The following is a 72,089-nucleotide window of genomic DNA, read 5'->3' as shown; positions in this document are numbered from 1 at the left end:
AATATTTAGTTAGCTTTTAATCTACTTATAACAAAATCAATATTTATACCAATAAAAACAATATTCAATGATCTTATCACAGTGTTGAATAGGTAACCTTTAAGAATAAGTTTATTTAGAGGAGCAACAAGTTTACATGGATTATTTCTAAATTTCCGCGCACGGTTAACAACATTTCCGTAAAAATGAAGATGTGCTAACCCGTTTATTCTATGTATGTCAAATGCACTTAACATGCTTAATAAACTATAAGTTTTATTTTCCTTCGTTTTACGTTCTACGTATAATAAAGAGAAATGCGTTTAATGATGTTTAAAATAAAATTAAAGAGATATAAAAGTATTGATTGCATTTTTACAGTTAATATTCTAGAAATATGTTGTATTATATAACATGTATAAGAACCATGATAATCATAACAATACAGTAAACCTAGAGTTGTCGTTCTTCAACCTAAGTCTTACACATTTCTGAAAAATATAAATACTATGTTTTAACCATGTTTAACCATTGTTCCTCGTTTTTGATATTGATTAAACCGTTATTTTTCCTTTTGAAACGTTTAAAGAAGTCATTTGGGACCATTTATAGCTTGCTGTTCGGTGTTGGTCAAGGCTCCATGTTTAGGCCTTGTTGAAGGCAGTACTCTGATTTATTATGGTTTACACTCTACAAATTGTGACATGGGTTGAAAGTTGTCTTATTGAAACTGATTCCACGTCTTCTTATTATATATATATATATATATACGTCTGCTAACGTTCACATCAGTTTTGGTAAATTCTACAAAATTATCCGTACAGAGAATGTACAAAAATGCAAATATGATAGTTGCACACCTCATGTAAATATTCTAGCTTTTGATAGATGATAGCTTGTCTGATAAATTGTTGTGTTTTTTATATATTATACGAAATTCATATATATGTGAACGACGGTACATTTGAACAAGTCGTATGCCTTGTACTGAGTGGGATTCAGCCAATGGGTAGGATATTTTGACGTCCGATATTACAGTTTATATTTCTAAAAGACGGAGATGTAAAGATATAATATCTCGACCATGAAATCATGTCCTAAACTTGGCCCGATCAACAAATCTAAGTTCAACTAACAAACATAATGTGTCACTGGAAGAAAATATTCAGTCTATTTAAAGATGAGACTCGGTTTACCCGTGACTTTAAATGTCCAAATGGAGGGTATCAGAATAGTAGACAAAAAATCCAAAACAAAGTGTTTTCCAAAACAAACAATGAAAATCAAATGATTGTATGATATTCTTATCGAAGTGCAAATAATAAAACGTGTATCTTAATTCCTTTTATGTGTTATAATAAAAACTACCAATTCAACACTGTAACTAGATCTCTTGATATTGTTTTTATTTGTAACGATTTTTAACTGATTTTTATAGTCTGTTCTTTTTATGTTCTGTTATACCCCTATACAATGTAAGGGGAGAGTTTGGCGAACGGAAACTAGTTAACGCACGCCACATGCTATATGAGCCTGTCCCAAGTAAGGTACCTGAGTGGTTGACGACAATTGGTGTTTCTCTAATTTGTATGTCGTTTATTGTTTTGTATAGTTTGTTCATGTATAGTGATGGCGCACCACTGTCCCAGGTTAAGAGAGGGGTGGTGTCATCAATCTAAGTTAACCCCGCAAAAATCTGCATGCGCTTATCCAAGTCAGGATCCTATGGTTGCTGTGTGTTACTCTATTTAATTTGTGTTTTTCATTCATTATTTTGCACATAAATCAAGCCGTTAGTTTTCTCGTTTGAAATGTTTTGTCGTTTGTCATTTCGCGACTTATTATGGCTGGCTATCGCGTATGTGTTTTGCCATTGTAGAAAGCACGTCGACGACCTATAGTTGTTAACTTGTATGTCATTTCATCTTTGGTGAACAGTTGTCATTTGTAATAATCCACATCTTATTATTATTATATATTCGATTTCAAGGAGAGTTCTTATATATATATATATATATATATACAACTCGTCTAAACATCAACCTAACAATGTTAGATCTGTAAATTTGCTTTCGCAAATTTTTGGTTCTTCCCTCGCCGGGATTCGAACCCATGCTACTATATATATATATATAAGTACGTCTGAGTCAGTGACAACCCTACAACAGATGTATCCATCGGATCGTCATCAATGATGGTGATACATGGCTGTGTACATAATGTATATACAACTCGTCTAAACATCAACCCAACAATGTTAGATCTGTAAATTTGCTTTCGCAATTATATAAGTACGTCTGAGTCAGTGACAACCCTACAACAGATGTATCCATCGGATCGCCATCAATGATGGTGATACATGGCTGTGTACATAATGTATATACAACTCCTCTAAACATCAACCCAACAATGTTAGATCTGTAAATTTGGTTTCGCAAATTTTTGGTTCTTCCCTCGCCGGGATTATCATGTACTGTAGTACGCCGCTAGATTAAAACTGACGTGGAAAGGTAACACATGCCCACCGCAAGCTCATTTTTTGAGAGCCCAGGTGGTCGTGTGGTCTAGCGGGACGGCTGCAGTGCAGGCGATTTGGTGTCACGATATCACAGTAGCATGGGTTCGAATCCCGGCGAGGGAAGAACCAAATATTTGCGAAAGCAAATTTACAGATCTAACATTGTTGGGTTGATGTTTAGACGGGTTGTATATATAGTTGTGTATATATATACAACTCGTCTAAACATTGTTGGGTTGATGTTTAGACGAGTTGTATATATATATATATAGATAATTTAGCTGATCTTGAACAATAACATCTTCATGCCTTATATATCATGTACTGTAGTACGCCGCTAGATTAAAACTGACGAGGAAAGGTAACATACGGCCAGCGAAAGCTAACAAATTAATGTAAGATACATTTACACAAAATAATTATATTCATAAGTACGTCTGAGTCAGTGACAACTCTACAACAGGTGTATCCATCGGATCGCTATCAATGATGGTGATACATGGCTGTGTACATAATGTATATACAACTCGTCTAAACATCAACCCAACAATGTTAGATCTGTAAATTTGCTTTCGCAATTATATAAGTACGTCTGAGTCAGTGACAACTCTACAACAGATGTATCCATCTTATCGCCATCAATGATGGTGATACATGGCTGTGTACATAATGTATATACAACTCGTCTAAACATCAACCCAACAATGTTAGATCTGTAAATTTGCTTTCGCAAATTTTTGGTTCTTCCCTCGCCTGGATTCGAACCCATGCTACTGTGATATCGTGACACCAAATCGCCTGCACCGCAGCCGTCCCGCTAGACCACATGATCACCTGGGCTCTCAAAAAAAGAGCTTTCGCTGGCCATGTGTTACCTTTCCACGTCAGTTTTAATCTAGCGGCGTACTACAGTATATGATATATAATGCCCATGTGTTACCTTTCCACGTCAGTTTTAATCTAGCGGCGTACTACAGTACATGACATATAATGCCTTATATATCATGTACTGTAGTACGCCGCTAGATTAAAACTAACGTGGCCCATGTGTTACCTTTCCACGTCAGTTTTAATCTAGCGGCGTACTACAGTTCATGATATATAATGCCTTTCCACGTCAGTTTTAATCTAGCGGCGTACTACAGTACATGATATATAATGCCTTATATATCATGTACTGTAGTACGCCGCTTTCCACGTCAGTTTTAATCTAGCGGCGAACTACAGTACATGATATATAGTTTTTATCTAGCGGCGTACTACAGTACATGATATATAATGCCTTATATATCATGTACTGTAGTACGCCGCTAGATTAAAACTGACGTGGAAAGGTAACACATGGGCATTTTATATGTGTTACCTTTCCACGTCAGTTTTAATCTAGCGGCGTACTACAGTACATGATATATAATGCCTTATATATCATGTACTGTAGTACGCCGCTTTCCACGTCAGTTTTAATCTAGCGGCGTACTACAGTACATGATATATAATGCCTTATATCATGTACTGTAGTACGCCGCTAGATTAAAACTGACGTGGAAAGGTAACACATGGCCAGCGAAAGCTCTTTTTTTGAGAGCCCCGGTGGTCGTGTGGTCTAGCGGAACGGCTGCGGTGCAGGCGATTTGGTGTCACGATATCACAGTAGCATGGGTTCGAATCCCGGCGAGGGAAGAACCAAAAATTTGCGAAAGCAAATTTACAGATCTAACATTTTTGGGTTGATGTTTAGACGAGTTGTATATATATATAAAGAGGATCTGGTATGATTACTAAAGAGACAACTCTCCACAAGAGACCAAATGACACAGAAATTAACAACTGCAGTTCATCGTACGGCCTTCAACAATGTTCAAAGCCCATACCGCATAGTCGTCTATAAATGGCCCAAATGACAACTTTAAAACTATTCAAACTAGAAAACTAAAGGCATAATTTATCTACCAAAAATGAATTAAAAACAAATATATAACAAATCACTAAAAGACAACCAGTCCACTGAATTACAAGCTCCTGACTTAGGGCAGGCACATACATACAGGCGGGATTGAACATATGTTAGCGGGATCCCAACCCTCCCGCTAACCTACAATGGTGGTGTAAAATTACTATGAAAATCTGTTGAAAAGGGCTTAACTCAACAGAGGAATACCAATGTAAATACATCTAACAAATACACAGACTGGAGTACTTGTATATTCCCACAACAAAAAGACACTAAGTACATTTCTTATAGTACTAGCACTAAATGACAGCTAGTTCAAAGCCACTAACAACTAATAAAAAAACATGAATCTAAGACAAAATGCCTTTTTTGCTTTTCTCGGATATCTAGGCGATTTTTTTATTAATAGTAAATACATAAAAGTAGTCGATATTTATGACGAACACGGACAGGTTGAGATTTCATTCTCGAGATATATATTTTTAATGTTATTTAAAAGAGTTTCAAATGTTTTTTTCTCTCGTTTAAATCACTTAGTTTAGCGTGCATTTTAGTTTGTTTTGTAAACATTTATATGCGTATATATTTATTGCAAGAAATATATCTGAAACGGTTAAAATTGCACACGTAGCTGCAGCTTTCGTTTTACAATATCATTGAAGATAATACATGTAGAAATAACTTTAACATTAGAATATGTCTAAAATAACTAGAGATTGTCGTTGTCTTGTTATATGTATCAACCAATTTTTACAGGATGAATTATAAGGCGCATACTTTCTAAGCATAAACTATCCAAAGAAGGCAAAGATATGTATGTATTGGGTAAATTAAAATAAGAAGGCGTAGATAAATCCCGTTCCAGATACGGAGAGCGAAAGCACGTCAACAGTAATAAAAATACCAAGCAAATATCAAAAATTTAATAGACGTCGAAAAATACATTTTTATTTGAGGGAATTTCAAATACTAGTATGGTACAATATTTTAAAAAATTATGATGGTCTGCATGCTTTACAATACGCAGTACCTCATAACAGACATATGACCCTGAACCTCAGATTGTGTTATCTTCTTGTGGATCAAAACAATCTTCCTTTCAGACAAATGGAATCTGGATGTAGATATAAGAAGATGTGATATGAGTGTCAATGAAAAACTCTCCATCACAGTCATAATTTAGAAATTTAAAGCCTTATAGGTAATAGTACGGTCTACAACACGGAGCCTTTATAGACTAGATCTGTTCACTTAACAGAATGGACAAATGTCTGGTCGCCTTGTTGTCCGCACATAATATTTGCATCTATGTATGCTGATGTGTGTCGTAGATTAGACTCGTAGACTCGTATAATAGTCCCAGGTCGAAGTTATAGGCCTCCAACAATGAGACAAAACATACCGTATCGTCGGCTATAAAAAAAAACGATATAAAAAATATGAAACATTTAAGTTGATTACAGCTGATTCAATTGCGTTTGTAGGCAAAGGTAATATATTTGGTTAGCTAAGGTATAATACCATCCTTTCGATGTAGCCTAGTCTTACAGACAGATGGATTGGTTATCTGTCTGATGAGTCTACTTTTAAAGGAGGGTAGTTCACATGACCTATAATGACATTACGGTTCAGCTAGCAAGCAAGCTAACCAAAGATATTACCTTTGTCTTCACACTCAAAATAATCGGCTTTAAATTAATACCAGTATTATACGCCCTATTGACAAAATATATTCAACTCCTTTGGATTAAATGTTCAAAACACTGACCTTCCACAACAAATTCCCTCAATGAGCCCCTTTAATATATATTTCATTTCGATTTTTATTGGAATGGCCAAACTGTTTTAACTGGCAATATGAATTGATTCAATCTGAACCTGAGAAAGTTCAAATAAGAGTAAAAATGAGTCTAGTTGATCCTTAATATCAAATAAATACCAACAAACACCATGCGTGAAATTATAAATCATTAACAGAAAACTCAGATGACCATGTCTTAAAAACAAAAAAGTGAAACGAAAAATAACACAGAAATTTGAAAATTGAGCAACACGAACCCCATAAAAAAACAGATGGTGCCCCGTAAGGAACAGGAGTTCACACTTTAGTGCTTTTTTCACTACATTTAAGATAACACTGAAAAATAATTGAAATCGCTTACAAAATAAAAAGAATTCTTTTATATTTGAAATCAAACAAACTAAACTATTTATAATTATTGTTCAGGTATTGTAGGAGAACAAAAATCGGTATATGACTGACTATCTTGCTCTGTCTATGCTAACTGGACGATATTAGAATCATAAACCTAGTTCATTGGTCATACCAAACGTTTGGTAGGTTTTGTCAAGCTAAAACAAATACTGTGATACTGTTTCTCATGTAGCAGAATTCTTCCGAAAATCACAATCAATAAAATAAGTCATTTAACAGTGGAAGCAAGAGAACGATGAAACTACTCAGCAATGGAGAGACTAGAAACCAATTTTATTTGTTTTGTTTAAACCTATTTTATGGTATCAGAATTATTTCATTGAACCTCATGATAAATCTGGAATTAATTTCGCAAAAATGATATGCTTAAGTTAAAAAAGAAATAGATACTCTTCGTCGTCTTTTATGATACATGTAGTTCGATATGTTGGCTCGTCCTGTAGTTATTTCTGCAGCCGGATTTGCACGTGTTATATAGGAACATCTATATTGAAAAAATCGTCCATATGCTAGAAAGTAATATCAGGCTTCACGGTCATAAAACTTTCGAGCATGATTTTTGTACTCAGACTCGAAAATTAACCAATCAAATTGCTGGATTTCATGTTTCGAGCATGATTTTTGTGCTCCGGGCACTGAGCAAAGTGTTATGCCTTTTGTAAATCGACGTTAAAGTGTATGATTCGTTACGTTACGTTACGTTACGTTGCATTTTACGTTGGAACACATTTTCATGTGTAACCAAAATTGAAATTTCTCAACTAGTTTTTCACCGATCGTTTTCAAATTTTTTACATTGAGTTAGCATTAGTATTTTCTGTTTGATCAATAAAAAAATTGATAATTCATAATTTTTGCCATAAGGTCGTTTTTGATTGTCGGGCGTCATATACAAACGAAAAAAAAAAACATATATTCTTAATGTGCTTTTAATACCGTTTACAAATAGTACAAAAATATGGTTTGGAAGTGGAATTTTCTAATCGAATTTTAACTTTTTGCTTGTCTAGTCCATTTTGTTACCGTGTGCTAAATGCACAAATTATGTACGTTTTCGTAAAGATGTTGTACATTCGAACGTAAATATAAATCAATTGTGTATCTTATTCTTTAATTTATGTATTGTTTTCGTAATGTGTTTTTAAAAGTCTTTCTCATATAAAAGGAATTTCGAATAAATAATGAAAGACAAAAAAATAATAAGAAAATCGAAATGTCTAGTCTGACTTGTTACCGTGCAATCTTGTAACGTTTTTCCGTGATTTTCAACGTAACGTTTATTTTGTCATTTTATTTTTTTATGCATAAACAACGTTCTTGTAGGCCAAAACAAATTTAACCACCACTGAAAGAATAAGATTAAATTAAGAAAGAAAGAAAGGAAAAAAGAAGAAGAGAACAAAAAGCGGGATGCTAAGATTTAGATGCAAACGTTAACACAGGCTTCAATAACGTTCTCTCAACGTTCCGTCGATGAACGTTTTCTGACGTTACAAAAGTCACTGTGCTTAAACGGCTGTGAGTAACTTAAGTTACCCACAGCCCAAGATGGCGGACTCTAAACTTGTTGAGATGATAGTTGATACGAAATCTACTTTTTGCAATGTTTTTCATGATCTATGTAAATATTGATAGGACTTTTGAATAAAGAAATCACTTATCATCAATTCAAATTTGTTAATTTTGACTTCATTTTAGCGCAAGGCCAACTTTTGAAAAATGCATAAGATGTCCGTAACTTATAAGTAAAAATTAATCATACTGTCCGTAACTTTATTTTCGGATGTGGGTAACTTTTTTTCAAAACTGTAAAAATTAACAATTTCAACACTTAAAGGACAATAAACACTATCAAACCCCTTATATTATTACATAGATTTATACAATAATAATATGCTTCAATTTAAACAAGAGAAAAAGCAAACCAGAGTGTCACGGCTTTTCCGTGAATTTTTTAAAAAATTATTCCCGGGATAAAACGGGATCTTACGGTACGGCGAAATTTTTCTAACATTCTTCTAGCTTTATAGATTGTTCACTGATGAGTACTGATGAGTCCTTGGTCGGTATAGCCGCGGAAAAATTGATATCCTTTCCTTTAAATAATTTCTGAATTGTTAGCCAAAAAAGTATGGTCTCTTCACTATATCTAGTGTGGTGTGTTGTTGATTGTGAGAAAAAAAAGTGTCAATATCTAGGAATAGATGGAAAGCTATATTGTTGAACAGGATTCAGTTTATTATAGCAATAAAAGTAGATTTAAAATATTCTAAAAGTTTCATTGAATTCAGGGATTCAATAAGATCGGGTATCAAATCATACACATCTTCTTGAGAGGTTTGGACTGATTCATCTATGTATTTCTGCTAAGGATTGACCTCCGAACTTGTTCTCCTAAGGTCATTTTCATATGTTAATTCACTATTAATGTAATTTCTACAGTTGGAAATGGTGATATTTATAACCTGCATGTCATGATTTATCATCTAAAACTTAAGCAGTTAACAATCTATAAAGCCAGTAGAATGTAAGATGCATTAATTTTGCCGTACAATTTTCTGCATAAGAAAATACCTGTACCAAGTCAGGAAAATGGCAGTTGTTATCCATTCGGTTGAGTTTTGGATTTTTCCATTTTATAAGGGACTTTCCTTTTTGAATTTTCTTCAGAGTTCAGTATTTTTGTAATTTTACTTTTTAATGCCTGTACCAAGGCAGGAATATGACCGTTGTTTTCCATTCGTTTGGTGTATAAACTTGAGCTTTTGGCTTTGCCATTCTATAAAGGACTTCCCGTTTGAATATTACTAGGAGTTCGATATTTTTTTTATTAATCATTTTTATAATTACATCTACAAATAAAGATTCTTTGAAAGTTACCGACATCATGCTAAAGTTACGGACATCCCTATTGGTACAAGGAAAAAAGTTACGGACAAGTTGTTTTGAAGTTACGGACATCATAAGTGTTTTGGAAAATCGTGCTGTAATCGTTTATTTTGAAGTAACAAACCACGTTTTACATTGCAAAGTTTCCCTAAAAGATTTATATAACTTTTTAATTACTGAACATTTCTTTTGTATGCATGGCATTGTAATTATATAGGAGCAAACTTCCTAACCGAAGCCAGGCGGCTCCATCTTGGGCTGTGGGTAACTTAAGTTACCCACGGCCGTTAAAGCACAGTGAAAAGTAGCACCAATACTGTGCGTAACGTCTAGACAATTTCAAGAATAAGCGCGATAACTCTATTTTTGAAAAAATTGCAGATTTGTAATTTGTAAACTGAAAAACTTTATGCAATAATACACACCGGTGTTACGATAAAGCGTTTCTAAATGTATATTTTAAAAATATCACTAATATACAATCAATAACTAAGAAGAAAGTAAGAGTGCAATATGTCCTGGACAAAATTGGAAGCAGTGTTTATAATTACATTTTATTCTGTTGAAAATGCTTACGGCTGCTGGAGTTAGTTCAGTTTTATGTTTCTTACATGTCTGTATATCTATGTTATAGATCTTATTACAAAATGTAATCATTGCCATCATTACAAACTATAGATCTTATTAAAAAATGTAATTATTGCCATCATTACAAACTATAGGTCTTATTACAAAATGTAATTATTGCCAACATTACAAACTACAGATTTGCAAGAATATTGTCTTTTTTTCACTCAGATTAAGGAACTTTCAAGACGTTTTACTGAATGGTTTTACACTAGTATTTTTGTATCTTTGATGGCTTGCTGTTAGGTGTGAGCCAATGCTCCATGTCAAAGACTGTACTTTGACCTTTGATGCTTTACTTTTACAAATTGTGACTTGGATGGAGGGTTGTTTCATTTGCACTCATACCACAAACTCTTAAAATATGTATTAACCAAAAAGTCCAAATATTGTATAAATGAGGTTGACGTTTGTCTATATCTGTTCATGCCGTTTTTGAGTATCACAGTGTAAAACATTGAGCTGATCAGTTTTCATTCTACTAATGGAATTGTGAACTATGCAAATAAAAGGCCAATAGGTGAACAAAAATTAAAACAATTCTAAAGAGAAAACCAACACCCTGTTTTTAAAACAGTTATGACAGTCTACTTGTAAAATGTACCTATTAAACAAATCTTTAAATCAAAGGACCACTCAATCGATATTTGCTTACAAAATAAAAGCAGAAAAATACATCAATGGTATAATGTAGAATTTTTTATTTATTCAGAAATAAGAGTGTGTTGATTTTAATGAAATTACAATTTACTCTATCCTTTTTTCAGGATCTAAACCTTCCCTGAAGATGGACTATAACATGGAATTCCAAGTGCCAGGTACAGTAAAAAATATAGTCTAATTTAATTATAGCAACACTGTTAGTCAAAAGGGGGAGGTTGAGTACTGTATAAGTAGTTGAATCCAGTCATAAGTTTAATGTCGGGAATCTGGACAGCACATGTATATCATATTTTTTCTTTCATCGGCTTGTAATATTTATGCAGGTTTTTATTACAAAATTCTTTGATTTGTTTGTATTCTCCAGTCGTCCTTTGTATAAACGTATTTGAAATGTTTTGGAACCTTTTGCAGGTCACTACGGTCTTTCATTGTCTTGAAATAGTCACTCCGATACACTGAAATGTGGGTTTTTGTTTTGTTTGTTTTGTTTGATTCTTTTAAAGTTTGTATGATTATTTCTTAGACATGCTTAAAACTATGTATTTGTATGCAGGTATTACAGATCAAATGTATTCGTTCATTGTGTGGTAATTTGCGGGGTTTTTTTTATTTATTGAATTGAGCCTTCCAATTGATATTTTATAGTGTGTCTTTCTATGTTGTTATGTTATACTATTGTTTCAGAAAAGGTAGAATGTTTGGTACATGTACCATTAAATCCCGCTGCAAATATTTGCACCTGTCTTAAGTCATGAATCTAATGTACAGTGGTTCTGTTCATGTTACTTATTTGTGTTTCTCGTTTCTCGGTTTTAATATAGATTAGACCGTTGGTTTTCCCGTTTGAATTGTTTCACACTAGTAATTTTGGGCCCCTTAATAGCTTGCTGTTCGGTGTGAGTCAAGGCTCCGTGTTAAAGGCCGTACCTTGGCCTATAATATGGTTTCCTTTTATAAACTGCTACTTGGATGGAGGGTTGTTTCATTGCCTGACACTCATACCACATCTTCCTATATCTATTGAAACTATCTATTTATTGAATGATTTTACATGCAAATGTTATCAATCGTCTCTGTGTGAAACTAAACAATTTCTAAATATTTTCTTTTCTATGTCATCATTTTGCATTTTCCATAAAGCTTAAAATGCCACTTCTTCTTTTTCTCTTGAAAAAATTAGAACAATCATTTCAATAATTCCAGTGTATAAACTAAGGGGAATAATCCTATCCCTTTTAAAATATTTTCCAAATATTTAAAATGAATTACTTCCCTTATAGCATGAACAATTAAATAGATTGAATATCTGTTATTACATTTCTTTTTATTTATATGTATGATTGGACTATAACTCAAATACGTATACACTTAAATAGGATAGAAATGACACAATTATTACTACTTCAATAATTCGACAAAATGTGTGTGTAGTATCTCATTGCTTTTTATTCAACGTATAGCTAATAAAGAAAGAAAATTTTTAGTTTTTATTAGAAAAATATTTAATTGGTTGTAGTTTTACTTTGCCATAATTTATCAAACAACATTTTTAGTACCATTATTAAGTCAATTTTAAACTGTATAAGCTACTCTGTTTATAGAGGTTATTATTTCTACTTAAATTCGTCAACTGTTTTAGAGGCTACAAAATTTACACAATTTCAAATTATATTTATTTGTTCATAGGGCATAAAACATGACATTGCGCTAAATTCCAACGAAAGCATTGTTAAAAAATATAGGATAAATATAATTGCTTTAATTGGCCTATTATTTTCTTTTAATGTCAAGTTATAAATAGTACATTGATCTCGTGACGACATCGGTCTCAAACAATCACACGTAAAATACCGTATAATTGAACAAATTATACCAATTCAGGTAGTAGTATTCTAATTATAACAATATTCAGTTCAGGTAGTTTTATTTTGCATAGATTTTTTTCTCAGTTCTTCAGCTTGGTGATTTGAATTTCAGTAAGTCTTGATTTTTGCAAGAATCTATATCTTTACGACAACTGTCTGCTTCAAGTTGGGTTCACTCTTAGTGAATTATTATTTCTGAAATTTTGATTAGTAACGAATTGTCGTTAGCTGGTTTTTTTTTCCTTAGCTCCTTAGACTTCGGAAACATATATAATAAACCAACTGTAAAACTTCTGAATAGAAAGTACTAGAATGTTGTTCTTTCATAGGAGGACATGTACTTGCCATACCTCAATGAGATGGAAATCCAATGACACAGAAAACCGAACTGAGACATCTTTATTTCAACACACAATTTTCAACAATATATTAAAGTCCATACCATATGTCTTAGAATCGAACTTCATTGGAGTGTACTTCCTGAATAATATCTTTTGCTTTCATGTTTTGATTTCATTGAGATGTTCAAATTGTTGCACGAGAGTTGAGTGGGTTTATTATAATGCACGAGAGTTGAGTGTGTTTATTATAATGCACGAGAGTTGAGTGGGTTTATTATAATGCACGTATTTTCAATGCTCAATCGGTTCAATCACTTTAATTTCTCTGATGAAAACTGCAAAATAACAGGTTCTTTTCTGGTAGACGAACATTAAACCGTCTTGCTATACAAAATTTCATCCATACTTATATCAAAAGGGTTATGAGTAACCCAGTTAACAGCGATTCTGTGAAATTACTTATAAATACACCATTTTAGATGGTACAATATTTAATTAAAACATTTAGTATATTAGCGTTTGAAACTTGTAGACATTAAACAAAATTTCATTATTTTACATGTATGTTCTCTCAATAGCTTTGATAGTACATATCGTGAAATTATTAAAAAACTTTTTTACCAGTGACCCGTTTTTGGTTCGGTATTATTCTCATTTTTAGGCCCATAATTTTATTCCCCATTTAAAGGCATTATGTTTTCTGGTCTGTGCGTCCGTTCTTCGTTCTTTCGATCGATCGTTCGCTCGTTCGTTCGTTCGTTCGTTCGTTTGTTCGTTCGTTCGTTTCTGGTTAAAGTTTGGTTGAGGTAGTTTTGATGAAGTTGAAGTCCACTTAGTAAACATGTTCTCTATGATATGATCTTTCTTATTTTAAAGCCAAATTAGAGATTTTATCCGATTTTCACGGTCCACTGAACATAGAAGATGAAAATGCGGATGGGACATCCGTGTAATTTGGACACATTCTTGTTTTTCTGTGTGTTTACTTGTAGACCGTTGTTGTTATGGATTTTATGCTGTCCCATCTGTATCTTCTCACGATCTCATATTATATAAAAAATGAAAATAATTCAAGCTATAACTGAATCATAAAATTGATTTCTACAAACAATAGCATTGGCGAAGAAACTCTTTGAACTAAAGAAGTGGGCTATAGTGTAGAACTATTATTAATTCGACTAAATAGATCTCCAGATTCAAACGTCTGTATTTGTCATATAGTGTAAGATCTGCAATGTTCCTGTAATGTAATATGTTGCACATAGGAATTCACTTATTTATAAAACATTATCACCCGACTTCTAACAGATAAATTACTAAGTCGTATCCATATACAGCATGGTAAACGATTTCTCATCTATAAACATGTGATACAATGTACAGAAATAGTTACAATCTGATTATATTTACAGCGATTTAATCATTTCTTTGTGCTACAAAAACAACAGAAACCATTTCAGCTAAAAATACAGTAAAAGAATACGCTAATGTATTATATGTCTATTTACAAATATGTCTATTTACAAATATAGCGACAAGTAGAGCATTAAAACGACTGGTTAAGTCTATCAAAACATGTCACTGGTGGTATAATTGTATGATCATCCACATTCAAACTTCTTAACAATGTTAGTACAGCCCTCCAGCAACACTGGTGATATCTCTCACAAATATTTACAGCGAGTCTAACAAAATATAATGTTAATTGGTTGTGTAGATCAAATGGGGACACAACGTCTAGATCTCAGTGTATGTAAAGTGCGGATCCTAAAATATCATTTTTACTGTATATGCCATAAATGTCTAATGTAGAATGATAAATAAACAGACGAACTTTTTTTAATTTTTGAAGAAAATGAAGAAAATGAGTTAAAATGTATATGTTCAGAAATACATAATACTAATAAAACAAAGTAACAGATGCGAGCGGGGTTTTATCGCGCCTACAGCCATCCAGCTGTGAAATATATACCAAATTAGGTGAATATTTAGGACTTTTCATGAACAGATCGTGCAAGTGCTTTATAACTAACATGTAAGATGTTGTTGCAGTAAAACATATTCATTTTAATACAATAACAAAAGTTGTGTAGCGTAGAATATGTTTTGTCATTCGGTTTCTTCATATTTAATTAAATTCCACTATGATGATTTCGTAATGCTAGTCATGTTTACTGTCGAATAATGATACTATTCTTTCATTTTCACTGTGGAGCGAATCATTATTATTGTATATGCGGTGCATTTTCACTGTATAATTTATTTATTTTTTATCTATTACAGCTCATTTCTTTAAGCATGTAGAGCAAGACTTTAGTTGATTTGCTTGCTTTTTTTTTTATTGGATAATCATTATGATAACACCCAATTAATTCAAATATTAAAAAAACAGTTTAAACTATGCCTTTTCATATAATTTTAAAATGTCTATCTTATTTACAAAGTTTGTATAAACCATTTTACAAACAAAGCAAGAAAGCCAACAAAAGTTTTGCTTTACATGCATTAGGAAATTAGCTGTAAAGCCTTAATTTAGCCGACTTGCTCAAACAATAGATAAAGTAAGAGAAAGATTTAGTTTCTTATAAAGCGTATATGGATCTTTATCCTTATTTTTTTTATCCATTTCCATGACACTTCACCACTCATTACGTAAATCTTGATATATATTGCACCTTTGTTTTCCCGTTTAAAAGGTTTTACACTGGAGCCCTTTATAGCTTGCTGTTCGGTGTGAGCCAAGACTCCATGTTGAAGACCGTATTTTGACATATAATGGTCTACTTTTATAAATTGTGACTCGGATGGAGAGTTGTCTCATTGTCACATACGACATCTATATATGGCTCAAAAACGAAACGAGACGGGATAAAAAGGGATAAAAAAAAAAAAAAAAAAAATCCACGCTACTTTTTTAATATATTTATAATGGGCTTAATATGAGTCAAAATAGAGTAAAAAAGTGGGTCGCATTTTGGGTATAAGCGTCACGCCGGATTGCCGATTTTTTGCAAGCGTGACAGGTGAAAGTCAAATGATTGTGTAGTGAAAAACAGGAAATGAAGTCTAGCGGGACACGGATAATTACAAAAAAATAGAACTGCATAGTATAAGCGGGATACGGGAATCTGACAAAACATTAAGCGGAATACGGGAATCTGCCAAAACAGTAAGCGGGATCCGGGATCAGAACCCCCAATGAGACCCCAGAATAAGATATTTTTGTATATTCATCCTATTGTTACAGTCATGCCTTCAATAACAAATGTATCCGATGCATGCATTTTTCTTATATTTTTGGTCCCTTTTTCAATTTTGTGGGGTCCAAATTTATAGACAAAAGTCCTTTAATATAGATATTTGGAATTCGTTGACATGCTGAATCTAACCGTGTATCTTGTTTGAGGATTTTTTTGCCTTGTTGCTGAAATAGCCCACATAGAGTTTCAAAGGGTCTAAAATCAACAAAAATGAATTGTAGCATGCATTTCGTGTACAAAATGCATATCCCAACCCAAATGTGCATGGTTTTACCTCTGCGGTAGTATCCATTCGCGGAATTAGAATTTTTCATAAGTAGGGACCCACTGACTGCCTAAGAGGGCCCGCTGCTGTCACGCTCCAGTGATTCCCTATATAAGTTAAAATCAAGGAGAAACGTAATCTGAAGAATACAGTATGACATTTTGAGAATCGCTTTTGTTACAAGTTTGAAAAGCTATATATTTGATGAAGAATGAATGAGGAGTTTGTATTTCAATTTGAAAATACATGTATCATAAATCCTAAAGTCATCAACTAAGTTTTTTCTTCATTTGTTGCATGTGCATTTATCACATAATTCTACAATAAAAATTCCTCGCATCTTTGAAAATTCTACATTAATAATGACTGCACTAACAGTAATAATTCATCGCATCTATAGTTAAAATGGATCGCTTTCAATAATCGATATGCTATATTATGATGCTTTTATAACACTTATTTGAACTTTAATGCTATGTTTGTATATTATAAAGACATATCACAATGAAAATATGTTAAAACTTAACTTAAAATCCTTTAACTTGATATTTTCAAAACGTAAACAAATACAGTTTTCCCATGATCCTTTATTCTACAATAGACATACCCGCATATAACAGTAAAAATGAACTAGCTGGATTCGCACTTTATATACACTGGATCTTCTTAATAGTTATACACCCTGATTTGCAAAAATGCATTTTCGTTTCTTCTAGAAAGTATTTTAAGAGGTTTTAACGATCTGCATTTCTTAGTTCGGCCAATACATTTTATGTGTACATTACTCATATCAATATATACAGTTGCATACAAGTCTGTTTTATAGCTTTAATCTATAATAGTATAGTTGTAGCAAATACATTTCGATCATATAAATACTTTTGTATCAACAATACGTTATCATAAATATATATTTACAAATGTAAAAAGTTCTAAATTTAGTTTTGATTTGAATAACACGTTTGCGAAATAAAGAATACACTCAGTAACTTTACAAATTTCTTATATAGATACGTGAATGGCCTATAATAGAATAGAATATTTTTATTTCCCATATAATAAAATCTAAAAGTTATAGCGCCTTTTAATTGTTGATGTTGTAATAAGGTATATTCTGCTCCATCAAACTTTGTCGCTAGACCACGTCTGAATAACACCAGAAATATTTATGAGATATGATTGACTAATCTTAGTTATAACTGATTTTTGATAGTTAAATGAAAATCGTCAATGTTAAAGTCCGACTTCTAAGTCCAAAACAACCAAGCACCTAATATAGTTTGTATTTAATTTTCTACAAATCTAAGAACACTTCAGTTTTCACCCTTAATTCCACTTGAAGCTACTGTTTAACGTGGTTTATTTGGTTGCTGTTATCCCATGACGGACACATAACACCTATGTAGTATAAATGTACTATTTGCCACTGGATGAAAAACACACAATAATAACAATAATTAGGCTGTTGGCTTTCTCGTTTGAATTGGTTGACATTTGTGATTTCATGGCCTTTTATAGCTGACTATGCGGTATGGGCTCATTATTGAAGGCCGTGTGGTGACCTATGGTGGTTAATTTTTGTGTCATTTGATCTCTTGTGGAGAGTTGTCTCATTGGCTATCATACTACATATTATATCAATCAAATAATCATCATATTCCTATTTGCACTCGAGTAAAACAAGAAATTTAATATAATGACAAATTGCAACAATATAAGACTAATTGTGTGTCCCTCACTTACATGTAACATTCACTGGTATATCTAGTATTCGACAGCAATACTAGAATAATTCCAGATATATAAATGGTTCGTATCAAATATCCTGTACGTCTTCAAAATGTGTGTGTTCCCAATATATTACAGTCGATTAAAAACCCTTACTACAGTACACATGAGTGTTTGAAGATATCACGCTGAAATATTAGGGGGGATTATAATAGTTTAGTTGTTGATGGTCATCAACATTTAAAAAAGTGTCATCCATATTTTTTTTACCAAATGTTTGAAATCAACAGGAGTTATAGCTTTAAGCCTTATGTTCTAGTTTTAGTTCAGTTAGGTTATTCTACAGGAAAACAGTTCTTTATAAGGCATTAGATAATTATGTACTGTGGTCAAATTTGGTCAAAATAGGTCAAATGGTTTCACATTTTTGGTTTTGTTATGACGGACCACATAATATATAGATGTCAAGTCATTAAGAACGATCACATTAACCCTTTTGTGTCCGGAAATGAAGGACTATTTGTTATACACAAATAATTACGTTACATGTAAGTTTCATTGAAATCCGTTATTTTGATTTGCTAACCGCTATCGTGAAGCTCTCTAATTTCAAATCTTATTTCCTTATAAAACTCAAAAGCTATGAGTGCGTGTGCTGTTTGTGACAATGTTAAAACAATCCATGGGAAAATAAACGAAAAGCTGGATGTATCTCCTATATATATGCTGATAGCATTAACATTTAATTATTAGAATCGAATTCTTCTTTTTATAATGCTATAATAGGGTTGTAAACGCGTTGATCCTGTGTACATTTGTAAAATGACTCTCACTTTATACAAAGTGGTCAACGATTTCACACCCTAATTTAAAGAAGCATTTTATTCTTAATTCATATCTTTTGGAAATAGATCTCGGAATGTTGAATAAGATGAACATTTCCCCCGTCATCAGGTACTTATGAATCCCTTTGTAAACTGACTTACTACTCAAATGGAATATGACAGAACTTGAAGTAAACTGACTTACAACTCAAATGGAATATGACAGAACTTGAAACGAAATAATACTTCATCTTCTCAGTTCATATTTCGTCATTTTCAAATAAGTCAAATTTAGACAGCATTGTACCAATATTTACATTTTTCATATAATCTCTAAAGTCAACAGTTTTCTTAAAGGTATGCACTTTTTTTAATTTGTCAGTGCTTTGTGTAACGATAGATGTGTTGACATATGCGTCTTTCACAAGTGTATATTTCAATGATAATTCGCCAGGCTTTTATAAGTTCGCTAGCACCGCTAAAGATATCACAAAAATAGTTCACAAATATGATAACGTATAATTGACTTTCAGGTACTTATTACTGTAGTCTTCTGATGCAAAATGTTTACTAACATGGGAAAGACTTTTATAGCTGACTATGCGGTATGGGTTTGCTCATCGTTGAAGGCCGTACGGTGACCAGTAGTTGTTAGTTTCTGTATCATTTTGGTCTCTTGTGGAGAGTTGTCTCATTGGCAATCATAACATATCTTCTTTTTTATATCAACGTACCAAACCTGTTTCAATTCCTTTTGTTTGTTGTTGGTCTCTTCAAACAAAATTTAAAATGTACACAATAATTCTTTGTCAATTGGTGACCCCTCATTGGTTAAAGTCTTGTTTAGATACAAATATATATTGAAAAGACAACAATTAAACAAAGTCTGCTTTCGACAAACAAGTTTCAATATTCGTTTGGTATCTTCTGCCTCTTGGGTAATTTTGGTCAATTCAAAACAGGATAGTAACATAACATGGGGACTTTATTAATTGGTAAAGTGTCCATATTATATCAGCCTCATGAGTCTGACAGTAACATAACAAGTTGGATCTTATCAATAAAGGGTCCACATTATATAAGCCTATTAATTTATCAATAAACGCAACATGTTTGAAAAACTAGGATTGATTGGTTGTTGTTTAACGCCACTTTTAGCACCGTTGTGCTATTTCGTTGCGGTTATTTGATATTGGTGAAAGCCGGCGTGCCTGTAGATATTCATCAAAACTCGGTAGGAAAACTAACATTCCTAGTCAATACAGGTTAAATTCGAACTAACAGTTTCAGTGTTAGCAGACTAGTAATACAGTTGCAAGACCACCAAATTTGACCATTATTTTGAGAGGCCCTATGGCTATGCATATACCTCCTCGTTTTATGAGGATTCTCAGTCTGTGTGAAAAATTCCTCAAAATACTTTGCAATTGTTCAGTGAAATGTACAATCATTTTATGTATGACGGCCTTATAGAACATACTTCATTTTATGAAAATTGTAGTGAAATGAATCTATTCAAAACGTATAGACATTCATATGTATACGTGAATGAAACTTACCAATGCCACCCTTAATTAATACGTGATTTGCGTCAGAAGAGAAGGTGTGATAATGGACATTAGAAAATTTGTGAAAAAACAACGAAAAGCAATCGAATTCATATACGATAGTAACAGCTTCGTCAGGGAGCAGGTGTAAATTAATTAATACGGCGAGAATATCAAACCTGTTAAATAGACGTAAAATCTCACAAATTGTGACTTTCATGTGGAATGTTTTTCAAAGTTTCACCTTGACTGCACCTTGAAGATGACTTTACTTGCTGACACAGAGATATGACTTGCCTGTATGCATCTTTTAGAGTAAAATGTAATTGATGAAATTCAAATGGCTATACTTTAACCAGTTATCTTCACGAAACATTCAACATCAATAAATAATGACTAAAGATACTAGTACACTGACAACAAGAAAGGTAATGTGCATACAACTGCATACCAAATTTAATTCATTTAATATGAGTGGTTCATCTTAAATTGACCATATCACAAACTTTAGCATAAAAACTATACAAAAGATCAAAGTCAATATAATAGACCATGACTGAGGGGAAATGGTAAAATTAATTCCTTAATATGAGATGCACTAATCCTAATACAACTGAATACCAAATATTATTGACTTTCCAAACTTAGGGGGCGAAGTCAGATATTCTCTATGGATACGAGATGTACATTAATGGTTCACATAAGGTTTACCAAATCAAAAAGCTTCAGATCACTTTATGCATGGTCACTTTTGGTCGTCTTTAGGCCGGTATTAAAACCCTAGCCAAAGAAGCACGTCTATATGAGTATGCGATGAGTATAAATAAGAATACAGAATTAGGGCGATAACTCCGGTGCCTCTTGAAGAGAATGTCATGCTTTCTGCATGTGATGAACCCCTGCAAAAAAACGCTTTTTCTGTCGGTGGCTTCCCAAAATTCCTTTTCGTAAACCCGCAAGATCTATCAAATGCATAAGTGTTAGTGATAAGTTAACGTATTAATATTCTCGTTAACACAATTTCTTAACAGCAAAATAATATCATAAAGACTGTCACGGATTTTTTTAACAGTCAAAGCCATGTAGATTTATCAATAAGACAATACAAAATGTTTTTAACATTTTTGACAATTTCAACTGGTTCAGCTTTTGTGCACTTTAAACTGTTAAACCTTCGTGTAAATATAGTTAATCTTAGCTTAGGTTTAACATGTTTTGTGAGATCTCAATCCTTCCCGTATGTCTCTACCCTATGAAGAATAAAGAAACGCATAGTAAACCTAAACACAGAATGAACCTAAATGATAGCGACGCCGACAGAATCTATGATATAAATGTCACTGAATTGACATAAAGGAAAAATGTAGACATCAGTAATAACTCAACGACATTAGTTAAAACCGAACTACACTGATACGTTTGCAAAGGTACTGTGTCTGTACTGAAAATGTGTAGTACTGGAAATTTACTTTTAATGTTTAGTGCTATTTCATTACTTTAGATATATTGTAATATTCAAGGACCTGTAATTTACAGTAGTCGATTTGTACAACATATTTTTTGATACAGAAATAGTACCACTAGTGATCATAATATTCCATATTTGAACACCATTACTGAAAGAGATTTGAAATTGAAAAACTTTCAAAATGCTGAAAATGTCACGGTGTAACCAAACATTTGTAGTACTTAAGTTTTAAGTACACATCAAGTACTGTAAAATACAGGTACCTAAATATTACAATAATCTTAAAGTAACAAAATAGTACTGAATATTAAAAGAAGATTTCCAGTTCTACAGATGTTGGGTCCAGAAAAAGAACCTATGCAAAAGTAGCTGTGTAGGCCCTACAACTACTGAATAAGGGAAGTAATCATAGACAAACCTTTGGCCTTTCGAAGGGGCAACCAGTGGTTGAACTAGAAATTTTCGTTAAAAAAAGGGGGGTCCACTGACTGGCTAAGAGGAGGCCCGTTCTATTCATTGCATATTAAACCAACCAAATACAGAAACAAGTTTTGACATTGCTTTGAGTATTTCTGTTCTTACTTTTATTTGGTTAGTTATTGTTTTGTTTGTGTTTTGAAGTGTGTGTTCTTCTGTGCTTTTCTTCATTACATGAAATGGATATAGCACTAAAATAACTAACTTAATCCCTATAGTGTACATGGGATATAGCACTAAAATAACTAACTTAATCCCTATAGTGTACATGGGATATAGCACTAAAATAACTAACTTAATCCCTATAGTGTACATGGGATATAGCACTAAAATAAATAATTTAATCCCTAAATTGTACATGGGATATAGCACTAAAATAACTAACTTAATCCCTATAGTGTACATGGGATATAGCACTAAAATAACTAATTTTAATCCCTAAAGTGTACATGTGCGTGTCCTAGGAATGGGACTGAGATTGAGTCATACCGTAATGTAGTGTTTGTTGGTGTTAACCTCTGCTTAACGTACTAACAAATTCCCGATCTAAATCTTGACATACAGTTCTCTCATCTTATATTAATTCTAGTTATCATTTTGGGGTAAAATACCTGTTCATTTACTTCCCTAATACCCAATATCTGTTATTAGTCTGGTCAACTTTGAGACCTTGCTTTAAGCTAAAATTGCAAGTTTGTGTTATTGATTATGACGACGATGATGGATTGATGTGTAACGACCAGTGGCAAACATCACACGTATATCCGCACGAGATTTTGTTACAGTGCCTTGTTTGGTACTAGACCAACATGCTGAGTCGAGTTTTAACGTACCAGTTGACGAAGTAAAAGAATAAAGAAAGACATGCGACTCTTCCCACACATTTTCGAGACTATCTACAAGTTCTTGCCCATACATCATCATGCCGCGTAATTAGGGGAGAGGCAGCCGGTTTGAACCTGCCAATGTCCGAACCCTCAACCTCCACAAGACCACCTAGATAATGTTGTTAACAAGATAACAATTAACACATGGCTCACCTGGTTACAAATTTTAAATGTTAACATCTCATGCTGAGCAATAATTTTATAACTAACCAATAACTTAAAAGGCAACAATCTTAAATGAATTATTGGTAAGACAATAAACAGTATAATATAAAGTACACAATACCTGCATCTACGATTTCCCTACCTTGCTTTAAACGCCCACTTTAATAGCACATTTTGTAAAACATGAATACTGACAAAAGTGTAGGTGGCTCTCATGAACTTCTCAAGGATAAAACTCTAAGCACATACATTTGAGTTTTTGCTACTGACAAAAGACTGAGAATTGATAGGTCAGATATATTACTAAATGAAAGGTATTTGTATTGAAAGTAAGTAGAAGTGTAAACATATATTTTTTCCACCCAACTCAATTTCCCTTGATAACTTTGCTATGTACAATGCCATTATATCTGTTCCTGTTGGAACGCATATTCTACACCCTTTATTATGTAAGGAACAAACTGTCCCAAGTCAGGAGCCTCTGGCCTTTGTTAGTTTTGTATTATTTTAATTTTAGTTTCTTGTGTACAATTTGGAAATACGCATGGCGTTCATTATCACTGAACCAGTATATGTTTGTTTAGGGGCCAGCTAAAGGACGCCTCCGGGTGCGGGAATCTCTCGCTACATTGAAGACCTGTTGCTGTTGTTTTTTCTATGGTCGGGTTGTTGTCTCTTTGATACATTCCCCATTTCCATTCTCAATTTTATTTAAAAAAGAAAACACCAGAATATTTCTTCTATTTAGTCCATATCTTTTGAATGAACTTTCAATTTCAGTTGATAACTTCGTAATTGGTTGGTGCTTTATTTCTTTAGTTTAAACATATTTTATTTGCTCAAAGCGAAAAAGGATCAGACACAAGTAAAACATACTTATAAAGTCTTCTCCCCAATACAATATATATAACAATACAAATTGAACGTGAGCATTCATCATATAATATAAACAACATAAATATTACTTATCTATACTGAAAAAAATTAGAGGGAATGAGGAAAGAACGACAGAGATTAGGTTGATGCTGATAATGATGATGATGTGCGTTTTACCTATGTTGATACTATACTACGAGGAATCGTCTTGATCTCTTTATAAAATTGAATACTTGTTTAACAATTTGCACATTTTGATCATAGGAAAGAGTTCTCATGCCTAATCCTACGATATCTTTAAGAAAATTTACAGTGTTGTTTAAAACACTCTCTTTCGAGTCAAGATAATGTTAACCCAGGATAGACATATTCATTTATAATTTATAAGCTATTATCTTAATGCTTGTGAACACTGAGGGGTAATGAAAGCGGTTAATTTTAAATTGTGAATTACAGCTAATATTTAATTGTATAACGCTTATTTTTTATCCCTAACTTTGTAAGTAGAGGATCTTCATACATCTTGCATCATTGTTTGCGGCATAATTTGTCAATACAAGTACAGTAATACACACATCATTTTATATATTTGATACCTAAAGATATCTAATCAATTATTTGACATGGCCAAAAAACTGTCAAAAGTGAATGAACTAAGCTGTGTGAACTTATCTTTAGCAAAGGTTGAGAAAGACTGAATCAAAGCAATAGATATTAAGAGTATCCCCTGATTCAAGGGCTATTCTAAATAGGCCTATAGATATACGGTACCAGTATTGCATCCATTATGTTACACATCCCATTTTTTCAAGTTAAGGCAATTATCCTTTGTCAAACGGACAGGTTTTCGAATATAAAATTATTCTAGCTGAATATTTTTCAGCATAGGTATTTTCGTGAAAGCTAACACAACCTGATCAATTAGATTTTTTTTAATTTCTTTTGAAAGTACAAATTTTAATTGAATGTAGTATTCAGTTATTTAAATCCCCGACCTACACACTGCACATGATGTACAATACCTTGCATAGATGGACCCTTTAAAGCTTCCTGTACAGCTACATATAATTCATTAATCTTTCTATGAAATCTTCTACGATTTTCCTGTCCTTGTCATCGGAAATTACATCTTACTTTGAACAAGGAAATACTTAACATTAAATAACAAAAAAGAACCCACATCTTGATATTGATTAAATATTGAATGTAATAAACATAAAATTTTGTAGTAAAATATTATTATTTCGTAGAATAAAATTGAAGTAAATAAAAAATTTCATAGAAAAAGGAAATCATTTATCTCATACCATAATCCCAAGATATTTTAGGAAATTTTCTTCAGGCATGTTGTACACACACATATCTTCGATGAGTTTGTTTTAACAACTTTGCTAATCCTGTGATAATGTCAGACTTTTGGTGAATGTATGTATGTTTGCATGTTTGGTATATAATTGCCTTTTAAAGTTACTTTTGAAAATGTCCTTTTAAACAGCAAGAGGGATTTTCCATATACACTTTTATCCTGTTTGAGAAGCCATACTATCCGTATATTAACTTTTAAAATATAATTTCTCTTCATGAAAGCTGTGTATATTTTAAGATCTCCAGTGTGGAAGTTATTCCACAATACAAACTTGAATCAACTTTAGAACCGGCACAAACAATATCAACATATTTAAACTTCAGTGGTGTGTTGCCTCATTGGCCTTCATACCACATCCCCTTATTTTCATTTTTCATAATAAACCAACTTTTGATAAATAGATATTTGCCAATTTTGATGATGGTCAGAGAAACAAAACAGAACAAGTTGCATGCAACCTTCTCTTTATAACTTTATCTTCTTAATATTTATAACCATTTTATTAATATTTACTTCTGTTGTCTCAATGGCAATTATACTTCTCATTTTTATTATAAAACAACATTTAAATGCACCTAAAACCAGGAAAACTACAACATTACAGGGGTAGGTGATTTGACACATTGCATAAAACTCTTAAAAATCACAAATAACAACTAAAAAATCACAAATAACAACTAAACAAAAAGACTTAGTTTAAACAGTATTTATTATTAAAAAAAGTAAAATAATAAAGTATTACAATGTTACATGAAGTTCAAAATTGGGAATTCAGAAACAAGTCTTAAAAGACTAAAAGAAATCATGGCAGTGTTGTGTTTCATCTCCATGTAATTTATAGGATTTAATGTGGATAGCAGATCTATTTAGTCTATCTAAAACAAATCTAGACTCAGGGTCATGAAAGATTAACATATAGCTTAGACCCTGTCTTTTTTTTAAACTGGATGTAAAATCCTAGATGTCTTTTAGTTTTTGATGTGTACCTTAGATCTCCATTTAATCATCTTGATAAGAAAATCAATAGTTGAAGGTTAAACAGATTTGATAACATTTTAATAATGAGCTTTGTCAAAATGTAATACTGTACAATAAATATATATATAACATTGAACATAAAAAGTATAACAGTAAACCACTGACAATATTTAAACTATTACCATTTTACCATGAACTTCGGGCACACAGAACTATACTTAAAATAAAGGCTTATGAATTCAATGTTATAATGCTCATTTATTTTAATATATATATATCATATCTGTTCTTAGAGGAAATCTTCCGTACTTTGTACTATAGATATGCAATATTTTATCGGCAACAATTGTGCAAAACACAAGTACATGTACACTGTATCTGTTCAAAACTTTTTTTGTAAGACAGGAGATATCCTAAAATAATCCACTGGGGGTGTTTCTTGTCTACTTGCCAATAGTATACTTTAAAAAAAACGTAAAAAATCTTTCGCTTGTTTTACTTCTTTGATTATCTTTTTAAGTAACTAAAAACCAACATGCTTGTCAAGTTTCACTTGAATTTGAATTAATTTATCCCATTAGATTTGTACAGTTGACATATTCACTAAAAATAGTTTTGAACCATTTGAAAAACAATTTCATACCTATGAGCCAAATTATGATACCTTTAAATCCTTTTTGGCCAATTTACCAGATCCCTTTGTGATCCCGTCAGATCCTTTAGGGTCAATCTACCAGATCCCATAATTCAATCTACCCGTCTATCCGAACTAAATAACTGATTTCATTTTCAAATATTTTTCAAGTAAGTTGTAACATAATTATACTAATCTAAAATAGCTGTCAATCGTTTTAGATAACTTATCAAAATGTGTCAACCCTTGCATTATATTTTTTCAAATTAATTAATTGATAAATATGCTGGGTCAAAATTTAGAAAGAAATAGCTTTTTAATTGACAACCATTCACAAATATTGAAAAAAAAATCATCAATCAAAAGTGTGCTTTTAAAAATAAATCAATACATCATTATCAAAATGCAAACATCATTTTTGAAATTGGACCAGGGCAGATAATACCACAAAATGTCTACCCCGCAAATAATGTGAGTGGTTTAATTTTTGACTACAGTGTGTGTATGACAAATGACTTTTTCAAATTATATTCTCCTGGGTGACTTCAATGACTTTGTATCCTGGTTTTGCATATCTTTGGTATTGCCTCTTCTTTACACTCCCATTTCTTCTTCAAATGAAAGCATTCACTGCAAAAAATGAGAATTGATTAATAAATTTACAATGAGGGTAAGATTCACTTAATATTTTTATTAAGGTTCAAAGTCAATTAATTTTTTTCCTAAAGTTTTTCCAACATTTTTTATGAACAAAGACATCAATTTGTCTACAGAAACCATTTTTTACACTTCCATATTCTTCAGACACACATTGAAAATATGAGAACAAATCAAGATAGGTAAAACATTCTTCATTGTAAACAATTGGTACTATAGGTGTCAGACCACTGATTCAAAATCCAAATCTTTTCAACTAAATTTTGTAAGCTTTCTTAATATTTTACCTAAGTTAAACTTCATGAAAACCTGTTATATCCTGAACTGTACATGTTTTACCTTTCTACATGCCAATTTTCAACATGTGTTTAAAGTCTTGTATGGAAATACTAATGTTCAGAAGACAAGTACTGTTAATAATAACCCCTTCGATGTTTTGAAATCTCAAATAAGTATACTATTTGCTCAAATGGTGTGCATATATTTCTCTTGTAACAAAAGATTTATTTCTGCAATTTGTTGGTAAGTTTTTTAAGTCATCAATGACATCAAAAGCACTATTTTTTTTGTCAGGGAAGAGCAACTTTAATAAGTTCTAAATTGGAGTGGGTGAATTAAATAAGATATACTGTTTTCTTAATTTCTACCAGGAGGTGGCTATTCACAGCTTTTGAAGAGCTGTGAATACTAAGGTACTATCACAAACTGACAAAAAAACTGGCTGCAGTGTTATTGATCATTTTGTAATGATACTTGCATAGTATTTCAAAATCAGTTTAAGGTACATACGGTCATTAACTTATTCATTTATTTTAAATATAATACATCTAATTAATTATTTTAACAACAGGTGCCCATTTCCATCATTGATGATATATGACGTTATAATGTTGACGCTAATAAAGGTCAATAGTGGTCAATCTCAAATGTCATTACTGTTCAAATATCCGATAATCACGTTTAATTGATTTTTTTTCATCAAGATAACTGTGATTTGAAAGTTTTCTGAAGGTTTCAATGGGAACCTCGGTGGCATTTAAGCCATCCTGTTTCCCACACATTAGTCGTATACAGAAGTTCAGATTAGCGCTGTTATTTTAATAAGGATATAAAAAAAAAAAATCTGGAGGTTCGTTGAGAATATGTGTGATTTTTTTTTTTGGAGACCTTTCATGCATTTTTACTTGCTAATTTCATGAATTTGGCTCACCTAAAAAAGCTAATAAAATGAAATGAATGACAATTAACACCAGAATACTATGATCATTTGAGCCTAGTCTTAGCAGGTTGGTTGTCATTTAATAAAATTGAGAATGGAAATGGGGGATGTGTCAAAGAGACAACAACCCAACCATAGAAAAAAAACAACAGCAGAGGTCACCAACAGGTCTTCAATGTAATGAGAAATTTCCGCACCCAGAGACGTCCTTCAGCTGGCCTCTAAACAGATATATACTAGTTCAGAGATAATGAACACCATATTAATTTCCAAATTGTACACAAAAAACTAAAATCAAAATAACACAAGACTAAAAAAGGCCAGAGGCTCCTGACTTAGGACAGGCGCAAAAATGTGGCGGGGTTAAACATATTTTGTGAGATCTCAAACCTCCCCCTATCCATCTAGCCAATGTAGAAAAGTAAACGCATAACAACACACACATTAAAATTCAGTTCAAGTATAGTCATGTCCATATTTTGATTAATTTGGTTGTAAATAATCTCATTTTTTCCAAAGTGACCATCTAATTCTAAAACACAACTCTGCAGTTTATAAAAATATTGTGTTCTGTTTCAGTCTGTCCAAAATGACTTTTATTTGTTTTGTGAAGTGCCTTTGATCATTACAGTTCACCTTGTAAAATTCAGCCCAGTACATGTAGTATATTAATTAAGTGGTCATTTTTATAAATTTCCTGTTACAAAACTTTGATTTTTTTTCTAGAAAAATTAAAGATGTTCTTATCCCAGGTATAGATTACCTTTGCTATATTTTGCACAACTTTTGGGAAATTTTGGATCCTCAATGCTCTTCAACTTGGTACTTGACTGTTTGGCTTTATAACTATTTTGATTATGAGCGTCACTGATGAGCCTTATGTAGAAGAAATGCGAGTCTGGTGTACTCAATTATAATCCTGGTATCTTTGATAACTATTCAATACAAAACACTGTGTTCAGACTCTTCTTGTGAATTACCAACAGAAATACATTCAGAAGGATAGACTTGTAATTCCACTATAGCTGAAATCATTGTTTCAGTGAGAATTAAACGATTGAAAAATATAATTAAATCTAAATAATAGTTCTAACCAAATCATAAGAAGGAAATATATTTTTTTGTTTGATTTTCTAAGAAGTAAAAAGCACATTTACTGACCCTATAGTTCATTGTCCCTTCTAAATTCATTTCAAAATACACACAAATATGGTATTTCCATTACTTAATAATTAATAACCAAAAAAAATTCATGCCTTCATTATTATATATCTATTTTTTCCCAATTGACACCTTTAATTAAGATATATACAGACCACATTGTAGTACAACATAGACTGGATTTTCCTGCACTTTTTATACTACAATGTAATTCACACCTATCCTAATGGAATATTTATAAGGACAAATAATCAACAGAAAACATATTCATGAATTAAAAATTTCAAAGTACTGTCAATTCTATGGTTAAGAAATTCCAAAGTATTTTCAATTCCATGGTTAAGAAATTCCAAAGTATTTTCAATTCCATGGTTAAGAAATTCCAAAGTACCACAGATTCCATGGTTAAGAAATTCCAATTAAGTTTCCTATCTTAACATGCTTAAAAAAGTGCTTCGGAAATATATTTCATGTATTTTGTCAATGTGTAACAGTATCAACCAATAATTTTAACAAAATCTTTTAAAGGCCCAAATAGAAAGGGTCTTAAAACTCCTATGTGTGAGGGGTAAATGGAGATAGAGGTCTGTGCCCCTTTTCCTTGTAGAAAAAGGACCTGTTTCATTAGTATATCCATCTTTGCTTGCCAAGCCAAGGGATCCACTTCCCTACTCTCCACAGTAGGGAAGTAGAATGTTATCCTTGGCTAGCAAAGATGTAGTATATTAATATTGAGGCTGTCAGTTTGAATCCCATATGTGACAGGTGCACTAGGCTTCATCTTAATTGACAAGGATTGTCAGTTTACCAACCAAAGGATGGTGGCTCTCTCTGGCTTCTCCCAAGAATAAAAACTGAGAGTCAAGAAATAGCACAATAGTGCTGAAAGTGGTATAAAAACAAATCAATCAATCAATCTTGCAGGAGAGACATAAGTCTAGGCTATTCTTTTTATTTCTCTTTGGATAAAATCTTTTTTTCTTTTTGGGGGCTGTTTAAAGGAAATAAAAAATCAAGCAACCCCCCCCCCCATTTGACTCTCTGTATATGTTGGCTGCATCAGCCTACATGGAAAATTATAAAGTCAAGGTCATATGACATTTTTAGCTGTGAAGGTTACCAAACACTTTTTGCTGCTGAGTGGGAGAATATAAAACCATCCAACATCCTCATTCACAATTTGTGGTTTGTTTTTCCTTTTTTTCTTTTATTTTAGTGAATAAGTCCGGATTCAAGAAAAGTATTTTTCCTGTGTGCATGTAAAAAAAATCAGGGTCAAATCAATGTGCTGTTTTTTGGACAATAAAAGTCTTGGTCATTTTATTTTTTTTAAAAGAAAAATTGTAACAGGTTAACTCCAGCAATTTAAAAAATAATTTATTCGTTGATGTAGGCTGAACATCCTCCAAAGAAAACAAGGTGCTAAATGCAAAGTCTATACCAACCACTTATTATTAAACTTGCCAACAGTTCAAAACTCAACAGGTATAATACCCAAACCATAAGATTGTCTAATTTACTTACTATATAGTTAAAGCTGAGTGAAATGTATCGAAATTACAAACACACAAAAGTAGATGAAAAGATGAAAGACAAATTAAGCTATTGCAGTACATATATACTGTTACTTGATTTATAATAGCAAATAAATTTGCTTTTTTTTAAATTCAATAATTCATTTTGTTAGTTTAAAAAGGTAGTTTAAGCATCTATAGAATCATTATAAATGAAATTTATTTCATATTTGTCAAAAACTTATTTTTATTGACTTCAATAAGTTTTCATAAATTTAAGCTTCAACAAAATACAAAATCAAGTTAGATTTGTATGCCAAAATTTATCAAAACTTCATATTCAATTAGTATTCACCAGTTTTTCCTTCTTTTTCAACTCTTAGAATTTTGGAACCAATAAAAAGAAATGGATCAACAGAAAAATGTGTTAATCTGAAAGTTTACATAAAAAAAATTGAGCATGTTAAGTGGGTGTCAGGCTTACAAACACTGTACTCTTATATTAACTTACATGAAAGCTAAGAAGTGACAAATTAATTTTTAAAAATAAGTTAAAGTGCAACTAAAACAACATTAACAGAATTTTTAATGCAAATAAGAAAATTTTGGCAATAAAATTAAAAGCACACAGAAAGAGTAACACTAAATGTTTACAACAGTGCAATGTAGGTGTTTTGTTATTTAAGGAAATAATTATTTGAATTGGAGCATTAACTGTAAACATTTCATAGAAAAGCAGTCACCCTTACAAATATCTGTGAAACTGTGGGAAAAACTTCTATGACCTAACATAGTTTAAATGATGTCTTATACATGTATCTGTGTAATTGATCTATAACATGAATATGAGAATCAAAGTGACTTTTTATAATAAAACAACTGTTCCTGGTGTTTGATATAAAATTATAGTATTTTTACAATTGTCAAGTTCCTGTTACTGTTTCTTGACAAAATCACAATGTAATGAAACCTTGTTTACTATAAAAACAGTGTATTATTATCTTATAAAGAGAGGGGAAACATTTTTGAGGAATTTGTGGGTACATGGTGAACCACAAATTTAAGTGTTTTACTGAATACAAATTTCATACAGCCTAGTTTTTAAATTGTGTCATTAATTACTTTAACCTAAGATTTTTTCCCCATCTTCAATCAATAAAACATTTTATCTAAGTTATAGTAGTCAATACATTTGTTGCAGGTAAGAAATTTCAAGAAAAGTTAGATTGACTGTGTATACAGCCATCTTGGAATGTACAATAGCAATGTATAGTTGGTCTAGATTTTTGCCTAAATCTGCAAATCTTGAGACAAATTTTCGATTTCTGTGCAAGACTGTTTATTTGTATACAGAAAAATAAGGGATTTATTACATCAAAAATCTGGGCGATATCTTTTTGCGCCAAAAAGTAACTCATTTGCGCCACAACTTAATTGCGCCAATACTTCTTTTGCGCCACCTATTTTTCAAAACTATAGGAATCATTTGTGCCAATAAAATAATCCTGCAATTGCGCCAATTTTATTTATTTTTATATAACAGCTAAATGATTGACTAGGTCCCATCAGCAAAAAAATCCTCTGACATAGTACACAGAAAATAGCCTCGCATCCTAATACAATTATCCCCCTTTGTGGATCGTTACACAATACAAAGTCATCATCTTTGTTTTAATAACACCAATATCGTCCAATATTCTGAAATTCTGCTTGATTTATAGGTTAAGCCGGACGCAGATTTCTTCTCTCTCTATACATAGGCTGACGCATATATTTTAAATCTTTCTTTTCTAAATTTTCTTCTTCAATTTTGAAGATCTCTGAATTTATTATTTTTGAAGGTCACTCTGAAAACATATTGGTTGCTTTTCTTATGCTCGTAGATCTCAAAATTTTACGTTCTAATTTCTGGAGACTGACAATGAAATAATTATATTTCTTTTTTCAAATGAAAATGGGGTATTGTATACTGCCAAAATCTGCTGTGAAATTTTCATAAAGCAAAAATGTATTTTACACTCGTGATAGTTGACTTGTATTTGTATTATTATTTTAAGAAAAATTGTTTTATAGTCTCTCAAAACTCTTTATAAAGTGGTTGGTCTTATGTTTTAAAAAGTCTTGTCTTGTCTTGTCCTGATATTGGTAAAACATGTACAGTTATAAATGATATAGGTAAAAAATATTAACAGGTAAATGTGGCGCAATTTCATTTCATTTATTGGCGCAATTAATACATGTACCATCAAAATAAAAGAGAGTGGCGCAATTAATACCTTTTCTATTGCAATTGGCGCAAATTGATTCTGACCAAAAATTTAAACAAATAAGAAATATTTGTGATTTAGAATGAATTTCACTCTTATAGTAAAAGTTTATATTGGACCATCATTCCAAACTTTTTCCAAGAATTTTTAATTGACATTTGTTAACCTTATTCACTACATCAAATATATATGCAAATGTAAACATTTGTAATAGAAAGTCTAAAACATACTTAAAATACATAATTTATTACTTTAATTGTTATTGGTAAAGTTGAATTATTAGACTATAAAAGCCCTAATAGACAACCATGTAAGTTCACCAGGTACTGGGTTTTCCATGTTAAATACACCACATTAAAACATAGTTATTTCATTCTTTGGGTAAGTAAGTACTATATACAGAATCATTTTTTCAGGGGACTAATTTTACATTTTGCGAGGCACAAAAACTTTAAAGCCTAAAATAACAGGTACACTCATAAAAACTGTAATTGAATTATAATGAATTTCTTTCTCTTTGACTAAATTTGCCACCATCAAAAAAGGTGGGTCTGAATATGGAGTCATTAATTTCTTTACACTTTTAAGTTTTAATACCATTTTTCTCTATTCTTTATTCATATTGTCCATTACTATCTATTCTTTATAATTCAGTACCCCATTATTTTATATCCTCATTTTGTTGTCCTTTATTTTGCACTCCCTGCTTTAATAGTATTCTAAAGATTATCTTAAACCCCATTCAGACCCTCATGAAGTGGCATGACAATTCTTAGCCTTGGAATATTATTACCAAACTTGTTTTCCTTCATTTCATTTATCCCAGTAAATATCCTATAAACTCTAATAATTACTTATTAATTATTCATCATTAATGTACATTTACGTGACCATTTCCATGGCAGACTTTAATTACTTTCTTTTCATGATTGTCATATTTAATAACTTAAAAGAACATATACCATTTTCGTTTTCAATAAGATGATATAAATATATTCTATGTACGTCTAATTAACTTTTTATCGACAACAGAACTAGCATAAAAAACAAATTAGAACAGGTAGATTTTGTATGTTACATTATGATGCATACCAATAAAGACACTAGTGCTTTAGGCCATACACAAGATTTCTATCACACAGGTGAATCTAGGCTATATCTAGCCTAATTTGGGAACTATTAATCTCATTTTATTGTTCTCCTTAAATCGGATTATTGTTTTATTTTTGAATAGGATTAAGATGTAACATTAAATAGAATTTTAATCTCCCGAATTTAATCACTGATCTTAATATAAAACATTTTCATGATCTATAAATCCTGACTTTAATGTCAGTTTATGAATACTAATCTGATATTTTGCGGAAGTATAGTATAATATTATTTTGGTAAGATCTCCTTTACATATATGTGGTTTGCTGGTTCACCACTGTTTATAAAGTATAGATATTGGTATTCAGATCTGCACAATTCAAGCAGAAGATATTGTGGTTAACCTTTATACAGGTGCTTGTAAAACCAATTAACATTTGGTAATCATGTTCAATGAAAATAAATTAACAACCCTCCTTAGTTGAATTGTGTTTTCTTAATGCTCCAACAACTCAGTAAAGACTAATATATATATATATATTGATAAATTTCTAATCAAGTCTTAGATGGTTATCTTATTAGCAATCATACCAGAGGCAAATTTAGAGGGGGGCCTCCTTTACTGGGAAAACTGGTTGATTATATATGGAATCAGTGAAGCTTGACCAGAGCTGGCCCTCAGGCAGTCAATGGGCCCCAACTTATGAAAAATTCTTGATCCGCCACTGAATACCACATTTCCTTATTGTCTATTCAAATTATAAATGACAGTATATAAGTATTTGTTTTGTTAAAACCTTGTCATGACAGTTCCCATATTTGGGAGACCTTGTCATGCCAGTTCCTGTATTTGGGAGACCTTGTCATGACAGTTCCTGTATTTGGGAGACCTTGTCATGACATTTCCCGTATTTGGAAGAAGAAGAAGACAGTTCAAACAAAGTGATTTGTATACAATGCCGGTGGTGTAAGATAACTTTAAAGATGTATAAAAATAACATGTCATCCAAAATCAATGTCAATGGGCTCTATCAGTACTTGAAATAAGACTGGTAAATATAATCTTATTAAGATTCACTTCTTTCCTTATGTGTACATGACTACTCTATTATGGAAATCTTAAATTTTTCTATTTTTGACAGAAGAAAGAAAAAAACATTTGTCTAATTGATGTGTAGAGTATTACATGTCATGTGATTTAAGTGTTGTCAAGCTTGTTTAATATAGGGATATGAACCTTGAATGTATTGTGTAACAGAATATCTGATGTATTAAAACACATAATATTGAATATCTGATGCATTAAAACACATAATATTGAATATCTGATGTATTAAAACACATAATATTGAATATCTGATGTATTAAAACACATAATATTGAATATCTGATGTATTAAAACACATAATATTGAATATCTGATGTATTAAAACACATAATATTGAATATCTGATGTATTAAAACACATAATATTGAATATCTGATGTATTAAAACACATAATATTGAATATCTGATGTATTAAAACACATAATATTGAATATCTGATGTATTAAAACACATAATATTGAATATCTGATGTATTAAAACACATAATATTGAATATCTGATGTATTAAAACACATAATATTGAATATCTTTTTCAAAAATTTGCTTAGTGAAAATAGTTCTTGACAAATAGAGCAAAGAAGTCAATAATTTAATCTTAATAAATACTTGAAAATGCCCCCACACTTTTTACCTGTAATATGCTTGATAATAATTTTGGACTCAAGCCTGTTGTAATCTTTTGCATACTTTTGGAAGGAGTTGCTTTTCTTGTGTTATTTTTCTCCATAGCTTCTTTATACTTTCTGTCTATCCATTTAGATGATTAAAATCCCTTCCTGCAAAATCATATAATTTTATATTCAATCTAAAAATATAAAATAGCAATATGTTTTGCAAGATGTAAAAAAAGAGTGAGGGCCCATATTTGACTAAAAATAATAGCTGACTATACATTATGGGTTTTCACATCGTTTAAGGCCATAGGATGACCGCTAAAAGGTTAAATATTATATTAACTGAACTGTTTAAGATAACTGTCTCATTGGCAATCATTCCCTCTCTCCATATTTTTATTATTAATGTCATTGGCCTTATCCTTTTAAATAAAGGCAAAGCTAACACAGTTTTTCTACCTGCATCACACAAATATAATCAATCTTTCAGACAATGCCACACATAAGGTTAATATACTGTAAGCTTAAAACGAAACCCTGTAGTCAGAGAAAATGGGGATCAATGATTACTTTGATGACCAGAATGCATACATGTGATGGACTGTGAAACTCAGATCAGGAGATTTGGAAATTTTGGTCAGGAGATTAGGACTCAGATCAGGAGGTTTTTTATCGACATAAATTTTGTCGTAAATGTAAACATATGAAGTAGAAATTGTGTTTTTTCTACAAATTTTAATATGTTTAAAGTACCCTTATTGCCTTTCTATTTGAATAAAATAAAATATTAAGAAGAATCTGTTTCCTGTTTAGTTTTGTTTTGTTTTTGATAAATGATTGTTCACTGCTTGCAAATAAATCATTATATTTATCTATCTTATCTGTATAGATTTTTATTCATGTCTCCATCTCCTTATCATTGGTAAATGTATAGACAAATAAGAAAGAAATAAGCTCTACATGTTTGTTTGCAACATCCCAAGTCAAAGTGAACTGCAGTTATTTAGCAGTTTATTAGCATTCACAGTTCCCACTTGACAGCAGTTATTTGGCAGTTTATTAGCATTCACAGTTACTAAATATAAGGCAATGATTAATTTGCATAAGGGCATTCCAATAGCATTCCGTAGCTGTTTCTTAGCAGTTTATTTAGCCTTCACAGTTCTTTGGCATTTATTTTTAACGAAAAATTTAAATGAGATCTGAATATTCATGAGAACTGCTATAATAACAGCTATCAAATAATGAATATTCATGAGAACTGCTATAATAACAGCTGTCAATAATGAATATTCATGGCAACTGCTAAGTTATACATCCTAATATGGTTTTATAAACTGCTAATAACTGCTGTGGAATGCTATCAGATCTGCCAAAAGTTGCAATACAAAAAGGTGACACATGAATACCGGTAATCAATATACAGTGTACAAGATACGAAAGCAAAAATTATTAAAATTCTAATATTTTACTGTTAGTCTTTGTGAAATTTCAAAAAGTTGTACTTAAACATATAGTTGTAATTAGAGCAGTAACTATCCAATCTGATAATAGACTTAATTTTAAGGGAATGTAAACAAAAATGTGAGAAGCACTTACTTTAGCTGGTCTTAGACCCCTTATTAATTATGTTAGTGGCCGTAATGATATATAGGAACAATTAAAAAAGCACTTTAATTATCAAGACTTTTAAAAAAGCAACTTATTGAAGAGATATTACTGCTAAAACCAAAACATGACGGAATGAACACGACGTAAGAAATTTTGCTCCGACACAAAAGTAATATTAGTGTATTTAAATGTGGTTCTTGACATTATAGTTGTGCAAATCGATCAGAGATATGATCAGATGATTGACATTTATTCATTTTGATGGGAAACAAACGCAATAGGAATAATTCATCGAAAACAGGTTTGACCCCACCAAACAAAGCCGCGTCCAAAATGGCGACTCAAAATCAAAACATTTCAGATGTTCTCACTCAAGCACACGAATCACTTCACGGATCATATATTGATCAACCAGAAAACACAAACAATATTCAAATGAGTTCTAAAGACCAAACGTTTACATGTAGTCCAAACATTCCACTACAATGTCCGAGCAGGCCGATGTTACAGAGCACCCCCCTCCCGGGTTCACCAAACGGTCCACCACAGCAAATATTGACGCCAAACTTTTTACCTCCACCTCCACCTTTACCATCAGACATCCCAGCACACCTTTCACAACAAATGATATTCAATAATATCAATGACACCAACCAACGTATCCAACGACTTGAAATGACATTAAATCAAAGGTTAGCAAAGTTAGATATGTTAGATGTGTTAGATGCCAGGCTTGGAAATTTCGAAAGAAATATCTCTTCAATGAAAACAGAAATCGAAAACATTAAAACAGTTCAACAAAACCAATCCAAAATACTACAAAATGAAGAACAGCATCACCATAATATTGAAGAAAGGGTCAGACAGTTAGAACAAAATAATATGGGTCTTGAAAGGGAAAACTACGAAATTTCCGAAAGACTTCTAGAACTCAAAACCCACTCAATGAAATACAATTTAATTTTTGCTGGTATTCCAAATGTTCATGGGTATGAAGAAAACACCGAAAATGTACTACGTGATTTTCTTAATTACGAGCTGGGTATTGCTGATTCAAATAATGTCTCCTTTCAAAATGTACACAGACTCGGTGAACGACAGGATGGAAAACATAGAAGTATAATTGCGCGTTTCACATCCTATAATGACCATGAAAGAGTGAGAAAAGCTGCAGTCGAGAAATTGAAAAATAAACATGAATTTTCAGTGTATCAACAGTACCCACGAGAAATTTACGAGAGACGTAAGCAACTCATACCGAAGCTTAAAGAATTTCAACGTCAGAAGAAGAAAGTCAAACTTGTTTATGATAAGCTATATGTCGACGGCCAGCTCTATAACGAATTTCATCCTCACCAAGAGAATTACACAATACCTGGACAACCGGTGCGCTCGAATAATGAAAGTTAGTACAACACATCAGACAAAAATAAAGGTCATTCTACTGACAATTGTAATCAACTCAAAGTTACTTTTCTAAATGTATGTGGAATTAAGTCGAAATTGTTGAACCCTGATTTTGAACTGCTTATCAAACAATATGATATCTCAATTTTTGTAGAGTCTAAAACTGATGAACTTGACCATTTGAATTTACCAGATGATTATACTTTTGTAGCCAAACACAGAAAAAAATGTAACAAAAAGTCTGGTGGTATAATAATTATTTATAAAAAAAGTTTGTCAACATTTTTGAAATTTTTAAAATCAGAGTCAGAATTTGTTCTATGGGTTGAAATTTTTAAAGACCCTACACAACTACATAATTTGAATTCTTCTGTTTTACTTGGTTGTTTATATATTCCACCTGAATTTTCTAAATATTCATCAGATGAAGCCTTCACCGAAGTGGAAGAAGAACTGTTAAAATTTTCAAAACATACTGAAAAAGTTGCTTTGGTCGGCGATTTTAATTCAAGAACTAGGAAATTAAGTGACATTGTTGAAATAGATGAACACTTATTTGAGATTCTAGACATTGATAATGAAGTGACAAACGATCAAAATTTTATGTTATATAATCTTATGACAGAAAAAGGTATTCCTACTGAAAGATTTAGTTTAGACAATACACGTGTCAATAAATATGGTAAAAAACTTGTGGAACTATGTAAACGATGTTCAATTTGTATTGCAAATGGTCGTATTGGTAAAGACAAATGTATTGGAAAAACTACTTGCAAAGATGCAAGCCTCGTTGATTATTTAATTGTATCTCCGCATTTATTTGATGAAATTGTAGATTTTGAAGTAATTGAATTCAATCCCATGTTCTCTGATGTGCATTGTCGATTACATTTTTCGATTGACAGTGCACCTACAGTGGCACTAAAGACAGAACAAAATAATAATAAAGGTAATACTTACATCAAATGGAACCCTCAAAAGGCACCCGATTTTGAACAGATGCTCAGTGATGACACAGATCAAGTATTACAACAGGTGAACGGTGTACTCGATCATGTAAATATCGACGATGTCACGCCTGAACAGATTAACGGTATATTGCATGATGTAGGTAGCTCATTGATGAATACCGCATCTTCTGTCTTTGGTTCGAGAAAAAGAAAGCAAGAAAAACGAAGTGATTTTGAACCGTGGTTTAATACTGACTGTAAGATAAAACGTAATGAATTTCACAAAGCCAGGGATTCTTACTCAAAACGCAAGACAACTGAAAATAAAGACTCCATGAATAAAACAGCAAAGGAATACCGAAAGGTTCTGAACACAAATTTCAAAGATCACTCTGAGAAATGTTCCAGAGAGCTTAGGTCTTTATCTAGATCGGACACTAAAGCATTCTGGAAAACATTACATAAATATTCTAGTAGGCGAAAAGAAAATCCAGATATAGATATTGAACTATTTTATGAATATTTCAAAAAATTAAACGCTGGTGACTACGTCGGTGATGTTGAAGATGAGGACTTTGATATAAACGATATTTGTAATAATCCAATTTGTGATGAGATCTTAAACGGAGTCATAACTGAACTAGAAGTTAGTGAAGCTATAAAAGGCTTAAAAAACAATAAAGCACCGGGTTTGGACAAAATTTTGAACGAATATTTGAAACATTCGCCTCCTAGTCTAGTGTCTATCTATTGTAAATTGTTCAATATCATTTTGAATACAGGTATTATACCTGAAAATTGGACTTCTGGTATTATTAAACCAGTTTTCAAAAACAAGGGTTGTAAAATTGATCCTGATAACTATAGAGCAATTACGCTCATTAGTTGCCTTGGGAAACTTTTCACATGCATTTTAAATACTAGACTGAATATTTTTTCTAATGAACTGAATATTATATCTGAGAACCAGACTGGATTCCGTAAGGGATATTCTACACAAGATAATATTTTTGTATTACATGCACTTATTCCATCTAGATATATTTTTTAAAAGACAAGTGTTTGTAAAACAATGGCACAGAAATTTATTAGTCTAAATGTACATATTGTATATACCATTCATATCAAAGATAAACAGATTTATAATATAAACTTCAATTTAATCCTTGATAGGAGGTCTAGATTGCTAAAATAATTTTTAAATTTATATTTTTTTATTTGTCCCAAAACATTTAAATTCATTTAATCAACATCCATTTATGATTATTTGATTAAAATATTAATCATTTATAGTCTTTTTACAATTTACATTTTTTAAAGCAAAATAACTGAAAACAGGATAAAACAAAGGGAAGTAACAAAAATGTATTTCAATATTCCCAATACACATCGTTTTTATAACACAACGGCAGTTAGCCAGAGGTAAACATTGTTGATTACCAATATGTTTGACACCCCAGCTGTCAAGTGAAGCCAATTAATTATACATCTTCTTTGATGTACAGGTAAAATTTAACACAGGTGTCAATTACACCCGTACAGTAGTAAGAAATGATCAAATATGGCGTCTGAAAATTTTCATTCATGAAATATTTCATACACGGGAGTTTTTTCTCCTGAACGGGAGGACGGGAGGAGACCCCTGAAAACGGGAGTTTTGTACTCCCGTCGGGAGGTTCACATGTATGAGAATGAGGATAGCTGGAATACTTCATTTAAATACACCAGACACAATACAAAGGGAAAATGTGCTGTCATTACGAAAGGCAATAAATGCTAGCATACTGTGGATTTCTTATTATTTGTGGGGTACCAAATTTTGATAGATTTTGCTGGGATAGGGAAACATGATAAATTTTCAAAGAGGTTTACATTACATTTATTTAAAAGGCATGTATAAAACTTTGTAAAACAAAGAAATCAAATATCCACAAAATTTCTTTTTTTATTCTTAACCAACAAATGTAGATGGATCCACATTCAAATGTACATAAAACATGTAGCTAATGAGTTGCCCTTGTACTGTTAAAAAGCTGATTGCTAATCTAATAAAGATTAACTGAATAACTGAATTTAAATTATTAACTGTATAATGAAGCTGTGTATGTTAATATAATCCTGAATATGTAACAAACTTGAGAGCTCATTGTCCTTCCTATGTAGATCAATAGCTTACATAATACTTACTGTACATATGTATAAACTAACCACTATTATTGGACGATTTGTTTCCTTGTATAGATTCATGTGCCTAACAAATATATTGGCTAAATAGAGAGCCATTGTGTGATCTGCAAACATAAATCCCATGTTAGCCAATCACCTTTCAATGTCCTTAGTGTAATGCCAATGGAACCTGGAAAATATAAGAACCATTAATTCGTAGTATGACTTTTTTAGTTGAACTGTTGTCCAACAGTACACCTAAAAATGGAGTTATAACATTAACTGAAGCACCCTTGTCATATATAAACTGGCATAGCATGTATGTTATATGATATTCAATATTCTTCGTTGTTTGTTTTTAGGGATCAAAAGTAAACACTCCTTGTGGATGCTATAATACATTTTTTTTTATACCAATTATTAGTTTTTAATGTCAATTTGTCATTGTGTTAAAACCAGTAATTTGCAGACAGTAAGCAAATTCTCTATAATATGTAATTTTAGCTTACTGATCATCTAAATTTCCATTTTTTCCCATCTAGACTTCAAATCTGAGTTCGCAGTGAACATTTGGTGGTCTTGTATTTGCAGAAAATATTATTTAGGACCAAATGTTCCAATATATGTAGGTTTGAATAAGGTTACACAGATTTTTCACAACCTTAATATTGTTTCATATGAAATATTGATATGCACTGTAATTAGGAGATACATGTAATGTAGGTGACATCAATGATTGCTGTTTGGTCTTACAAACTTTTATTTTCAATTAAATTGGCAGTTACACTAGCTCTTTAAAGGAATTTAAAAAAAAAATCTTTTCAAAAACTTTATAAACTTGCTGGTCTTTTTTCTATTCAAAAATGTAGATGGCCATGTTCAATGGCAAATTGAGTTTTAATTAACAATTGAATGGTTCATTTTTCTATTCCAAAAATTTTCTAGGATATATTTTCTGTGGTTAAAATTAACACCTTGTGAAAAGTTAAATACTTGTTCAACAACGTACAAAAATAATAAGAACATTTGTAGATACAATATTCACTTGCAAATTGTGAAAAAAAAACTTATTTATATTCTTTATTGTTTATTTATAAGTTTCCTTTTACTTCAAACTTTAAATGCTTTAAATTCATATGTTGTCAATTGAATTTAATTCTTATAATCCTTAAATGGAGAAATCTTGCAAAGTGAAATATTATGATACAATTTCATAGGTCAAGTAAGATAAAAGAGGACCTCTTTTATATATTTCTTATTTTATATATCTAGTACATGTATGACACATATGGCTAGTAATATGATGCTTCTATCAATATGAAGTAGATATGTCACTAGTACTGATAATTCACTAGATAGATCTTATTTTGTCTGGTTTAGATTTCTGCACAACTAAAAGTCTATTGTTTGATTATTAACCCATTTCTTTCCAATAAAATCTGTGCAAAACCAATACTAAACATTATTTTTGCTTTGCTATTATTGATATTTTCATCTATAAAATAGCAATATTATTCCAAAATAGCATAAAACGTCCCGTTTATTTAATAAACTTGTCTGTTTCTGAACTACAGGATTAAATGAAGCCATTTTAAGCGACCCTGTAGCCATAATGCTTTATTGATTTTGCAATCATTGTCTATTTTATACAAACATCTCACGACTAAATGTAAAACATTGTATTGATCTCAGGTTGAATGATGACGTCAAAGCTTTACGTATGGCTTTCTCTCACAGATCTGACCTGAATACCGTCTGTACTATATTCAGGTCTAGAACTCTTCTTCACCTGCCCATTTCCTCACTTTTTATCAATTGTTACAAAAGGAAATTATCCTGCTACATAATTTCTCTTTCCTATCTCAAATTTACATGGAAACTCTTTAAAAAATGCATTTTCTGTTATATCTTTATCAATGAGTCTTCCAAAATAGCTGACTTTGACATCTTGAAAAATTAAGAATGATTTTTGTTGCCTAAGTATTTTTTGCACGTATATATATATATATATATATATAATTGTCTGCGGTAAAGAAATGGGAAAAGTAACATATTCCTGCATGAGCCAAATGATTATAGCAGCATTTTCTTTATGGTGCCTTTTCAAATGACTCTATGATTTAAAGAATTGTATGTTTAATAATGCATTTCTAGTGATGGCTGCTTTTTATTCTAATTTTCTATTTGTGTTTTTTGTTTCCAAATATACAAACATGTACATAAAAAGATTCATGAAGGTTCAAACATTCTTGATTTTTTATAAGGTTATCATAAAATTTGATTTAAAATAGTTAAACTTCACATATAAAATCTGGTATATTCTACCAATGATAAAGTCATTGTGGCACTGTAGTTGTACTATTTACAAAAGAAATTATCATTTTGGATGATTTATTTACTAAAAACTTGAGTTTTGTTAAATAAAATAAACATTGGCCACATGAGACAATGAGGCTTTTTTATGTTAAATGTGAATATATCTTTTCAGAACAACCTTTAAACAGCAAATTTGGCTAAAAATTGGAGCACATCATACTTTTGATCTTATTTTCAGTTCCCTTCATCAAACAATAAACAGAAAAAATTGTTTACTTTATGTAAATTTTCATATTTTAGAAAGTGAATATCTGTTTGCTTATCAGATATATATGACAGTCTATATTTTGAGGCCAATCTTTCACATTCCTACGTTTATCCTACATCACTAAAATCCATCTATTTAATCATTTAATATTTTTTCATCTTATCTTTCATAGATTTTATTGTTTCTTTAAAAGATTTTTATTAGAACAACAGGGTCTTGAGCTTCAATAAAATGCAGATTTGAAAGATATCTGAATTTTAATTAAAGTGAAATATCAAAAAATCAACATGAATTTAGGCTAACTGTCTGTAAATATACATTTCTAAAAACTAGCTTAAAAAATGTCCAGAGATTGATTTAGGGGGAGGGGGGATTTGGTGGATTATATAGGGAATCACTGAAGAATGACCTGAGTGGGTCCCCTCTTAGACAGTCATGGGAACCCACTTATAAACATTTCTGGATCCACCACTGATGTCAAATGGCTTTGTGTTAAAAATAAGTGAATAAATACTTTTAAAAAAAGTGTTGTCATGAATGGCCACCTTGTAGAATTTTAAAAAATAGTCAAACTTTGAAAATGATAGCAGTTGTATTTCAACAAATATTATAAACTCTGTCTTTGCTTTGGTTTTCAATTTTCATATGGAATTATTTCAACGTGAGTTTACTTTTTTTTTTAAACAATACATAATTGTGATTAAATATTGCAATAAACTAGGTCTTTGATTTGTAGAAAAACAGGGATTGATAACGTGTTCCAGTATTCAGGCAGAAGTTTATAAGTCTTAGCTCATATGGACAAATGATTTGTTTGAAAAATAAGTTAAAGGGAAATAACTCATTGATATAACTACTATTCTGCACCCTGATTAGCACAGGTGAAAATCATAAATGAGTAGGCATCACATAACCCACCGATATAAAATATTACATGACCTAGCTATAGGTAGCCAACATTTTTATGAATTAACACTTTGACAGTTTATGTTGCTGTCGTCATTGTTTCAATTAGAAGCAGCAGGTTTCAAAAGTTTAAATGTCAATCCCCTGTAACCTTTGTAAACCAGTACAGTATCCCCTTGATAAATTACCCCTGCTGGCTACACTCCTAACAACTGTAACAGTACAGTATCCCCTTGATAAATTACCCCTGCTGGCTACACTCCTAACAACTGTAACAGTACAGTATCCCCTTGATAAATTACCCCTGCTGGCTACACTCCTAACAACTGTAACAGTACAGTATCCCCTTGATAAATTACCCCTGCTGGCTACACTCCTAACAACTGTAACAGTACAGAATCCCCTTGATAATTACCCCTGCTGGCTACACTCCTAACAACTGTAACAGTACAGTATCCCCTTGATAAATTACCCCTGCTGGCTACACTCCTAACAACTGTAACAGTACAGTATCCCCTTGATAAATTACCTCTGCTGGCTACACTCCTAACAACTGTAACAGTACATTATACAGAGCTCCATCTAAAGAGATAGATGTTAGGTGAACCAAGTCTGATGGACCTTACAAGGAACATATATACCAGATATACTCATCCTTTTACTCATAATAAGAGAAAAAATCACAAAAAAAATTGAAAAAGAGGTCAAGGCAGGGCTTCCAAAACAGTCAAATATTCCAGACATTTGTGTAATGTCCGGTAAAAGTCCAGCTTGGCAAAGCATGAAACGGTCATATACTTTTTAGCTTTCAAGGTTTTTTCAGTCATTAAAATCGGAATCAGAAATAAAATGTCCGGCTGGCTCAAATATTTTTTGGAAGCCTTGGACCGTCAAGGGCAACAGACAAGTGGCAGGCAGAGTAAGGCAGCAACCATTTGATTTTAGGGGGGGGGGGGGGGGCTCTGGGTTTTTTTGAAAAAAAAGATTGTTTCCAGGTTTTGGTGAAAAAAAATAATTTGTTTTGGACCTTGAGAAAAAAAAATTGTTTGTTTCACCCTCATTTGCCACTATAAAAAAAAGTTTGCACAGAAAAAAAAAACATAGCCCCCCCCTGAAAATCAAACGGTTGCTGCCTAACAGCAACCAACAATCAATCAATCAATCGTTTTTCTGAAATATAAAGCTTTAAACAAATAATTTATATCCTTGCCACTAACAGATTGTATAATCCCTTTGTTACACATTCTGTTACTTTGGTTGGTGGCAAGACGAAAATAATACGTTAACTAAACTGTCTTTTTCTTGTCTGTTTTTCTGATAATGTGGACCTTTAAATTTAAATAAATTATGTCTAGATTTGTAATTCATGATGTCAATTCGTGATAGAAACCTAACTTGTCCTTGAACACTTCTATAAATCATATTATGATGTAATGATTTATATGTTACATTAATTTATAAATTAAAAATATAATAGTATAATATTGTAAGCTCAATACTGTTTTTTTTAAATGTGATTGATATTGATGTAATTCATCTTGTTATCACAGATGACTGAATTTGAAGTTTAAATCAATACTGCAACAGACTGTAACTGATTGATAGTCAACAAAACAAATCAGTTTAAAACATTGTCCTTAAATTTAAGTAATTGGTATTGTAAGCTTAATTCTGTTTACTTAAATTTGATTTTTGCTATATACAGTTGCATATTAAAATGACAATAATGGTTTACAATTTTAGCTAAGACTGACAAGAGTTTTCTTCAAAGCTTTATATCAATTGCATGGACTTAGTCATACTGCTGAAGAATAAAAGTAACAAATTCAAGAAGTCTATTTAATTATTCAAAGGTGTTTTTTTCCCAAAATATACAACCCATTTGAAAGATCGTTTGCAGCTTTAATTTAGAGATGCGCTCTCCATATATTTAAATATGTAGAACAAAATAAGCAGGTTTTAAAATAGTATTTAATTGGTGATTGTGAATAATTTTGAAAAATCTGGTTTTACTGTTATAAACCACTTGCAAACACAGTTAGCATAGGCCACAAAATAATTTTTGTTGTTGTATATAAATTAACTCATCATAGATACTAGGATTAAATTTAGTATATACGCCAGACCTGCATTTCGTCTACAAAAGACTCATCAGTGACGCTCGAATCCAAAAAAGTTAAAAAGGCCAAATAAAGTATGAAGTTGAAGAGCTTTGAGGAACAAAATTCCTAAAAGTTTTGCCAAATACAGCTAAGGTAATCTATGCCTGAGGTAGAAAAGCCTTAGTATTTGAAAAAAATCAAAAATTTGTAAACAGTAAATTTATTAATATTACCATATCAATGACAATTCATGTCAGCACAAAAAGTGCTGACTTCTGGGCTTGTTGTTGTATTTGCACCTTCCCACTGAACATTACATAACCAACAATCAAAATTGTATTTGAACCACAAGTTATATCAAGTTTTCAGTTAAAAGCAAATTTGTATGATGTAATAATTATACCCTAACAGAATATCGTTCATTGAAAAAAGCCACAAAACCACAAGTACAAACATACCTAGCCAAATATAAAACAGTTATAGTGCAGATTTATTGTGGGTCTCCTTGGGGTCTTAGCCTGACGCAGGATTGCCGATTTTTTGGAAGAGTGACACGTAAAAATCAAATTATTGTCTCGGGAAAATGGGAAATGAGGTCTTACGGGACCCAGGAAATTACAAGAAAATGAGAACTGCTTACATACATAGTGTAAGCGGGATACGGGAATCTGCCAAACAGTAAGTGGGATCTGGGATTGGAGCCCCCCAATGAGACCCCCTTTATTGTTATAATCAGAACTTAAACAGGTACCCAATCAAACTTTTAATGCAGTTATTAACATTATTCAGCATACACCAACAGGTACATACATGTACATTATGTTTGTACCAACAATTAGTATTCAGTTTTACTGTTAAAAACACAAACTAACAAATACCCAGGGCAAAATTATACTGTTATATAAATAGTTTTCAACATCACAAACAAGACATTGATCAGAATAAGATGATTCTCCTGGTTTTTCTGCTGCAAACCAAAAGCAAACCAGTAACCAGTCCAAATGACACTATAGTGTAACGCTGCTTCACACAAACCACAAGTCAACACCCACTGATCATATGATCTTTCATATGCAAAATATAACTCCTATAAAAATTATAAAAAAAGAAAATGTATATGTACATTGATTGCCAAGCATAAGTAATTTTCCATTAGTCATTATAAAATAGTAGTAAACTTTGACAATTACAGTTACCTTGAAATACACCTACAAACTGACATAGTTGTTACACACATCTAAACACCTACATGTATTATGTGTACAGGGGATGTTAAAGATTTAATGATAATTCAAGTACAAGTGTCAACACGTCCTCACACATTTGTTTTTCTTTGCGAACAGAGAAGTTAAATAAAGGCAGAAGCAGATTCTGGTGGGGGCGTAAATGGCTTATGTCCTGTTTTGATCGGGGAAAAAAAATCAATTTTTATGAATAAAATCACCAATCTATTATCTTATATGTTATCTTAAGGAAAATTTTGCACCCCTTTTCCTCAAATGCTTTATCAAATACTTGAAAGTATGATGAAAACAATTCCAATAAACACATTAAATAAACATCAAAGAAATATCACTTAGGTGAGAAAACTAAATTGTGGGCTTAATTTTGCAAGTTTATATTCATGCTTGTGCAACAATATCATGATTAATTTTGCCTATGCCATCGTAATAGCCTTTATTTTGCCATTTACTTTGTTCTAGTAACAAATGTGATTAATGTTGAGCAAGCCCTGGTCATTATGATCTTCACTTAACTTTCATCCTAAAGCAAAATGAAATTCTATAAGGGTATTTTTTTGCTTTATAACTTTTGCCCTAGCCAGAATTTTGAAAGAGAAAAAGAACTACTATAATCTACGACAGCAATATATGTCTTTCCTCTGTGACTTTGTCAGGGCACTAAATGTAGTACTGTAGATTCATTTATTTTCCTGTGTACCAATTTTAGTGGATTTATAATTTCGTGATTTGGCCGATGTCTGCATACAAAAGAAAATTTGTTATATGTTGAACATTTAATTTCGTGGTTCACCTGTACCCGCGAAATCCAAGGTATCCAAAGAGTAATGATGAAAACACTGTATTATGTTCATAGTTGAAAATTTTTAAAAATGAAAATTAAAGATAAATACAATGTATAAAGTTATATAATTGATGGGGAAGGAGTAAGGAAATTATATTGTATTGTTGGCCATATCATTTGATACAGGTAGCTTTAGTTAAGCTTTAGTATCAGTCTTTCATAGCAGTGGCGGATCCAGAATTTTCTCCTGGGGGGTTGGGGGGCAGCTCCAGTCATGCTTCAATGATTCCCTATATAATCAACCAAATTTTTTCCATGAAAGGGTGGGCCCCCCCCCCCCTGGATCCGCCTATGCATAGTGAAAATTACCTTTGTCTGTGTACTTTATATTTTCTGTTTAATCTAGCTCTGGGAATGGGACTGAGTATGACACCACTCATACTGTTCTCAAATAAGGCATCACATGATCCTCTTATCCCATCAAAGGCTTTAACTAAGGTTACAGTGACAGTTATCCCCCTTCATGGGCCTCTGATATACACCTGCAATATATCGTACACTGAATTACTCATTCATGTAAAATTATAATAAAAAATATATAAATAAAAAAAAAATATATTTAAAAAGATATTTATGGTTTACAACCATTATGATCATGTTTGTATTTGTGAATATAAATAAATATTAATAAAGATCAAACTAAACGTAGTGGGAGACTTTCTTTAAATGGACCATTTATCAGGTTATCTCAACCAGCCAACCTGAAACTTAAAATTAAAAAAATATTTTTACTTGAACTGTGGTACAACTATATTGTATTAAATCATCAATGATCATCAATGCTGGACAAAAAGTCAAAAGTTTCGTTCAGTCCTTGAAAGTCAAAATAAACATTGACTGATTTTTATTTAATGTCACAAGAATATTGGAGTAACTAAAATAAAAACTCTTGGTTTAAATAATATTAATATTATATAGAGATAAGAAGATGTGGTATGAGTGCCAATGAGACAACTCTCCATCCAAGTCACAATTTAAAAGTAAACCATTATAGGTCAAAGTATGGTCTTCAACAGGGAGCCTTGGCTATAAAACTATTAAAAAAAAAATTAAAAAAATTACAATGTTTCCAAAGAAAAAAACTCCAAAAGAATTTCTATGGATTATTTGCTGGATTCACTAATGAGAAAGTCATAAAGATAAACTGTACACATTTTTTTTTAAAATACCTGCCTGAATTTTTGTTTTTCATCTGTGTAGATTCATTATGTTTATATCGCATGTTTTATCTGTGCTTGATGTGAGAGTTTGCCAAGGAAAAGTTTGCCCCTGGAATTAAAAGTGATATAATTTATCAATAGTCACCCTATAGATCTGACAACATTAAAGTGTATCAGGTATAGATACAGTGTAACCTACATAAACAGTTCATAACAATATACAGTGTAACCTACATAAACAGTTCATAACACTATACAGTGTAACCTACATAAACAGTTCATAACACTATACAGTGTAACCTACATAAACAGTTCATAACAATATACAGTGTAACCTACATAAACAGTTCATAACAATATACAGTGTAACCTACATAAACAGTTCATAACAATATACAGTGTAACCTACATAAACAGTTCATAACAATATACAGTGTAACCTACATAAACAGTTCATAACAATATACAGTGTAACCTACATAAACAGTTCATAACACTATACAGTGTAACCTACATAAACAGTTCATAACACTATACAGTGTAACCTACATAAACAGTTCATAACACTATACAGTGTAACCTACATAAACAGTTCATAACAATATACAGTGTAACCTACATAAACAGTTCATAACAATATACAGTGTAACCTACATAAACAGTTCATAATAATATACAGTCTTCTTAATGTGGATATAACAAGATACCAATTTCAGTAGATAGACATGATAGAGGAAAATTTGGATACTTGAATTTGTGGTTTTAACTAAATCTAGCATACCTACATACATGCATGTACATGTAACAAACTGATGGAGTTTTGTTTGATTGTTGAACAGATATATGTGGCACATAAATTACCCATCAATTGTTTATTATGATGTATTCAAAGTGAACAGTGAAATGTAAATTCTTCATTATTTTTTATTAAATAAAAGTGATGTCCCAAAAGATTTTCAAAGCTCATTTGTACATGTATATATTCTGTTTTTTGTCTGTATATATTTGTTTAGTTAGGTTATCAACCTTATCACATTAAATGAAAAGAAAATGTATTTGTAATTATGGCTTATAATTCTGACAGCTTGTCATTAAAATTTTTACTTCCTATAAGGCTGCTATGCAGTTGGTTTGCATGTACATGTATATATGTAAAACATTTTTTACAATGATACATGTATATATGTAAAACATTTTTTTACAATGGAGAAAAAGAAAATGACCAGTTTTTATCTTTCATTAAATTTGAATATGTATACCATCTGCATTATCTGTATTTCCCTGTCTTACATGTACATTGTTATCAGTTTAGTCTGGTCTTTATCTAGACTGTGTTTGGGTCAGGACAGGTGAGAGTCCATCTGTAAACAGACAAATACTAAGTAAACACATTACTTATCAAAATGAGGTCATTAATACAAAATATTATAAGCTGACGGAAAACAAAATCTATTTGTTTTGGTTATTATCAGCTTTCGTTAATACTACATGTATTATCAAGTTTGATGGAAGAGTATTAACGAAGAACTTGATGAAATAGTACATGTCACAATTATAATAAGAGATATAACAAAAAGATTATGTGTGAAGTTTTCTCCTGTGTTCCAAAATTTGGACATTAGATAAAAAAATTCTATCAGTTTAATTTCACTTTACCTAGAAAATATATACCTTACTGTAAAATTGCTTAATTGCACGTGGCCTTTGCAGAAATGTTTAATTCTGATTTTTATTATCTTGTCCTAAACTCAATAAACAGATAAAACTAGATACAATAAAAATGAATATATAGACTAAAAAATTAATTAGAAGCAAAAAATTGCTTTCTGTAACATGTGTCTATATTGAAAGACTATACATGCATGTTTCAAGTAATTATGGGTTAATTTTGAGGAAGTCCGCTATTTCTGATTGGGCCCATTGAGTTATATCAAGTGTACTTTAAAATCTTGCTACATGTATGTCAGACATTAAAACAAAAAATCAATACCGATATGTTCATGTGTGCATAAATCTTTAATCTATAATGGCTGTCAATACCTGAACAAAAGTGTACACCTACATGTACCACATGGGGAGTAAAAAGATAATCACTTTTACTCTTTAATAAAACTAAACAGGCTAAAAGTACATATATTCAGCACATAAAAAATTGGCCTTTCCGTATTAATAACGTATGTACATCTTGTTTTTTTCTTAATTTATTGAGGATCGACATTAGAAAATTTCAAATTTTTATTTTACATACTTCTCTTCATAAAACAGCATATGCATTAGACATGTCAGATCAGAATTTCATGATTTTTAAAAAAGTCAAGGGATTTTTTTGGGGTCAGTTGTTAAATATAATTACAAACCCAATCCAGGGTGAAAAAAACCTAAAATTTCCTTACCATTTCAAGATTTTGCACTGTCAGCTTTAGTACAACCATGCAAACTAACTTTGCTGATGATTATATAAAAGAGAAAAAAAACTTAATGACAAATTTTGCATGAATATCAAATTATACTTCTCTCTTGTAAAACTCTGACTCAGATAAAAATCATGATTGCTGTTTAAAGTCATACAGCAATTTTTTTTATCATTTAATAAAATACATCTTCAATCCCTGGTTTTTAAAGACTATCTCTAAAAATTTTCCCTTTAGGCCAATTCAATGCAAACCTCCTCTCAAAGGTTGACCAACACATAAGAACATCAGTTATAATAATAGGTGTAAAGATAATACATGTACCTGACCTCTGACCTTTGTCATATATAAGTGTACAGGTGTATATTTTGGTTTCCTGTCAACTTGCAAACATTAAAACACAGAGATTGATAAGTGGATTGTCTATAGATACATGTAAAATAAAACAATATAGATATAAAGGTTCATGTTAGTAACGACATAGACTTCAGATAAAATATTCAAGGTCAAATATTTGATAATCAGTCACAAAATTGAATAAAATTTTGGCCTACTTCAAACAGTATTTTGGTTGATCACTCGGATCCTGGATCTATACACGTAAAACTTACATGAAAGAACAACTGGAGCGAGTGGAAAGCAACCAAAAAAGACATTTTAAAATTTACAACATTAAAGATACATGTTTTTAAACATTAGCCTAGTCTCCAATGATGGACAAGTGTATACAGTCTTAGTCTCTCAGGACATGTAGTCTTAATACTAAGTAAAGAATACTACATGTACTTCATTGTAGCTATAGAAAGCTCTAAATATTCAATATAAATGCATGAATTAAAATATGCATTTTCAAAAATATTCTGTAAATTATTGTATAACTAGGAAATAAGATTTATCTTTATGCTGTCCAAACTTAAATATGTATATTTCATTTCTGTAAAACCCAAGTTAAATAATAAGATTTATTTTTAAAAGAACAGCATCACAATTGTATATCATTCTCCTCTGAAGGTCAGGGGGACAGCAACCCTACAATACCAGTTTAACCTGGGTTGCATTCAATATTGTAGCAGCTACATAGGGCTACATAGATTTTTGACTACTGAATATGTAGCTAGCTGATATAAAGCTCACAATGAGATCAATGAACTTTATGCACTGGCTTCATTGTTCAATTCAAGATAAGTTTTCAGTGTAAGCACCAAGAAATTGTCAACCATTGCGAAGGACAAACATGTGGCAGGGTTAGTAAGTAAAAAACCCTCACACTATTCTCATATCCACAGAACTGTCAACTATTAAAAAGGACAAACATGTGGCCTCGGGCATGTGGCAGGTTTAGTTAGTACTTATCCCTCATACTTACTCATGTCCACAGAACTAAAGGTTCTAAATAGCATGCATAACCCACCTAGGTCTATGTGCATCAGAAACAATGCATGGACAATTGTAGATAGACTAGAATATAAATCATGAGAAGAATGTGTTTTTGTTATTCTTTTATTGCAAATAATTTACTCTAATTCCTTAATACAAAAAAATGTGAAAACTTCAATATGTAAGTATAAAATAGGGTAATAACTCCTATAAGACAAGTGATGATTTAAGCCATTTTGACTTATTTGTAAATCTTGTTTGCCGATCTCTTTTGCTACCTCAAATTCCATCTATTTATAATAGTTTTCAAGATAAAGGGGAAAATGTAAATAATTTAAAACCTGCCATATAGATTTACATTGTAACCACTAATTTCATCATTATCAACTTTTGAGATTATTTTTGCTATTCAAATTTTATCTCTTTATTATAACTAGTTTCAAGACAAAAGGCAAAAACACAATTAATGGAAAAAAATCATCATTTAAAATCATCAATTTATACCGACTTCTAATTTATTATAATTAAAAAAGATTATGTTGATCTACAGCAAATTTTGATATTATTTCATCAAAACACAGTCATGACAGTACAATGTAACTGTAATCTTTTTTTTTTCAAAATCAGGACATCATAAAGTATATGTGGCCAAGCAAAGTATCCCGGTTTTGATACAATTTTGTACATTTTTTGTCCAATTGATTGAAATTTTAAACAATTGCCAACCAGGATGTAACTTAGTACAGCAGATTTAAAAGCTAGAACACAACATTATTTAGCAGCATGGTAGATGGTCAAATAACTTTAATACTGGACCTCAACATTAAATGTATCAAGCTGCAGACCAAATATAAATTCTATACTTTTATAGAAACATAGAAATTACAACCCAAGTCTTCATGAGGATGTGAGGGACCGACATGACAGACAGTACATATCACGTATAGAAATTAATCAATGTTTCTAGGCTAACTTTCACTTTAAGGGATACAGATAAAAATAAAATGCTCAGCTTCAGTTACTGAGTAATTGCATAAAATGACTGTCCAATATATATATGCATGTTTATGAATGGCAATAAATATATTTATAAGTAATTATGAAAGTTATTCAATCCATTTGTAACACCCGCCCTCTTGTTAAATATCTGCAGTGTAATATGTATCCTTTTAACTTATTCCATTTAAAAGAGGGGGAGGCCCTTATAATTGCTTCACCAGATGACTGACTCTCCATGACAGTAGTTTGTGTGCCATGCGTTTTGATGAATGTAAATCATGATTAAGATTTTCAACAGAAAGAACAAAACAATAATATCAAAAGCGTTTTGTGTATTGGTTCCTTTTGCATAAATTAATATATTCAACTACATATACATGTATAGGGCAATAAGTTATAAAAGGGACACTCGTCTCTTCAAACTTCTCAAATCCCTATGGAGTACATTTCTCCTATGACATTTTGTTTGCAGATATCTATGTAGGCATATTCAGATGTTTTCTATTTTCGAATTTCATTTCTTTTTGAATTATTTACGAAATTGCACAAGATTGATTCTGGAACAGAACAGCCATTTTCCTCTTCATTGCAGAGTTTATTTATAACCTCCAACTATCTTTAGACTGATGTTTTATATCATTGATTAATCCTTTAGACATTTTGAGTCATCGATCCTGTAAAAATAGATTTTAAGATTGGATTAGGTTAATATTTGTAGTCTCTTCCAACCACTATAGAAAACAAAATATCGGCTCTGACACCGGTGCAAATTGTTCTGACGTCACAGAGTTATTTCAATATCTCGTTAAATTTCGTAAAACTCCGCCTGACGGAAACTTCTATAATTGGCCACTACTAATCCGGTTTTACGAGAATAAACGAATTTACCCGAAGCAATATTCCTTATATGGACATTTTGTTTCCTTTCCGAGTTTGACGTCACGTTTTGGAATTCGACCTTGTCTCCCATATAAGGAAATATGGCAATCGGAAGATCAAAGGTCAAATTTACTAGAATAATTTACTCATGTGTAAAAACTTACTACGTGGATTTTCTTGAAAAATAACGTATGATTCTCGCTAAAATTTGGATTATACATAACTGAATGTCGATAGATTACAGTTTGAGTTTTATTTTTATTGAAAAATATTCTAAAAGGTTATAATTCTGCCTGACCTACATATTTTATAGTAAATAGTAGTAGTAGTGATTATCTATTATTTATGCTTGACGTCAATGTGACGCCAATCGTTGCCAAGAGACACTGCTAGGCAACCTAACCGCAAAGCAATATGATTGGTTAGCATATTAATGAGATTTCCTTATTTGGCAAGTGGTGTAAATTAGTTTTTCATTCATAAATCCTTGTACAACTGAACTGTTCATTCATAGAGCTGAGTTGATCATCGAATGTAGTCGTTTAATCTCGACTTATGAATTTTTACAATTGGACAATATTATATAATACTTGTGAATCATCACTTTGTTTATAAACATGATTATGGACGGACTTGATACGTTATCCCAGGTCGCTTTGGCAGACCAAGTGAACACTATAGCTCAGTTGTGTTTTGATATTGATAACACACAAGGAGTTGGAGGAGGCCGTTTGCCTTCTATGTCTGTGGATGATAATTTAAACACACCAGTTACAAGCAACACTCAGGATGTTACATTTTTTAATTGTGGAGAGCCTTGGGAATCTGTTCCCATTACTGCAACTGGTAGGTCATTTTATTTCATTCATAGTTTCAGGCTGTTGAACTTTGTTTTTTTGCCTGCATATTTATACTACATATGCGGTAGCTTAAACTTTACTTGTGATGTAAACATATCTTAACTATATTGAATATCGGGATGTCAATTGTACATGTTTGTAAATTTGGTTAAATAAATAGCTTTTGTGCTAAATTGTCATATATGACTTGGAATGTTGGAAAAGAATGTCGATTATGAAGTAAACCTTCGTGCGTCATAGGTCTGAATATGCGCAGACAACAGTCGCACTAAATTATTTTATTGTAAGCATATTTTTGGTCATTTTTGTACATTTCGGGTTTTGAAAATTAGTTTGATTTGTAAAAACATGTGATTTTACAAATTATAGTAAGAAACACATGGAGTTCTGTTTATGTTTAGACACCCACTATCGAAATCGCCCACATGAAATATACCATAAGAGGCGGAGCTAATGAATACTGCAACAGCTATTTTTAGAATTAGATACCGTTTGCGTCATAGAACTTGTAATGACGCAAATATGCATCTTCTGAAGTAATGCCAGCACTTAAATGAACACTCATTAGTTATACAAAAATATTCTCAGTTTAACTTGAAACGTGAAATGTCTGCAAGTGATGCAACTTATGAATTCGTAATAAATTTTACAGTTAAACGTAAGAATTTCTTCATAGTAATTGAGTATTGTCCCACATACTGACACTGTTAAGGGGGTTGTATAAACTAAAAATAACTAGGGATTAACCTTTAGTTTTCTTTTATTACATAATAGTATTTTAAATGTTATTTTTCTTTATATTTACAGCAAACTTAAAGGCTGCTTTCCCAGACAAACCAGAGGGAGCTAATAGACAGCAAGAATCTGGATTAGAACAACTTCATCCACAACATCAACAACAAGACGAACAACAGCAACAATCACAATTTACTCATAGAATACAATACAAAGGAACTCTTGTTGCATCATCGGTAGCACCTGTATCTACAAGCTCAGATCATCTTCTTCCACCATCAAGCTCACAGCAGGTCTTTGCTCCACTGTCACCTCTTTTGAGCATTTTGACACAAGCTGCCCAGCAAGCACAACTTTCATCACATGTGCCACAAATTCATCAACAACAGGAGTATCCCGATATTGCTGAGTTGTCGCAATATCTTCAGCAACAACAACAACAACAGCAACAACAGCAGCAGCCTCGCTTTAGTCCTGCTCCATCGACTTCTTCACAACACTCCTTAACTGGATCACCACCACCGGACATGGGAATTCGAGAAGCTAGCGACACTTATTCTGCAGGATTTGCATCCCCTGTTAGTTCAACACAGTCTACTCCATGTTCTCCGGAACCCAACATACCAGTTTGCGAACAAATGCAAATGTTGCAAGAATCACTGAATCAGTATACGAGCCCACCACCACCTTACTCACGCCCACCATCATACGAAATGCAGATAAAACAACCTCAAATATTGAGTTCATGTTCACAACACCAACATAGTGCACATTCAATGGCGATGAGTTTCCCAACCGCCACGATGTCCGTATCAGTACCACAGAGCGTACCCCAAACTGTGTTACATTTCTCTGATGAGTACAATACAAAGGATATAAGTTTAACAAGTGACTTTAAATGGACAGTAGAACAAGAACAAACTCAGTTACCGAACTTCACTGCATTACAAGTGAATAATCCACAAGTTTCGGAAGCTAATTTTCAACATCAGGGACAATTCCCTCTCATCAAAACAGAGCCCGGTATGTCTCCAGAGTACTTTATACCAACTACGTCACAAGAATACAGTTTACCTGGCACATCATCAAGCATTGTACAAAAACAAACATTACCGTCAGTGTTAAATACACCTTATCAACAAGGCACTCTTAAGCTTTTACCGGTTAAACCGAGAAAGTACCCAAACAGACCAAGCAAAACACCGCCACACGAAAGGCCATACGCATGTCCAGTTGAAGGTTGTGACCGTCGTTTTTCTCGAAGTGATGAACTTACACGACATATCAGAATCCATACAGGTCAGAAACCGTTTCACTGCCGGATCTGCATGCGCTCATTCAGCAGAAGTGATCATTTAACGACGCACGTGCGTACGCATACTGGGGAAAAGCCCTTCTCATGTGATGTTTGTGGAAAGAAATTCGCAAGAAGCGACGAAAAGAAAAGACATGCTAAAGTACATTTAAAACAAAAAATGAAAAAAGAAGCTAAAACATTATCATCAAGCGTGTCCTTGCCGTCAACAACTGGTGCTATTTCAGACTTTCTACCAGCATGCACTAGCGGGCCTGGTGCAATAAACTTACCAACCATAGTAACTACAACAATGTCAAATTTGTGAACATTTTAAACATTTTTTCATTGTCGTGTTTTACATTTTTCATGCTCAAATATTATTATTATAAATTTGTTACCAGAAATATATCAGGGAAACTGGTAGATTATATATGTATACAAATACAAGTAGTGCTTAAATTATTAGACACATCGCTGGGGTCAACTTCTAACTTATAGAGGTGAAGAGAAAAGTAAATTCTCAAATTGTTTATATCTCTTTCAAAGCTGTTGTTGAATTTCAATTTGTGTGTACTTATCATATAAGGCTTTAATTGATGTAAAATAAGCTTTAACTTGTTATCCCTGTGAGAAAAAAACGTCTGAGTTCAGACCTTGCATTGTAATCAAACAACTGAAAAGAGTTTATTTTTTTGACATCCAGCGATGTGGTATATTATTAAATGTAGAACTTTCAATAATTCAAATTTTGTTAATTTTATGTAAATTTTGGCAGCAATTTTTATTTTTGTTAGTAAGTAGGGCCATGAAATCCCAAGTCATTCTATTTTCACCGGTGCTCTACTAGTACTAACAAATTTTTGCACAATTCTTCATTTCATGCTTTAATTCTTTTCTTTTGAGATTAATAGTGCTATTTTTTATACCTTAGATCTGATTCCCCTTTTTTTCCTATGCTGACTTTTCCCCTGAACACTTACATTTGTGCCTTTGTTTACCAAACCTGTTCACTAATAGGCCAGTCAAAGGGAGATAACTCCAAATGCCTATTAATTTACTTGCCTTTTACCTCATATCTCATTTAATGAAAATGGCGAAAGAAGAAAGAGGAAGATTTTTTTTTTATTATTTTGATGTTGTGTTAAGTTTTTGTTTTTGTTGTATGAAAGTTTGTTGAAATTGTTGTTGAATTGCTGAAATGTTAAATTCTATATTTTCAAATCTATTTTTCATGATGTTGTCATTTCATCCTGTTATTATTATTATACCTCTTGCTGGCAAAGAATTTAAGAGTATGGCATAATGTCACTGAATGGCAAATCTAGAGCGAAATAAAAAATTGTATTAAAAATAATATTTGTTTGTTTACTTTATACGATATCTTATTTGCAAAACTCCTCAGACAACAGATATCTACTACTAAACAATCATAAAAAAAATACTGCAAGTACGAGAACATCAGAAGTTATGGATTCAAGAAAAACCTTTACATAAATAAATGAAAAACGTATTTAGAGAAAGAAACAACACGAAACAGTATAAATAGAATCACACAAAAATGTTGTTATTAGCAACACCAAAGAACTATCTCAATCTATATATAGTACAATGGAAATTATTATGATATTTGTCACGTTATAATTCGAAAATTGACCATACGAAAGAAGCTGATACTTTTGTAAAAAAAACCCACAAAAAAACACATTTCTATGCAAGATACGATGGACAAAAAAACTGACGAAACTAGTTAGTGTGAATGAAGGTCAATCATGAACATTACATTATCATACAACAAGCTCTAAATGTATCAAGATACCAAGAGTTTAAATGGATTGCATGGATTGCTTTGTTTTCTGTTATTTGCTTGCATTCAATGGCAAATATTTCATGTCCGTTGTATATATAGATGTAAAGAAATATTCAGGTTGATGCCATCATGGTATACACGTATTGCCTTTATTTTGCTGCACAGACTGCTTCATTAGAAACATGAAGACCACTATCAAGAGACTATTGAAACAACACGGACTCACTTAATATAACTTCTATGTCAGTTGTAATAGACATCGCAAATTAAGAGTACTATTTGTCTTTGTTTTATACACAACGGAAGAATAGAAAACATGTAAAAAAAAAACTTAAGTCTTACAATGGAGTGTTGACTTTGTGACTAACTTAAAACCTTTAAATGTGATAGGATGACTTTGTGGCTTATTGAAAATACAGCATTACAATGTAATAGTATGATGACTTTGTGGCTTATTGAAAATACAGCATTACAATGTAATAGTATGATGACTTTGTGGCTTATTGAAAATACAGCATTACAATGTAATAGTATGATGACTTTGTAGCATGATGACATTGTGGCTTTGAAAGTAACAATGTTACCTTTCACATACACACTACAATGTCGAAAAGTACTATTCAATTTATTATTATTACACTGTCAGTAGAGGTTGTCTCAAATGATAACACACAAATGTACACGTGGACATTGTTCTCTCATTAGCAGAAATAGTTCTATGTAGGAACACATCTGTTTGAAAGTTCTTCATGGTTATCTTGCTTGCAACCACAGTAATCCTTCTAAGCTCGATAGATTTCAATTATACTGTATGTGTACTACTCCAATAGATATATGGTTTTTAAGCTAGCAGAACATACCAAGCTTGTCTGGTGTGATGTTGCGTTGATTCTTTAGCGTGTATAGAGGTTGTCAGTCTCGAAATAATACCTCAGACCAAACGACAAACATGCAGATATTTAGAAAAAAAGCAGGCTATAAGTTTAATTTTTGACTGGTTTTAGAATGCTGCAAGCTTTCCTAGTGTTCGCTGAATCAGTATTCATTTAATTTCGTGTGCTGGTAGAAAATATAAATGTTCTCATATGGTAATTTTTAATAAGATAATTCAGAATTTAAAAAAAAAATGCTTTTCAAGGCTTCCATGTGATTTTCTTTAAGTATACTATACTCTTTAACAAAGCTTCATTAGAAAGCTGTACTGAATAGAAACCACCCGTGATTCATCTGCGTATTATTCTATTTTAATGTAAAACATCCAGGTTGTGTATCCCTGATCACAATAAATCAGTCGCCAATTTAATGGTTTACATGAAACGTGATTTATTTCCACGATATGCATTAAAACGATAAGTATATTATTAAACCAGATGACCCAAGAAAAACCTTCGAAGTTGATCTGGCACTAATCGAACCGGCCTTGGCCAATAACACAAGGTTATTACACTATTCGAACTGGCCTTGGCCAATGACACAAGCCTAAAGTTATGATAGATTTGTATATCATGCATGTCCTGGATAACAACAGAAAAGCATTGATTAGACAGGCTAAGGTATTCTAATACCAACCTATATGTTCAAAAAATTGAATAGAATAAATCTAAAAGTTTGTATTTCCAGTCTTCGTGCATGCTTGGATTTTTTTTAATTGCATATGAGCATTTTTATACTTACTTACTTTTATTGACCTTGATATACCTGATGGTACATATGGCAAGGACAAGTTTGCATTTTCATAGATAAAGCGTTATTGTAGTATAGATTTAGTAATAAGGAGATGTGGTATGTCGCCAATGGGACATTTTTCAAACGAAGGACGAGGATGCAATCCGCTTAAGTGCTTGAAAAATAAGCAACACCCATTGCGTAGAGTAAGTTATCAAAGGCACAAGTATCACAAAATGGTAAACAATTCAAAACAGAAAATCAACCACAACTTTAAATAATTGAACCAACATCACAGTAAATCACAATGATAGTGAAGACTTACCATCAATTGACCAACTGTCTGGTTTGTGATAAAAGCAACATATATAAACAAAAAGCTCACAAGGCAAACAACAGTTAATGAAGGCAATGAACTACAGGGTCCTGACTTTGGTAATATAGAATGTAGGAGAGTAAACCATGTGTGTAACTGCTCAACACTAGACTCTTAGAGCAAAGCAAAAACAACCACTCCATAAAAAAGCACTCAAAGAAAAGCAAAAAACTAGCAAAGCGACAAAAAAGCTTAAGGTACCGATTAAGTTTGTTTCTGTATTGAGTGAATTGTATTGAATCTGCTTAAGGAACACGTTATTAGTTTAATTGTCAATTTATAAACACGTCTTAATTTTTAGTTTTGTTACCTGTATGTTCTATGATTTCGATTGACTATCTACACAACGATTAATATAAACAGTAACTATTCCATGGTCTACTCAACAAACAACTCTACTCTTGGTTGTTGGGTATCGTGCTTTCGAGATACCCTTGTAACAAACAATGTTGGTATCGTGCTTTCGAGGTACCCTTGTAACAAACAATGTTGGGGTCGTGCTTTCGAGATACCCTTGTAACAAACAATGTTGGGGTCGTGCTTTCGAGATACCCTTGTAACAAACAATGTTGGGGTAGTGCTTTCGAGATACCCTTGTAACAAACAATGTTGGGGTCGTGCTTTCGAGATACCCTTGTAACAAACAATGTTGGGGTCGTGCTTTCGAGAGACCCTTGTAACAACCAATGTTGGGGTCGTGCTTTCGAGATACCATTGTAACAAACAATGTTGGCTGATTAAATCCCACATAAGTATCTGGCTATTCTGCACTCCCTGGAATATAATATTCCACCAGCCATGTTTAACCTGTTTAATTGTCACGAAGATAAGTATTGTACCAGATACCAGACCTTCAGCGCTACTTATAATCTTGTAGTTCGATCGTGCACATTGAACCAGATATCGGGTGAAGACCTGCAACACTTATCTAATAGTTCGTGCACCGACTGTGACTAACAATATTTACAATAAGAATAATGAGATCTTTGGTGTTATTATACATCATTGTGAACATCAATCCAACGACACAGAAAATAAAGGACACAAGGACTATTAGAAATGCCTAATCAGATATCGGTTATACGAACACGTGACAGGAACACTACAACACCATACACAAACAGAACTATAACAACAAACATACAACCTGGAATGATAAATAAGTGTCAAAACAATGATACATTTGATCACAGAACAGAAATATAACAACAAACATATACAACCTGGAATGATAAATAAGTGTCAAAACAATGATATACAGAACAGACATAAAAAATATGATATTATCAACTGTATTTTAAGCATAAGCACAACTATATATAATTGCACGAAATTGTAAAACAAATACTTGTATATATTCAAATAGATATACATTTTTTGTTCTTCCCTCGCCGAACCCATGCTACTGAGATAATTTATCGTGACACAAAATCGCCTGCTCTGGAACCGGTGCGTTAGACCACACGACCACCTGGGCTTCATAAAAAATGAAGCTTTCGGTGGCCGGTTGTTACCTTTCCACGTCGGTTTTAATCTAGCGTCTTACTACAGTACATGGAATATAAGGCATGAAGATGTATATTTATGTGAAGCCCAGGTGGTCGTGTGGTCTAGCGGGACGGCTACAGTGCAGGCGATTTGGTGTCATGATATCTCAGTAGCATGGGTTCAAATCCCTATGAGAAAAGAACAAAAAATTTGCGAAAGCAATTTTACAGTTCTTACATTGTTGGGTTGATGTTTAGACGAGTTGTATATGTATAGTTACTACGATTTAGTTCTCACTGGCTGGATGATTAAACTGACTGGATGAAGGTTTTTTTTCTTTTTTCTCTTTCGCTAACGACAGGAAAAAAACTGTTACAAGGTTAGCCATGATTTTTTTCTCGGAGACACAACTTAAACACAGATAAGGTTGACTAACCTAGTTTGACCTATTTTTCTTCACATTTTAAATACCTGACGTGGAATTTTCCACATCGTATTTAATATTCTCAATATTGACCTAAATATACTTGTTCTGTCCATTAGCATGAATGAAGAAGTAGACCATGTAATGCTTACTCCTGAAGAAGAATGACGAGACATCCTGACGAGATTTATACTGTAGAGAATTCGTTACTCAGTTGACCTTTACCTTGCATGAAAGTTAAAAAAAAAATAGTAAGGTAAATTTTGTATACCCTTCGTGAATTTGAGTATGCCTTTTGTTTTGGCGTGTCGGTTTCATTCATTTGTTTTCCACGGTCTGTTGACATGTCTATAGGTTCTCTGTAATCTTAGTGACGATTGGATGATGTACTAGAATGTCAGGTAGTGGACTAAGATACAGGTACTAGTATAAGAAAAGAGAGACGAAAGATACCAAATGGGACATTTAAATCCATAAGTCGAAAACAAACTGATAATATGACATGGTAAAAAACTGAGCACAACATAGAATAACGACGACTGAGCACAACATAGAATAACGAAGACTGAGCAACACGACCACCGCTTCGTACAGGTGTGATGGTCATTATCAACAACAGTATTTCTCAACAAACTTTCTTAAGCTTTTAAGTTTTAAGAAATATATATATGCTTGAACTTCAGATCAAAAAGTGGAAAAACTAACTTTTTAGAATCCACCTAAGGCATGCAGCACTTTCTTATATATGTTCATTGTATTTGATACAAAACGAAAAGTTCCTAATCAAAATTAATGTCAAAATCAATAGCTCAAAAACATCAAACGATGGATAAAAACTGTCATATTCCTGATTTGGTAAAGGTTATTTCTTATATGTGGAAAATGGTGGATTTCACCTCGTTTTATAGCTAGCTTAACCTCTCACTATTGCATAAAATTCCATTATATTAACAACGATCTGCTAACAAAACAAACATACATAATTGGTAAAAATGTAAAAAATAGGGATACAGCAGTCAACATTGGTTTATTATCTTGATCACTATAAAACAGACATTGGCAGAATAATACAATGATGAGATGTAAAAGTACAGAGCCACGTCATGTGTAACAACGAAACCCAAAAAAAACAATTTTCATATAGACAAATCATAATTTTTTTTAGCAATAATGAAATATAAAAATGCAAAAAGTATCATTTAACAATTATTATAACAAAATAATGGGATGTATGAGTACAGAGCAATGTCATATTAAAAAAATAAACATAAAAAGGCGTACAGACAAATCATTTAGGCAAAAATGAAAATCATTATAATTAAATGTTGTTGTTTCATTTATCAAACCTTAATTCTTTTTTATTTATTTATTCATATAGTAATGGTAGTTGCAATACTATCGTTCTTTCAATCGGAACCATTAGACGCCATATAAAAAATTCAGAGGTATTTCGTGATAATTACTTGTCTTACCTGCATTTAAATTAAAATACGATCTTTATGATTACATATTCTTCAGTTACTTCTTAGAAAAAAGAAACGGGAAACTACAGAAACATGCAAAGAACTGAGAAAAAGACATAATCAATTAAGATAATAATACACTGATGACAGACGTATATAGACAATATCTCGATTAATATACCAATCTTGATTTGCTGTTAGTACTAATAAATACTTATGAGCTTGGTCTCATGAAAAGTTGACAGTAAGTTCTGCTATTTTTTCGATTTTTTCTTAAAATCATACAAGATAAATAACATTAAGAATTACTTTTTATGAAACACTGACAGAATTTGTACTTTTTGACTGCATGCTGCTTGAAATTATTTCCGTTCCAATGTCAAGGTTCCTGGCAGTGACTAAGTGTCTAACTTTCTTAGTGAAGTGCTTTATAGGTGTTTTTGTTTCATCATTGTAGTTGATGTTTATCGTATCAAACTACAAAACATAATTCAGCAAAAACTTTGCGGTTAACACCCACATGAGGTAATCGAGATAACTTTAAACTGGCTGACGTATTACAAGAAAATATGTAACAGGTGCGATGACTGTATGTGCTTGTGATGTCATCATAAAGATATTCATTGTTTCGTAGAGCAATCGGCAATTTCCGGGTACTTACGGGGGATGCGACGCAAGGAACTACCATATCTTTAACTATTTGTGGTTATATTACTAATGTATTGTTACTTTAAATATACCTTTTATTGTACACCATGACTTATGTAATCAACAATTACTATTTTAATCAATACCCGTGGGTGTACCCGGCTAGACAGTGACTTTTAAAGAAACTAAGAACAAATTAAAAAAACAAGATAAATTATCTTAATTGTGTTGAATTTCAAAGTAACTTACAGATGATTAATCTAAGACAAACTGGTGCAAATCAGAAAACACCCCTGATTAGAAAACACCCCTAATGAGGAAGGAGAATGGAAATCAGTATACTATAGGTAGTTGTGCCAACAATATACAGACACGACTTTCCCATGACCTCATATTACCAACACAGTTCGTGCCAATTCTAAGAAGCCGTTTCATTAGGCATTTATGACTCTAAACATCGTAAAAGCTCTTGTCGCTGTCTATAACTTTTACAGAGCAACGGTAGCTGTTATGCACCTCTTAAAAAGAGTCTCGTTTAGATCAACCAACACATGTCACTGATGCAAACGAAGAAGGAGTTGGAATTATTCTACATTAAGTAACAACTGATATAACTAATTCAATGTTTTTCTAAAAAAAGATGACGGGGATCAATAAATAACAATTCCTATACTAAAAAAAAAATATCGACATTGTGACCCTCATCGTATTGAAGTGTATATAAGTCTTAAAATGCATCCTTCGTATATGTACTGAACCCGTCAAATAGTAATGTTCAATATGGAGCACAGCATAAAACTAGAGATAATATATCCAACAAGGTAGTCATTTAGGCAATGTGTCGGTACTGTAATGCTTTATAACATTGTTCCTAACATCTGCGATGATACATTATCATGAAAATAAGGTTCCAACCGCCACCAATTCAAAAGGTATACTTATACGGATTTGTTGAATACTTTTGTTTGTCCTTTTGATCATAAAGCTATTTGCGTGTTTCGGTACTTATATATATATCGGCATTATTTGTTTTCAAATTGTTGGCCTGGGGCGTTAATTATTTCTTTGCGAATAAAAAAATCAATTTTATTCTTTATTTCATGAAAATGTAAGACAAAACAAAAGTTATTCCCCAACATTCGATTAAATCACAGCGACCATTCAACTTATAAAATATCCCTCCAGATAATGCAATAAAACAAGAACAACAGGCAACACCATGAAGAGAAGACAAAATAACTAACGGATTTGGTATCCCATCGACATCTTCTTAATATTAAAACAGAATGATGTGCTTAATCAGCAACATGAGCCGGAATTCTATGCAAATAAATATAAACTAAAATAAGGAAGGAAATGTCTACAAAACAAACAGAGAGACAGAGATATTAAAAAAAATAAGCTGTGATTAAAAGATACGAACATCATACAACTTCAATAAAGCAGAACAAAAACAAAAGATTATACTGTCTTAAACTGTGAATTAATTACAGTCTTTTAAGGAGATATTGAGAACACTTTATATTAAAATTCTGTTTGAATAAGAAGAAAACGCTGATCATGCATATTAATCACTGAATTATTCAACTCGATGCATCATTGTGTTATCAAATACATAATTAAACAATTATTCTATTTTAAAATATCGACAAAGAATATTTAGTCTCGGATTACATAAGTTATTTATAGATCATTCTGTGGTTCTCGGTACACCCACATATATGTTGTTGTTTTGGGAGATAGAGTGGGATGACGTGATTGCGGCATGTATGTTAGTACCAAAATGTATGATGATGATGTATAATTATGATGTCATTACTTAAATCACGTGATGACGTATACTTTAACTGAACAAGGCAGTGTCAGGTACTTCAATTATGGTAGTTAAGTATTATAAATATTTAATACCTCAGAGGCTCTAGTTTACCCTTTACAAAATTAGATAATTGTTATAACTAATTTAAAAAATTGATAGTTTTAAGATATAAATTTGGTAAAAAATGTACAAGTCACACCTTAATTTGCTGCAGACGTAATAATCAATGTGTCAGCTATTTGTGTGTTGAAGGCGGGGAAAATGTGGATAGTCAAATATAACATATAGATGAGAAAGCCAAAAAGCATTTTCGAGGTGACATTGAGTTTCTTTTTTTTCTTCTTCTAAAATTCAGCTGCTTTTTAGGTATCCATCCATCATTGACTTCAAAAGTATTCGTCCTAGCATTCATAGCTAATCAAATCGGACGAACGAAAGATTAAATTCGTTTATATTATATATAACCTTTATATTTGCATTTGCATCTCTAGGATTGAAGTTGAATAACTGTTAAACTGTTGAATACATTGTTTGTTTTTGTTGCACTTTAGTTGTTCTGTTGTTACGTTGTTTTCCTCTTATAGTTGAAGTGTTTCCCTCAATTTTAATTTATAACCCTGATTTGTTTTCTTTGAAACGATTTTTGACTTTTGAATACTATTGTTGCCTTTATTTGGATACACTTTTCATCAAACAAGAATAGTTAATATTGCTTTTAAATATCATTTACCTGAGTAATGCCACTGTCGATGAAAGTTTCGTCTCGAGAGTTTCACCAGCCAAGTGATAAGAACTTTTGTATTGTTATGAAATATCATGGCTATGTTGATTTTCTGTAAATTTCCTGTACATGATGTTGAATTATCATTGATTGCCTAAGCCGTATTTGGAATAACATTTTGAAATTTGGGTTTATAATGCTCTTCACATTCGTACATGATTTTGCCTTTCAAAAGTTTTGATTCAAGCGCAATTGATTCGTTTAATTTAGAGAAAACGCGATCTGGGACAACATCCCTAATGCGCCTCGAAATGAGAAACTCAAAAGTCACGTGTAAAGAAAGAAATCTCGGGGTTAAGTGATATTGGACATGTTTCTATCTTTTACAAATAACTGAGCTTAACCATTTGTGGTGATTAGGAAAGTAGAGGAACATAGAATAAATGTGTAAAACTATGGAGCTATTAAATGTGTTCAAAATATAAAATTTCAAAGAATTTATTGTGTTAAATGGTGATATTTTATCACAAGGAGCCGCATCACGAAAGGATATTCTGGGTATGCTAATTTAAACAAAAAGTAATATCACTTCGTACCCCGAAAATATAACTACATATATGAAAATGTCACAGCTTCGAAACGAGCTATCATACACATCCAAATTTACGATATGGACTAAGCTTCAGGAAAAAACGTTACCATTACCGCCTATGTAAAACAATTAAAGATATTGACCCATCTGACGTACCATACCATACTATAAGCCTCGTATCTTTGATGACTTAAATTGTGTCGCAAATATCGAAATACACTTTTAAGCCTCAAGTGTAAAGGATAAGACTAGTGACAATTTATAAAAAGGACAGAAGAACAAAAAGTCAATACTACATGTACTATTGTATATTGTTACTTCTCTCCTTTCCTACAACAGGTAATGCAACTTGTAACACTATCTGATAGTGACGCTAATATTGTTTTTAATGTTATTGTGACAATT

General features: G+C 31.9%; 1 protein-coding gene and 2 long non-coding RNA genes across 9 annotated transcripts; 1 reads left to right on the top strand and 2 right to left on the bottom strand.

Moving 5' to 3' along the window:
• Window positions 1-26,738: 26,738 nt before the first annotated feature.
• LOC134716280 (uncharacterized) lies at window positions 26,739-51,452 on the bottom strand. Of its 3 annotated transcripts, none has more exons than XR_010106861.1 (4): window positions 51,276-51,452; window positions 43,332-43,479; window positions 37,173-37,317; window positions 26,739-28,153 (listed from the first exon to the last, which is right to left on the bottom strand). It is a non-coding gene; the product is annotated as an uncharacterized LOC134716280 (long non-coding RNA). The 3 variants fall into 3 exon arrangements; XR_010106860.1 differs by lacking the exon at window positions 51,276-51,452 and adding an exon at window positions 50,078-50,300 and having other exon boundaries at window positions 43,311-43,479; XR_010106859.1 differs by lacking the exon at window positions 51,276-51,452 and adding an exon at window positions 50,078-50,295.
• A 681-nt stretch (window positions 51,453-52,133) lies between these two features.
• LOC134716282 (uncharacterized) lies at window positions 52,134-57,759 on the bottom strand. 4 transcript variants are annotated; one of them, XR_010106863.1, is made up of 3 exons: window positions 57,451-57,759; window positions 53,386-53,487; window positions 52,134-52,235 (listed from the first exon to the last, which is right to left on the bottom strand). It is a non-coding gene; the product is annotated as an uncharacterized LOC134716282 (long non-coding RNA). The 4 variants fall into 4 exon arrangements; XR_010106864.1 differs by having other exon boundaries at window positions 57,520-57,759; XR_010106862.1 differs by lacking the exon at window positions 57,451-57,759 and adding an exon at window positions 54,520-55,298.
• A 505-nt stretch (window positions 57,760-58,264) lies between these two features.
• On the top strand, window positions 58,265-62,038 carry LOC134716279 (early growth response protein 1-B-like). 2 transcript variants are annotated; one of them, XM_063579174.1, is made up of 2 exons: window positions 58,265-58,638; window positions 59,460-62,038. In XM_063579174.1, the coding sequence occupies exons 1-2, from the start codon at window positions 58,410-58,412 to the stop codon at window positions 61,007-61,009; spliced, it is 1,779 nt and encodes a 592-aa protein (XP_063435244.1). In that variant the 5' UTR covers window positions 58,265-58,409; the 3' UTR covers window positions 61,010-62,038. The 2 variants fall into 2 exon arrangements, with proteins under 2 accessions (XP_063435244.1, XP_063435245.1); XM_063579175.1 differs by lacking the exon at window positions 58,265-58,638 and adding an exon at window positions 58,840-59,310.
• The last annotated feature ends 10,051 nt before the right edge of the window (window positions 62,039-72,089 follow it).

Source organism: Mytilus trossulus, chromosome 4 (genome assembly GCF_036588685.1).
Source record: "Mytilus trossulus isolate FHL-02 chromosome 4, PNRI_Mtr1.1.1.hap1, whole genome shotgun sequence".
Lineage (NCBI taxonomy): Eukaryota > Metazoa > Mollusca > Bivalvia > Mytilida > Mytilidae > Mytilus > Mytilus trossulus.
Note: the sequence above shows the minus strand (reverse complement) of the source record. Positions and strands in the feature narration are given on the sequence as shown.

Excerpts from the sequence above, each read along its gene's own strand:
- LOC134716279 (XM_063579174.1), top strand. The coding sequence starts at position 58,410 with ATGATTATGGACGGACTTGATACGTTATCCCAGGTCGCTTTGGCAGAC. Across the intron at positions 58,639-59,459 it reads TGTTCCCATTACTGCAACTG|CAAACTTAAAGGCTGCTTTC; the intron begins GTAGGTCATTTT and ends TTATATTTACAG.